This window comes from Trachypithecus francoisi, unplaced genomic scaffold (genome assembly GCF_009764315.1).
Source record: "Trachypithecus francoisi isolate TF-2019V2 unplaced genomic scaffold, Tfra_2.0 Lachesis_group11, whole genome shotgun sequence".
Classification (NCBI taxonomy): Eukaryota; Metazoa; Chordata; class Mammalia; order Primates; family Cercopithecidae; genus Trachypithecus; species Trachypithecus francoisi.
In genome coordinates, this window is record NW_022681456.1 from 87,255,793 (window position 1) to 87,327,881 (window position 72,089).

Sequence of the window (72,089 nt, forward strand, 5' to 3'; positions counted from 1 at the left end):
CATAGCTTAGTCTACCCTACCTTAAATGTGCTCAGAACAATTGTATTAGCCTACAACTGGGCAAAATCATCTGGCAACACAGGACACTATAGAGTATCTATCAGTTGTTACCTTAGTGATGGCATGGCTGACTGGGAGCTACTGCGGCTGTGCTGCTCAGCATTGAGAGAGATCATTGGAGTTTTTGTTTTGTTTTTTTCAGAGAGGGTCTCACTCTGTTGCCTAGGCTGGAGTGCAGTGGTATGATCGTAGTTCACTGCAGTCTCGAACTCCTGGGCTCAAGCCTCAGCTCCTAACTCAGCCTCCTGAGTAGCTGGGACTACAGTTACTTGACATCATGCCTGGCTAATTGTTTAAAATTTTTTGTATAGAGATGGGGGTCTCACTATTTTGATCAAACTGGTCTCAGACCTGGGCTCAAGCTTGCCAAAGTGCTAGGATTACGGACGTGAGCCACCACACTTGGCCTTTAGACCACTCTTTAATGAATGCATATCGCTTTCCCGCCATCGTAAATTTGAAGAATCGTACATTGAAAGTTCGTAAGTCAGAGACTGTTTGTATATCTATAAAATGAAGCATGCCACTGTTTATCTATAAAATTAAGCATGCCATGGTAGAGCTCTTTCTTGAGTTATGAGAATGAGAATACTATTCCTGGATTTTATGGAAACAAACATACAATAGTTTAAAACAACGGTAATTTCTTTCTCTCACATTCACCTTTTTTTATTTTTTATTCTTTGAGATGGAGTCTTGCTCTGTCGCCCAGGCTAGAGTGCAGTGGCCGGATCTCAGCTCACTCCGCCTTCCAGGTTCACACCATTCTCCTGCTGCAGCCTCCCAAGTAGCTGGGACTACAGGCGCCCGCCACCACGCCCAGCTAATTTTTTGTATTTTTAGTAGAGACGGGGTTTCACCATGTTAGCTAGGATGGTCTCATCTCCTGACCTCAGGATCTGCCCGCCTCGGCCTCCCAAAGTGCTGGGATTACAGGTGTGAGCCACCGCACCTGGCCTCACATGCATCTTAATGATCTAAGTTTTTGAAACAACTTACCTTTGCAGAAGTCGTGAACAAAAAATTGTCGAAGAGACGGGCTGCTGCTTTGTACAACTCCAGATTTAGCCGTGAATGTTGCCTCCTGGTAGCGAGAGCAAGAGCTCTGTGGCTGACCGTGAAGGGCTGTTAATAATCCTACTCTGGGAGGGAAGGTTTGTTTTGTTTTCAAATGCTGGACCTTGCTTTCTTTGTACATATGGAAAAATATTGTTACAGCTTTAAAATCTGGCCTTTGGTATAATATATTAGTATAGAATCTTGTGAAAAACACGCTGCTTCGATGATGTCAATGTAATCATTAATTTTACTCTTCCAGGAAATTTAAGACAAGACTCAAGTATGTAAATCTGTGAGTGCTGTTTGTTTCTTGAGGATGGAAAATAGGCCAAATGAACCCTGCATTCTAAATCTCAACAGTGGAGCAATAATTTCTCTCACAGATGCTGAATAGTTTTGGTTCTTTTTACCAGACAAGAGCTTGATTGCTTTGCTAGGTTTCCTCATTTAAGGAGCAAGGTGAAAATAGCAAATACGGGCAAAGAAGAAAGCCCTAGGCTGGAAGATAAAAGCCAGGATATGTATGAAATTAAAGGCAAGCATTCACCGAATGTGCTGTCTGAGTCTTACTCCCAGTGGGTGGAGGGGTGGGGTGAGAGGAAGAGGGCTAGCTAGCCAGCATAATTTATGTAAAGTTGTAGGAATGTTCTGTAGACATTTTCTAAGTAATCAAACGCTGCTCAATTATTATTTTTTCACAGTAGCTGTTTGGGCTGATGTTGCTCAGTCTTAATACAAATTGCATTCTTAGTTGATTACTGAATGTGAGTGAATTATGTGCTTGAATATTTGACTAAAGCATAAATGCTTGAAAACCTCTTTATCAGGCACTGTGCTAGTAGGCCTTGGGAAGTCCAGAGTAACCAAGACTCATGGAACTTTCATTCTAGTAGGGAGGCTAACAAGCAACTATTGAAGCCATTGCAGAGTGAGGTAAGCCATACAAAGAAAGTAAAGAGTGCTATGACAGAACATCATGGTACTTTCAGATGAAATGGTCCTGAAAGGCCTTTTAGGAGGGAACTTGCAAAGTGAGAATGGAAGGATGAGTTAGGAATTAAAAGACCTAGGAAGTACGGGATATAGAACAATGCGGTAAAGGAAATAGCAAGTGCAAAGACCCAAGTTATAAAAGAGCTTGTTGTGCTGTATGAATGGAAAGAAGTCCTGTGTGGTTCAAAGAATAAAGAGCAATAAAGAGAGTTCCAGAAGATGACATTGCCAGGGCAGGTAGAAGCCTGATCATGTTATACAGGTGAGGACATAGTAAGGGTTTTTATTTTGGTGTGATGGATTTTAGGCTTCTGACTTCCAGAATTAGGAGATAAATGTGTTATTTTAAGTCACCAAGTTTGTGGTGTATTTTTTTTTTTTTTTTTTTTTACAGCAGCCACAGGAAATTAATACACCTTTGAAGGAAAAGATTTCCCCTGTTCGAGTCTCCCTGCACTCCTACCCATTGGAGAGAAACAGAACTTTCTCTGTTGAGTAGTTGATGCAATTTCATCCGTAATATTGTGGATTCACCATTGATTCAGCATCTGATCCTCAGCACTGTATATCTAAGAACTCATTCTCCTTGGTTCATCAGGCATCATCAGATTAAGGATTCACGGCCGGGCGCGGTGGCTCAAGCCTGTAATCCCAGCACTTTGGGAGGCCGAGACGGGCAGATCACGAGGTCAGGAGATCGAGACCATCCTGGCTAACACGGTGAAACCCCGTCTCTACTAAAAAAATACAAAAAACTAGCCGGGCGCGGTGGCGGGCGCCTGTAGTCCCAGCTACTCCGGAGGCTGAGGCAGGAGAATGGCGTGAACCCGGGAGGCGGAGCTTGCAGTGAGCTGAGATCCGGCCACTGCACTCCAGCCTGGGCGACAGAGCGAGACTCCGTCTCAAAAAAAAAAAAAAAAAAAAAGGATTCAGACATACTGACCTAACTCACAAGAGAGAGTTATAAACCAGAATACCAATGTATTATCTTGTTCATGGAAATAGAAACATTAAATGTGTCAGCTTACTCAGATCAGCAGCTAAACACTGTTTGGTGTTGACTGGGAAACATAAAGGCAGAATGAAGGCAGCTAGCTTGTCTTGATGGCAAATGTTACCAAATCTCATAGTCTGCTACCCTAATCTCCATGGGATTAGAACATTTACATTGACCAGACAGGTTCTCTTTCTCCTGACGATGCTGGGACATTCTGGCAAATTCTGACTCATCACTCCCTTTCTAGAATCCTTAAAGACCATCATCATGCTATTTCAATAATATTCCTTCAGATGTGTTACAAAGATTAAATGTTGATTTATGGTAATTCTAGAGATTTGGACTGTAGTCTCATCAGAAACATTTATTTATAAGCCATCTCTTTATTCACTCGTTGATTCATCCAGAAATGCTATTCAGTATTTATTAAGTGCCAGGCGTTGTGCTAAGATTTGAGACACAGATATAAGATAAAGGTCCCATTCTCCAAGAATCTTTTTTTTTAGTGGATTAAAAGCTGCTAATGTATTCCTTCTGTAGATATATATGATTTCACCAATTTCTTGTGACTTCATGAACCTCATTTTTGCAAGACAGCATGTCCTAATTCTTGTCAAATTTAGGGATGGTGGTATTGGGGAGCTACAAACCAGTCAAATCAATGCGATGAAAAATCCTATTATTTGAACAATTTTAATCACATCTGATTTTGACTATTTTATCTAAGTATTAACATTTCACTAGTTGAGTGATACAGTGAGCCTAGCATTTAAACAGTCTTAGTTATGTTAACATTCTTAAAAACAGAGAAGTGGTGGCTGGGCCCAGTGGCTCAATCCTAGCACTTTGGGAGGCCAAGGTGGGCGGATCACCTGAGGTCGGAGTTTGAGACCAGCCTGACCAACAGAGAAATCTCGTCTCTACTAAAAATACAAAATTAGCCAGGAGTGGTGCTGCATGCCTGTAATCACAGCTACTCGGGAGGCTGAGGCAAGGGAGTTGCTTGAACCTGGGAGGAGGAGGTTGTGGTGAGCTGAGATCGCGCCATTGCACTCCAGCCAGCGCAACAAGAGCAAAATTCTGTCTAAACAACAACAACAACCCATCAGATCTGGTGAGACTCACTCATTATAATGAGAACAGCATAGGGGAAACCACCCCCATGATTCAATTACCTGCACATGGTCCCGCCCTTGACACATGGGGATTATTACAATTCAAGATGAGATTTGGGTGGGGACACAGAGCCAAAACATACTAAGAACTAATTGTTTAATGGAGAGGCATCCATTAAATATAGACATGCAAAACCCACAACTACTTTTGTGCAACTTCTTTATTTCAATTTTAGTTTTACACAAAGGCAAAAAGAATAGAGTGGGGAGGCAGAAATAATGCTGGGTCACCCCCAGGAAGTGGGGAAGAGGCTGCAGCCAAGAAGAATGAGTCAGACTGCTCCTCCTTGGCTTTCTTGGTAATAGCAATGAACAAAAAGACCAGGCATGGACTCCAGGCTTAAGTTAACAAGGTCAGTCTGTTCAGGCCAAGCAATGGAAAGGAAGTGTCAGATCTGTCCAATCCATGCTCATAAAGAGGAAATAAGGCCTAGGTCCATCTATTGAGGCCTTGGCTCTGGGTTGGCTAGGGCCCTTCTCTTTGAAGGTCTAGGCCGCTGTCCCCAGGGCACATAGGGGCCACGGGGACGATACCTGCCAAAACCCCTATGGACCACAGGGGCAGGCCGCTGATAACGGGGTGTGGGGAAGAAGGGCATAGGCAGCTGGGGACCAATCGCAAAGTTGTCTTGGAAGAAGAAACCTGTATGGGCTGATGAGGGGACATCTGAATGGCCATAGAATTGATCTGACTGGAAAGTATGGTCTGAGGAAAAACAGGCATCTGGGGGACCCTGTGGGAACCGGGGCATTCCCTGGTGAAGGGGAATGGGAGGAGGAGGCTGTGGGGGCAGGAGCGGGAGCAGCGGCAATCGCTGAGGTGGCAACCCAAGCAGGGGGCAGTATGTGGGGGAAGGTAAGGGTGGGGACTGAGGTAAGGCCGGGTGATTTCTGTTGGCCTGGGGCGGCCCTTCAACTCTCGGGCCAGGTTTTTTCTTCTTGATCCACTCGCCCACAGGATGGCGCTGGGGCAACTCCACACCCCAGGCGTCAGCCACGTGGGCCAGCAGCAGCTGGGAGAGGCAGCGGTGCACGCGTCCATTCCAGTGCACCCCGTCCGAGTGCAGGTTCTCCCTCGCGTGGTGGAAGTAAAAATGCAAGTCCAGTACATCGAAGTTATGTTTACGTGCCTCGGTGGCGCTGTAGAAGTTGGCTTCGACCACTTCGTTTTTCAGGAAGGTGGCCTTCTGCTGCCGGAGCTTGGGTGGAAGGAAACCCCCGGTGACTTCCTCGCCCACAGGCATGGCCGTGTTCCACACCAGGAGGCAAGACTCGGGCAGCACCTGGCCCAGGCACTGGAACAGGTTCTCCAGGTTTTCCAGGTAGCTCCACCAGGAGTTCTGACCATACCTGGAGATGTCCCAGAGGCAGGAATTCATGATGACCAGGTCGGGGGTATGCTCGCCCGACTGCAGCTCTTTCAAAATGGTCTGGAGGTAGTCAGAGTACACGCGGGTGAGGAAGTAAAAACGCACCAGATGGTGGTCGGAGCGGAACTCGCGAACTTCACGGTAGTTAGGGCCGTTGTGCATGCGGCCGCGCTGGCCTCCGTCCACCAGCTCATCTTGTTCGAAGTTCAGCTCCCCCTTTGCTTTGAGCTGCTGGGGAGTGAGCAGGCAGTCCTTCTGCAGCAGAAGTACCAGGTCCTTGTACACCGCCCTATGCACAGAGTCCCCCAGGATGACCACGAACTTATTGTGAAGCAGCTGCCGCACTTCGGAGGCCCGCAGGAGGATCATGACGCCCAGGGCGCACGGCCTAGCTCCTTCCTTTGCACAGGGTGGGTCTGCGGATGGCTAGGACAGAAGGAGAGAACAGCTGGGAGGGACTCACCTCTGGGTGGAGCGCCCCGTGCAGGTCGAGGGTAGGGAGACCATGGGGAAGGGGATGGCACAGTGGCCTCTGCCCCGAGGAATGGACCTGCAGTGCCCGTATAGCAGGCTCCACCAAGCCTGGACCTGGGAGATGGGCGAGAGAGCCAAAAGCCTTCTTTGTCTAGTCGCAGTTTAGGCCTGGGGCTCGACCTCTGAATGGCCTGAGGCTGCTGTTGGAGGCTCAGGTTCCACCTGGTGGGGAGGAGCCAAAGTACGGATCCACCCTTCCTAGGGCTGAGAGTGCTAGCAGGATGCCTAGCCAAGAGCCTGGAAGCAGACCAGAAGCCTAAGTGGAGATGGTTAGCACTATGCCACTGTTAGATAATGAGGACCCCAAGTATGCAAGAACATAGAGAATGTTTGTGATGTAATGTTAAGTGGAAGAAGTTACATCCCATACTGAATGCTCCATCACTTAAACTATATAAAAGAGATATACATAGATAACATTGAAAGGAAATATGTAAAAACATACCTTCATAGAATAGGATTATGGTTGACTTCCCTTCCCTTTTATTTTTGTAAATATCCTTTATAGTCTTAAATTGCTTGCTATAGCTTTAAAAGAATTAAATGAAATGCAACAGGTAACACAAGGAGAGTACCTGTGCTAGGTCAAGAACATAAAAACAGGCCGGGTGCAGTGGGATTACGCCTGTAATCCCAGCACTTTGGAAGGCTGAGGCGGGTGGATCACCTGAGGTCGGGAGTTCGAGACCAGCCTGACCAACACGGAGAAACCCCGTCTCTACTAAAAATACAAAATTAGCCGGGCGTGGTGTCACATGCCTGTAATCCCAGCTACTTGGGAGGCTGAAGCAGGAGAGTTGCTTGAACCCGGGAGGCAAAAGTTGCCAGTGAGCCGAGATCGCACCATTGCACTTTAGCCTGGGAAACAAACAAAACATAAAACAAACAAAAACAAAAAACAAAACATAAAAAAAGAAAACCAGTAAAAACAGATTTATTTTACAAGGAAGTAGCTGCTTCTCATCAATAAGACTGAAAAAAATCAGGATAAAACTGGAAATAATTTGAATACGTTTCAGCTGTAATATTATTTGCTTTACATTTGAAGAGAATTGGAATATGCCACTCCAAAATGTGCACTTTAGCATGAGGATCATTTTGAGCAGAAAGCAACTGAAAATTGACAGATGCAGGAAGTTATCTGCCCTCCTCTTATCTGGCCTAGAATCAGGGCATATATTTCCCTTTGAGGAAGGTAAACACCCTTCCCCCAACCAGGGAAACAAGAGCAACTCTTATCAATCAGACAGGTTATCATCCTTTTCACCAAAGACAGGGAATAGACACCAAGATGATTTTTCATAAATAGACCTTACTATAACAGCCCTTATCTTCCATGAGCTCCCCCCATTTATTTCCCAGTCACCTCCCCACAATTCATCATCCTTTAAAGCCCAAAGCCCTAAGTTTCACTGTTTTCCGGTGCACTGCCTGCCTGCCAATGTTAATTTAAAAACTGTGGCTGGCGCGGTGACTCAGGCCTGCAAACCCAGCACTTTGGAAGGCCAGGGTGGGCGGGATCACTTGAGCTCAGGAGTTCGAGACCAGCCCGGGCAACATGGCAAAACGCCATCTCTACACAAAAATTAACCGGACATGGTGGCACATGGCTGAGGCGGGAGGATGGCCTGGGCTCAGGTTGAGGCTGCAATAAGCAGTGTTCCAGCCACTTCACTCCCGCCTGGGCCACAAAGTGAGACCCTATCTCTAAATCAATACATACATACACAAATAAAATGTCTAGATCTGTATCTTGGCAACACACACAAAATAAATTAATAAAATTGTGTGCCTTTTCTCCCGTTAATCTGTCTTTTGTTAGTTTAATCTGTACGCCCCCAGGTACTGAAGCTAAAAGAGTAGAGAAAAAGTTTTTTCTCTCCAGCACATTAGCACATTGGATGCAATGTTAAAAGCTGTGAAACTCATCCTCAAAACTTCAGATTATTTCAAGCTGCCATTTACAACTCATATCCACAGATGACTAAATAGTAGAAACACTAAAATACTGCTAGAGATTGCAAATGGGAGGAACATGGCATCCATTTCATCTACTTACACAAAGCCATGAAAATCCGGTGCAGCTTGAAACTTGTAAGATTTTATGCATTCGTAAACATTTTAATAGGTGTGGGTGGATAGCTATTATGAAACTATACATTCAAGTTTTAAAAGCTATATATCCTATTTTAGTTTTAAATGGATATAAATACAAAAATGAAAATATTAAAATAGGTAGAATATTGTTTCATAACAGTTGAAAATATTGACATCTTCCCCACAAAGAATCTTCATTAAAATATTTTTGCTATCAGAATAAAAGTTTTGGCTGGGTGCGGTGGCTTATGTTTGTAATCCCAGCACTTTGGGAGACTGAGGCAGGAGGATTGCTTGAGACCAGGAGTTTGAAACCAGCCTAGGCAACATAGCAAGACCTTCATCTCAAAAAAAAAACCAAACAAAGAAAAACAAAACAAAACTGAAGCAAACTCCAAATCCCTTTGGGACTCAAGCATATTCATTTGTTTAGATTCATTTATTCCTCCAACTCACACTTAATAAGTGCCTACCATATGCTCTACATAGGGAGCATAAAAATAAGTAAAATATGATCTTGCCCTCAAAAAGCAGACCAGAAACACTGGTTGATAACTGTATTATCATGTGGAAAGTGGTAAGGGCCAAGAACTGTGAAAGTCTAGGGGTCTTTGGGAAAAGTATTCCTTCCCACTCTAGACTCAAGTCTCCAAAGTGCAAAATGTGAAGATGGAAACCCTTTCCTCTTGTGTTTTCAGGGCTCCCGTGCCAGTCCAGCTCTCTGTGCCTTCTCTGGGTCGGCACTCTGGCCATAATCTGTGCCCTAATGTGCCTCCCCGTTAACACAGTTCTGTCCGGAAGCTGGCAGATCTGATAATTATTCAGTGCTGTCTCTGCCTTGGTGTTGCTTACGGAATTCCCTAATGCGCTCCTTCTCTGCCAGCCAAGTGCCCTAGACTTGAAAAGATATTAAGTTCAAGTCCACTACTTAAAGACTATCAGAGGCACTTAAGAGTTGAAGGAAACTAGGGTTATGTCACCCCAAAATGTGCCTCTCTGATATAAATATTTTTGAGCGAAGATGCTTGAGAATCAGCGGTGGCAGAAAGGGCCTCCAGATCTGCCCTTTCTTATCAAGCCATAAAAATTCCTATGAAAACGCGGCCTTCTCTGCACCAGCACAAGAAGATAAACCTTGTTTTCAGTGACTTAAGAAGTGACCGCTGCAATGGAGCTGTATAAATAAACTTACCGAAAAAAACCCTTATCCTCCACTAGCTTTATACCCCCCTCCACTTATCTCCTAGCGACTCCCCTGGAATTTACTACCCCTAGCTTATATCCCTTTGTCCTGTCATTTCTTCACAAATTGTGTAGTTCTTTGTCTACAAGGGATAAAAGCTTTCTGCTTTGGCCATTTCTTGGGGTCTTCTCTCTCATGAGGGTCCCCATGTACATGTAAAAAAATTAATAAAACGTACATGCTTTTCTTCTGTTAATCTGTCTTGCATTAATTTGGTTCCAAGTCCACCCGAAAATCCCACTTAAGAAGATCCACTTAAGAAGATGGGTAGAGGCTATCCATAGCCCCGTCTACAGAGTAATAGCAAAGAGCATTGCATTTGGAATCATACTACCTGGGTTTGAATCCTAACTCTTGTTTGCTAGCATTTTGAACTTGGGCAAGTTATTTAGCCTTTCTCTGCCCTAATTTTCCAGATCTGTAAAATGGACCTATTAGTAGACTTCATACATGCGATGTAAGGATTAAATGTAAACTGTTATAATAATGCCTAATGAGAAGTAAGTGCTGATGAGTTAGTTATTATTATTAAAAGTTGAGCATCCCTAATTCAAACTTCCAAAGTTCTTCCAAACCCAAAACTTTTTGAGAGCTAACATGATGCTCCAAGTTACACTGAACACATTACTTTTTCACTATATTAATGGTATGTTGGCCAGGTGAGGAGGCTCACGCCTGTAACCGCAGCACTTTGAGAGGCCGAGGCAGGTGGATCACTTGAGACCAGGAGTTCAAGACCAGTCTGGCCAACATGGTGAAATCCTGTCTCTACAAAAAATACAAAAATTAGCCAGGCATGGTGGCACATGCCTGTAATCCCAGCTACTCGGAGGCTGAGGCAGGACACCCCTTGAACCTGGGAGGCGGAGGGTGCAGTGAGCTAAGATCATACCACTGCATTCCAGCCTGAGTGACAGAGTGAGGCTGTGTTCCAAAAAAAAAAGAGAAAAGTATGTCACATTTTCTACTATTAAGTACTTACGTGTTAATAAGTGTAAGAAAATGATTACTTGCCGGGCGCAGTGGCTTACGCCTATAATCCCAGCACTTTGGGAGGCTGAGGCGGGCGGATCACGAGGTCAGGAGATCGAGACCATCCTGGCTAACACAGTGAAACCCCATCTCTACTAAAAGTACAAAAAAAAAATTAGCTGGGTGTGGTGGCAGTCGCCTGTAGTCCCAGCTACTCAGGCAGCTGAGGCAGGAGAATGGCGTGAACCTGGGAGGCAGAGGTTGCAGTGAGCCACGATGGCGCCACTGCCCTCCAGCCTGGGTGACAGAGAGAGACTTCATCTCAAAAAAAAAAAAAAAAAAAAGAGAAAAGAAAACGATTACTTGTCGGTTGCCTCTAAACATATAAACTGAGTCAGAAATGATGGTGACGTCAAACAACCAGAGTCCACATGAGTGGTTAAGATTGTGACACCTTTGCTTTCTGATGGTTCAATGCACACAGACTTTGTTTCCTGCACAAAATTCAAAGTATCGTATAAAATTACCTTCAGGCTAAGTGTATATGCTGTATATGAAACATAAATGAATTTTGTGTTTCCACTTGGGCCCCATCCCAGCCTATGTACGGGCATCCCCACATACATGCAAATATTCTGAAATCACCCAAAAATCTGAAATCCAAAACACTTTTGTTTTGATTTCTCTTCTTTTTCTTTTTTTTTTTTTTTTGAGGAGTTTCACTCTTGGTGCCCAGGCTGGAGTACAGTGGTGCAATCTCAGCTCACTGCAACCTCTGCCTCTTGGGTTCAAGCGATTCTCCTGTCTTAGCCTCCCGAGTAGCTGGGACTACAGGCATGCGCCCACCATGCCTAACTAATTTTTTATATTTTTAGTAGAGATGGGCTTTCACCATGTTGGCCAGCTGGTCTTGAACTCCTGACCTCAGGTGATCCGCCATCCTCAGCCTCCCACAGTGCTGGGATGACAGGTGTGAGCCACTTTTTATTCCAAGCATTTTGGATTAAGGGTGTTCAACCCATACTTAGGAAGTTTGAGAATACTAGGTTAATAATCAATAAAGGAGAGATTACAATATTTGTTCTGCTTGTCAGGTTTCTATGAAGATCAAATTAGATGATGCAAGTGAAATATTTTGGCTAAAACAAAATCAATGTTTATTGAACAGCTACTAGATCCCAGGTGCTTTACCAACATTACCTCTTCATGAGGTAACTTTTTTTTTTTGAGACAGAGTTTCACTCTTGTTGCCCCGGCTGGAGTGCAGTGGCACAATCTTGGCTCACTGCAACCTCCGCCTCCCAGGTTCAAGCAATTCTCCTGCCTCGGCCTCCTGGGTAGCTGGGATTACAGGTGCGCATCACCACGCCCGGCTAATTTTTGTAGTTTTTTAGTAGAGACAGGGTTTCACCATTTTGGCCAGGCTGGTCTTGAACTCCTGACCTCAGATGATCTGCCTGCCTTGGCCTCCTAAAGTGCTGGGATTACAAGCGTGAGCCACCACACCCAGCCCTTTATGAGATAACTCTTATTCCCATTTTACAGGGAAAGATATTGATGTGATAGAGTTAAGATTTAGTCCAAAGTCTATCTCTAATAGAAGAAGGATCTTTTCCTATCTTTTTCTTATTCATAGTCAGGCAACCCTCTCCTTTACCCAGGAGAGGTGGTCACGAAGGGAGGGGATGGTTGGTGAATGAGTATAATCCCATATCCTAATCTCAAGCAGGAGACAGAAAAACACATAAAGACTTTGAAATCAGAAGAACCCAGGCAGGGTGCGGTGGCTCACGCCTATAATCCCAACACTTTGGGAGGCCAAGAAGGACAGATCACCTGAGGTCAGGACCAGCCTGGGCAACTTGGTGAAACCCTATCTCTACTAAAAATACTAAAAATGAGCTGGGTGTAGTGGCACACACCAGTAATCCCAGCTACTCAGGAGGCTGAGGCACGAGAATTGCTTGAGTCCAGGAGGTGGAGGTTGCAGCAAGCTGAGATCGCACTACTGAACTCCAGCCTGGGCAACGGAGTGTGACTTTGTCTCAAAAAAAAAAAAGAAAGAAAAAACGAAGAAGAACCAAAACACAGTTCTAAAGACTGACAACCTCACAGTGTCTGAGGACTTCTGGAGGTATTATATCCTAACCAGTTAACTTAACCCACCCAAATGTTGGTCCAAGAGCTCAGGGCCAATATCTGAAAAAAAATGCTTACCTGAGAATGTCTTCTTTTCTAAGTCAGAGTCTTGCTCTGTCACCCAGGCTGGAGTGCAGTGGTGAGATCTCAGCTCACTGAAACTTTTGCCTCTGAGGTTCAAGCAATTCTCGTGCCTAGGCCTCCAGATAACTTGCAATTACAGGCACTTGCCACCATGCCCAGCTAATTTTTGTATTTTTAGTAGAGATGGGGTTTCACCGTGTTGGCCAGGCTGGTCTCGAACTCTTGGTCTCAAGCGATTCACTCACCTCACCCTCCCAAAGTGCTGGGATTACAGGTGTGAACCACCGTGCCTGGCCTTATTATTCTTCTCTAATGGAATATGCAGCTACGACGGTGAGAAGGAAGAGAGAGGAAAATGATTGGGAAGAAGTATTCCAGTTAGAACCCAAAATGGGGCCAGGCAAGGTGGCTCTTGCCTGTAAGCCCAGCACTTTGGGAGGCCGAGGTGGGTGGATCACCTGGGGTCAGGAGTTCAAGACCAACCTGGCCAACATGCTGAAAGCCCCCCCTCTACAAAAATACAAACATTAGGTGGGCATCATGGCAGGTGCCTATAATCCCAGCTACTCGTGAAGCTGAGGCAGGAGAATTGCTTGAACCCGGGAAGCAGAGATTGTAGTGAGCTGAGATCTTACCATCTTGCTGCTGCACTCCAGACTGGGTGACACAGTGAGACTCCACCTCAAAAACAAAAACAAAAACACAAAAACAAACAAACAAAAAAACCTGAAATGGAAATGAAATTCTTGATAAAGAGGAGCACTGTAACTGTAACAGGATTAATGAAATCTGACACCCTCAAGACTATCATTTTGGGAAAAGAATCGTTTAAGCTAAGAGACCAAGCATTAAAAATAAAACTTAACAAAACCAAAATGGCACTTTTAGGGGAGTGAGAAGAATAATTTGGAGACATAAACCTTCTCTGATTTTAAAAAAAGGTCGATAGCATCCATTTTCAGAGCTCTTTTTATTTATAAAAAATAAAACAAAAAAAGATTCGAAAATGGCCAGATCAGTGATCTTTATAGCCTAGGCATCTTTCTTTGCTTCAGATTTGATAAGCACACTTATTCATTTTGGTAGCTATTTTATAGATTCCCTCATTCACTTAATAAAGATCACAGAGAGCCAAATAGTGCACTGGGTGCAAGGACTAGGTATGAAAAGGCAATTTCGGTCAGGTGTGGTGGCTCACACCTGTAATCCCAGCACTTTAGGAGGCCAAGGTGGGCGGATAACTTGAGATCAGGAGTTCAAGACCAGCCTGGCCAGCATGTTGAAACCCCGTGTCTACCAAAAATATAAAAAATTAGCCGGGTGTGGTGACGCGTCTGTAATCCCTGCTACTCAAGAGGCTGAGGCAGGAGAATCGCTTGAACCCGGGAGAGGAGGTTGCAGTGAGCGGAGATCGCCCCAACACACTCCAGGCTGGGCGACAAAGCGAGACAAGTCTCAAAAAGAGAGGCAATCTCGGCTGGGTGCTGTGGCACAGGCCTGTAATCCCAGTACTTTGGGAGGCCGAGGTGGGTGGATCACGAAGTCAGGAGATTGAGACCATCCTCGCTAACATGGTGAAACCCCGTAAATACTGAAAATATTTTAAAAATTAGCCGGGTGTGGTGGCGGGCGCCTGTAGTCCCAGCTACTGTACTTGGGAGGCTGAGGCAGGAGAATGGTGTGAACCCGGGAGGCAGAGTTTGTAGTGAGCTGAGATCATGTCACTGCACTCCAGCCTGGGGGACAGAGCGAGACTCCCTCTCAGAAAAAAAAAAAAAAAAGAGAGGCAATCTCTTCTCTCAAGAGGAGGGGTAAGAAAATCGGCACTTAAAGAGCTGGCTGCTAAAATTGATGTATGTAAATGAAGTACCTGAGCGTGTTGGAAGAGTCTAAGCTAGAGGAGGGAGGTTTATGAACAATCATTGCAACCTGATTCCAACATCGAATTAAAACAGAAAATTTTTTTAAAGTTTCGTGATAATTTTAAAAATCACAGTTATGGCCGGGCACGGTGGCTCACGCCTGTAATTCCAGCACTTTGGGAGGCCCAGGCGGGCGGATCACGAGGTCAGAAGATCAAGACCATCTTGGCTAACATGGTGAAACCCCGTCTCTACTAAAAAAATACAAAAAAAATTAGCTGGGCGTGGTGGTGGGCGCCTGTAGTCCCAGCTACTAGGGAGGCTGAGGCAGGAGGATGGCGTGAACCCGGAATTCAGAGCTTGCGGTGAGCCGAGATTGTGCCACTGCATTCCAGCCTGGGTGACAGAGCGAGACTCTGTCTCAAAAAAAAAAATTCATAGTTATAAGTAGTTCCATGTTGTTTTCTGTTTTCCTTTTTCTTTTTTTGAGACGGAGTCTCGCTCTGTCGCCCCGGCTGGATTGCAGTGGCCGGATCTCAGCTCACTGCAAGCTCCGCCTCCCAGGTTTACGCCATTCTCCTGCCTCAGCCTCCCGAGTAACTGGGACTACAGGCGCCCGCCACCTCGCCCGGCTCGTTTTTTGTATTTTTTTAGTAGAGACGGGGTTTCACCGTGTTAGCCAGGATGGTCTCGATCTCCTGACCTCGTGATCCGCCCGTCTCGGCCTCCCAAAGTGCTGGGATTACAGGCTTGAGCCACCGCGCCCGGCCCTGGCATTTGCTTAGTTTTCTAAGTGAATTTAAACTTGCCAAAAATTAAATTACATGCCATATACAGTTTTGAGAGAAAAAAGAAAAGCAAACAATTCGAACTTTTCTTTGGGAAAAGTGGACTGGGGATTCTCTAGAGACTCATATTTTGATTTGAGGCCAGTCAGTGAACAGCCATCGACCCATACAACACGGAAGTGGAAGAAGCAATGCAGGCCTATTTTCATTTTTTTTTTTTTTTTTTTTGAGACGGAGTCTCGCTCTGTCACCCAGGCTGGAGTGCTGTGGCCGGATCTCAGCCCACTGCAAGCTCCGCCTCCCGGGTTCACGCCATTCTCCTGCCTCAGCCTCCCGGGTAGCTGGGACTACAGGCGCCCGCCACGTTGCCCAGCTAGTTTTTTTTTTTTTTTGTAGTTTTTAGTAGAGACGGGGTTTCACCGTGTTAGCCAGGATGGTCTCGATCTCCTGACCTCGTGATCCGCCCGTCTCGGCCTCCCAAAGTGCTGGGATTACAGGCTTGAGCCACCGCGCTCGGCCATGCAGGCCTATTTTCAAAAGTGGCTTTAGGAGCAAAGGAAACATACAGAAAAGTACTGAGAGATGCTATGCTGTGGTAAGTAATGCAATAGAAAAATAATTGCCAGGCCAGGTGCAGTGGTTTAATTCTGTAATCCCAGCACTTTGGGAGGCCAGGATGGGTGGATCACTTGAGATCAGGAGTTCGACACCAACGTGGCCAACATGGCAAAACTCCGTCTCTACCAAAAATACAAAAATTAGCTAAGCGTGGTGGCACGCGCCTGTAATCCCAGCTACTTGGGAGGCTGAGGCAGCAGAATCGTTTGATCCTGGGAGGTGGAGGTTGCAGTGAGCCAAGATTGTGCTACTGCACTCCAGACTGGGTGACAGTGTGAGACTCTGTGTCAGAAAAAGAAAAAAAAAAGAAAGAAAAAGAAAAAGAATTGCCAAATAACCACTGGAAAGATTGTTAACTGATTTGAATCCCCTTTCTATACTGACCTCACTTTCTATGTAGGTCTCGGATCTGCAGTCCATTAATTAATTCAGTAAAAATGTAGAGAGCACCTGTGTCTATCTACAGCTATGACAGCTGTTACTGCACATTTGGCTCACACCCTTCAACATCGATCATGATTCCCCTATGAATCCCTGCATCATGAAACCACACCATAAGGCCTGTATTTCTAAGTTCATTATCCAGGTAGTCCTTAAACACATCTAAAATCATGCAAGATAAGTGAAAAACGGAAACTAGAATAAAGATCTTCAAACTGGGCTCCATGTAATCATAGGTTTACTTTGTGGAGGCAAGAATCACTGTGGGTATATTCAGTTTGTATTTATATCATCCCTACCAGGCCACAATCTGAAATTTGTAATTCTTTTAAAATAAATTATCAAAGAAGAATCCCAAACACTTTGAGTCTGAAAATTACCAAGTTTAAAAATTCTTAAAGCAGCATATTTTCCCATAATAATAGTCTAATATAAACAACTCCTATGAATTACAGAAAGAAATGCAGAGGGCATTTTTATGAATGAAGTGGAGGTTCTTAATAACTCATATACAGGTAACTTCTATAAAAACAAAAGATAAAACCATGGACCATTAATTCCAGTGAGCTCACTTTTTTAAGCTTTTGTTTTATAGCCTTTTGTAAATATTCCCTAAAATAAATAATCAAAGCACTTCATAGACATAAAAGTAAGATTTCAATCAAGTACAGTCTATAGTAAACATCTACATGATGGTCTTGCGTCCATTATTCAAAGTATATTTGCTAACTTCCTACCTATTACCCCTTTAACACAAATGAAAGATACCGAAGGTGGTGATCTGGCTTTCAACTCCAGGCAAAGAAGCCAGACAAGGACTCTGCCCCTGGACAGCTGCGTGCTCTTGGGCCGGTTGCCCACAGTTTTGAACCCGTTTCCTCTTTTGTAAAAGGGGAATAATATTACCTACCTCGTTGAACAATAGTGAAGATGAAAAGAGATCTCATACATTGAGAGCCTAACACAAGGCCTGCCAGACAGTAGGCCCTTCTAATCCTTGACTCAGCAAGCCCTCCCACAATGATTCCAGAGAAAACACAGGCCTGCAGACAGGACCCTGACTGGACTCCCTCCTCAAACCTTCAAATCCTCACCCCGCTTTCCACTCTCCTGCAAAGGCAGAGAGGTACCTTCTTAGGCGTAAAGCTTCCTCAGCAGCTCAGTGACTTTGCTCCCGGATATCCCCCAGTGAGGGGATAATTTGCATTCTGCATTTTCTTTACCCTCCTTGTCTTGGATCCTTCTTTTTAGCATTAAACACATTCTAGCTTCTTGCTTTGAAAAAGAAAGGAAACATCTTTGACTCCACCTCCAGGACAGTCCTATCTTTTGCCTCCGCTCCAAGGCCACATTTAAAAACAAAACTTGCTTGCACTGACTGGGTCTTGGTCTGGGCCCCACCTCCCACTCACTCCTCTGTTTACTTCAATTTGGCTCTGACTGCATCAAAGTAAAGGAATGTTTGTTAGTAAATCACCGATTACTTCCTTGTTGCTCTTTTCAGTGGCCACTTTTTGGTTCTTACAGTATGAGGGGTGGGGGCACGACTGACTGCTTCCTCTGAGAAACCCAGCCCTCAAGTCCACGTATTTGTGACACCCTTGTATCTTGTCCTTCCCTAGTATCTTTTGAGGGTTTATCTTTCTCTTGTGGGTCCCCAAATGTTGGTCTTTCTCTCTCTTCTCTCTCTTTTTATTTCTCCCTCCCTTCCCGGTCTTTCTCAAGGCCACTGAAGGGGTCCTTTCTTCTCTTCTTCAACATTCTTATCCTCGTGTGTCCACCCATTTTCAGAGTGTCAGGAAGTGAGGTAACCATATGTTCCTATTTGCCCCAAACAGTTCTGGTTTCCGCCTGTTTTCCCAGAATGATTAGTAGCACCCCAAACCCTTAAGAGTCCTGGTTTGGATGGTAACAACGGACCATCCCTTATCAATTCCTATTTGTATGCAGATTTGTGCTTTATTGGGGCAATAAAGCACATTGGCTGAGAGGGAGGGCCTCTGGGGTTGGCCCCTTGGGTTTAGATCCTGCTCCACTGCTTACTAGCCCTTGAGTCCTGGGCCTATTAAGCAACCTCTCTGCCCTGAAGAAACCTCATCAATAAAATGGGAACAATATAACTGCAGTTTTCCTAACAAGTGGGGGTTAAATGAGCACATGTAAAGTTATTAGCATGACACAACCACATTTCTAAGTACTCAGTGAATGTAGCTATTATCTTTGTCTCTAGCCCAGACCTGTCGCCTGAGTTCCATACATATTCAGGTGGAGAGAACAAAAAGTTCTTTGGGGTTGGGGGGTAGGTAGGAGGTAGGAAAAGCAGTCTATGCAGGCCCCTATCACTTCCCAATTCTCTTTTTTTTTTTTTTTTTGAGACGGAGTTTTGCTCTGTTGCCCAGGCTGGAGTGCAGTGGCCGGATCTTAGCTCACTGCAAGCTCCGCCTCCCAGGTTTACGCCATTCTCCTGCCTCAGCCTCCCGAGTAGCTGGGACTACAGGTGCCCGCCACCTCGCCCGGCTAGTTTTTTGTATTTTTTAGTAGAGACGGGGTTTCACCGTGTTAGCCAGGATGGTCTCGATCTCCTGACCTCGTGATCCGCCCGTCTCGGCCTCCCAAAGTGCTGGGATTACAGGCTTGAGCCACCGCGCCCGGCCCCAGTTCTCTTTTTAAAAAAAAAAAAAAATTTTTTTTTAAGAGACAGAGTCTCACTCTGTCACCCAGGCTGGAGTGCCATGGTGCGATCATGGCTCACTGTAGCCTTTATCTCCCAGGTTCAAGCGATCCTCCTGCCTCAGCCTGCTGAGTAGTTGGGACCACAAGTGTGCATCCCGTGCCCGGCTAATTTATTTTTTTATTTTTTTATTTTTTTGTGGAGACAGGGTCTTGCTTTGTGGCCCAGTCTGGTCTTGAACTCCTGGTTTCAAGTAATCCTCCTGCCTTGGCCTCCCAAAGTGCTGGGATTACAGCCATAAGCCACTCCGCCTTGTCTCCCAGTTCTCTAGACACTCATTTATCTTCCCATCAAACTATGGCTGAATTCTTGAAATAATTGTCTCGTGACCTTTGAACAGTCTCCCTAAAGGTAAATATTGCATTGACCAACAATGGGAATGATGGCAGCACATTCTCAGCATGCAATTTCAGAGAGCTGCTGTATAATTTTGCTTGAAGCACTGGCTGCGAGTAGATAATTGGGTGGAAATAAACTTTACTTCTGAAATGTGTGGATAAAGTCATTTTTATTTTTGATGACTGGTTTTGTTTTAATTGTGAAGAAATCCTTAAGCTGATCTGTATCCAGGCAATCATTTAAAATTTTTGATGTTGGCCGGGCGTGGTGGCTCACCACCTGTAATTCCAGCACTCTAGGAAACTGAGGCGGGAGGATCACTTGGCCCAGGAATTCAAGACCAACCTGGGCAACATGGTGATATCCCTTTCTCAAAAAAAAAATAATTTTGATGTCTAACGAATATTGGAAACAATATATATATTTTGAAGATATAGTTTAGGGAGGAGGGGAATGTTGCAATATATTTTGGGAAGCTGAGCACAGTGATCAATGTCACATTTGTTTTTGGCTTTATGGTTAAATATTTTACATTCCCCCAATTTTTCTTAGTCCTTAAAAAGTTTGTCTTTGATTAAAACATTATTTTTTAAATGGTATAGTTTTAGTTTTACATGTTTTCTTACATAAAACTTCATCATCTAAGTTTTAAAATTTCAAATTCATTTAATATATTAGCCTAATTCCAACATTTTGCATTCTGTAAACTTTTTATATTTTGGGATATGACCCTTCCTTCTTGGGATCTTCTGAAAGACTGCGGGGAATGATAGGGTTTGTGTAAGCCCAGAGGCCTTTTTCTCATGTCTTTATGTTTGTTTCTGTCACTCACCTTTGAATGTTCCCCAACACTTTCCTCTTACTAAAATTCTGTTCTTTCAGTAAGACTCAAGTTAAAAGACAATTTTGTCAGAGAGCCTTCCCTACTCTCCCAAGTAGAAAACTCTCTCCTTCCTCTGAGGGATGCCTCTACTTAACCTTTGGTTCTGTTTTGTTCTATAATTAACTGCCCATGTGCCATTCTATCCCACTCTGTGCTAGTTCCAGATGGCAGAAGTGGGTCTTACCCATCTTTGTACCCCTCAGGGCCCAGTGCCTGTGCCTAATAATCATCGGAACTCACTGAGCACTCACTTTGTGCCAGGCCTACTCCATTCTCACAACCCGGTGAGGGAGGAACCATTATTATCTCTATTTTATAGATGAGTAAACTAAGGCATGGAGAGGTTACATAAATTGCCTAAGGTTGGCTGGGCATGGTGGCTCACACCTGTACTTCCAGCGCTTTGGGAGGCCGAGGTGGATGGATCACCTGAGGTCAGGAGTTTGAGACCAGCCTGACTAACATGGTGAAACCCGGTCTCTACTAAAAATACAAAAATTAGCCCGGTGTCGTGGCACACACCTGTATTCCCAGCTACTCAGGAGGCTGAGGCAAGAGAGTTGCTTGAACCCAGGAGGCAGAGGTTGCAGTGAGCCAAGATCGTGCCACTGCACTCTGGCTTGGACAACAGAAGGAGACTCTGTCTCAAAAAATAAATTAAAAATAAATCAATAGGCCGGGCGCGGTGGCTCAAGCCTGTAATCCCAGCACTTTGGGAGGCCGAGGCGGGAGGATCAAGAGGTCAGGAGATCGAGACCATCTTGGCTAACACGGTGAAACCCCGTCTCTACCAAAAATACAAAAAATTAGCCGGGCGTGGTGGCGGGCGCCTGTAGTCCCAGCTACTCGGAGGCTGAGGCGGGAGAATGGCATGAACCCGGGAGGCGGAGCTTGCAGTGAGCCGAGATCGTGCCACTGCACTCCAGCCTGGGTGACACAGCCAGACTCCGTCTCAAAAAAAATAAAAATTAAAAAAAAAATCAATAAATTGCCCAAGGTTGCCCAGCTAGTAAATGGCAGAACTATGCTTTTGACAATGTATCGTCTTCTTCTTGTTCTTTTTTTTTTTCTTTTTTTTTTGAGGCAGGGTCTCACTTGGTCACCTGGGAGTACAGTGGCATGATCACCGCTACTGCAGCTTCAACGTCCCAGGCTCAATCAATCAGTCCTCCAACCTCAGCCTCCTGGGTAGTTGGGACTTTAGGCTCATGCCGCCACATCATTAATGACAGTGAATCTTCTGAATAATTAGATAAGCTTAAGGTTTCCTTTTGTTTCTTTAGGAGTAAGTATGGCTCCAAAGCCTGAGTTTTTAATCTCAGCTATAAATATTTGTTTAAATTAAGAGAAAAGAAAATCATCTTATCTAGATAGAAATATTTGCATGTAGCTTTCCTTGTTATTCTCTGTTGAAAAACAAAATAATGTTTTGTGCACAGCTTTAAAATTTTCTGTGAGAAAACAAAGCAGGTGTGAAATAACTTAGTTCAATTTTCATCACTCTGTTAGCTAGTCTTCTTAAAAGCCAATGGAAAACCCAGTGCTACACTAAAGCTATATTTGTGTTTCAAATGTTTAGGCTTATGCTGACTACTCTAGATTCTAACCAGTGGCTGAATTAAAAGTTCCATGGATAAAAAACAAGGGCGATTGGAGAGCTAATAATGACGAGTGCTTTCAACTGCTGAACAGGTTGGATTGTGACAATTCTGCTCCAGGACTAGCTTCAAAAGTCCATTTACTCAGTAACAAGAACCCGGGGCTGAGTCAGCAGGCCTGGATTTCTTCCACCTCTAATGCTTACTTTATCTTTGTGCTGCTTAGTTTTTCACTTATTAAATAGGGGAAATAGTACCTATGCTCCTCTGAAGGGATTACACAAAAGAGTTTTAAAAATGGATATTGTTTTATTATTGTTGCTATCATTATTGTTACCATTTTTGTAGTATTTAAATTCTACGTGTAATAGTGTTTCTATGGAAAAAGAAATTTTTTTCTTTTTGTTTTTTGAGATAGAGTCTCACTCTGTTGCCCAGGCTAGAGTACAGTGACGTGATCTTGGCTCACTGCATCCCCTGTCTCACGGAGTGATTCTCCTACCTCAGTCTCCGGAATAGCTGGGATCACAGGCATTTGCCACCATGCCCAGATAATTGTTCTATTTTTAGTAGAGATGGAGTTTCACCATATTGGCCAGGCTGGTCTCGAACTCCTGACCTCAGGTGATCCACCCACCTAGGCCTCCCAAAGTGCTGCCATTACAGGCCTGAGCTACCTTTTTCCATAGATAGTCAACCTATGGAAAACATTTTTTCAATTTAAAAATGAGACTATAAGAGCAGGTCTCAGCCAGTTAGAGTGGCTCACACCTGAAATCCCAACACTTTGGGAAGGCCACGGAGGAAGGATTGCTTGAGCCCAGGAGTTCAGGCCAAGCCTGGGCAACAAAGCTACATCCCTGTCTCTACAAAAAAAAAAAAACCCAAAAACAATTAAAAATTAAAAATTAACATGATGTGGTGGCACACGCCTGTAGTCCCAGCTACTCAGGAGGAGGCTGAGGTGGAAGGCTACCTTGAGCCCAGGTGTTTGTGGCTGCAGTGAGTTGTGATGACACCACTGCACTCCAGCCTGGATGACACAGCAAGACACCGTCTCTGCCTTGGCTTTTACTCACACTATGTTGTAGAGGATTCTGGAAACTTGAGTTCCCACTGCTTTGCCTGTTGGCAGTGCAACTGAGGACTTGCCAGTTTCAAGCTCCACGGCTTGGGGTGGAAGTAAAGGACAAGCAAGGTCCAGGGGACTAAGAAAGCTGAGGACCGGCCGGGCGCGGTGGCTCAAGCCTGTAATCCCAGCACTTTGGGAGGCCGAGACGGGTGGATCGCGAGGTCAGGAGATCGAGACCACCCTAGCTAACACGGGGAAACCCCGTCTCTACTAAAAAATACAAAAAAACTAGCCGGGCGAGTTGGCGGGCGCCTGTAGTCCCAGCTACTCGGGAGGCTGAGGCAGGAGAATGGCGTAAACCCGGGAGGCGGAGCTTGCAGTGAGCTGAGATCCGGCCACTGCACTCCAGCCTGGGCGACAGAGCGAAACTCCGTCTCAAAAAAAAAAAAAGAAAGCTGAGGACCAAGAATCTGTGCTAGTGAAATGAATGTCCTATTTCCCAGGCACACCGATTAACTTCTCACATTAGGCCTTTCCCCAGGCCATGGTTTTCCCCACTTCAGTGCCAACACGGACCTAGGGGCTTTTCTCCCTGCTGCTGTGTCCAGCCGAGCTCCCGCTTCTCTCTTCTCCAGCTACAAAAATAAGTCAACAGCTCTGCACTGCCTACCTTAGAGTTAATTGTGGAAATCAAATGAAGTGCTGTGTAAACTCTACAAGTGTTCACTGCTATTGTTATTCGGAGCCACCTTAACATATCTGGAAATTGGGCTTAGTGGTTAAGGGAGATTTCCAGTTAAATGAAGCATTTAACTTATTATTTAGCAATATTAATTATTTAGTGGCATTATTTAGTATACCCTCCAAAATGTGTTTACATGTTTTAGGAGTTTATCTCTTTATTCTTCTTAAGAACTCTAAGAAGGCCGCGGTGGCTCATGCCTGTAATCCCAACACTTTGGGAGGCCAAGGGGATCAGATCACCTGAGGTCTGGAGTTCAAGACCAGCCTGGCCAACATGGTGAAACCCTGTCTCTACTAAAAATATAAAAATTAGCTGGATGTGGTGTCGTGTGCCTGTAATCCCAGCTACTTGGGAGGCTGAGGCACAAGAATCGCTTGAACTTGGGAGGCGGAGGTTGCGGTGAGCTGAGATAGCGCCACTGCACTCCAGCCTGAGCAACAGAGTGAGACTCTGTCACATACACACACACACACACACACACACACACACACACACACAAACCCTAACAAATTCTTTTTTTCTTTTCTTCTTTTCTTTCTTTCTTTCATCTCACTCTGTTGCCCAGGTTGGAATTCAGTGGTGAGATCATGGCTCACTGCAGCAACTCTGCAGGCTAAATCAATCCTCCCACTTCAACCTCCCTAGTAGCTGGGACTACAGGCCTGTGCCACCATGCCTGGCTAATTTTTATAGGTTTTTTTAGAGACGGGGTTTCATCATATTGTCCAGGCTGGTCTTGAACTTAGACTCAAATAATCCACCTGCCTCAGCCTTCCAAAGTGCCTGGATGACAGGTGTGGGCCACTGCACCTGGACTACACACTCTAATTTTCTCCATTTTATACATTTAAAAATTAAGGCTAAAGGATCGAGTAATCTGCCCAAGGTCATCCATTTCATAAGAAGCAGTGCTGGAAGTAAAATCTGATGCCAAGCCTTTGTGGTCAACCACAACATACAAGATTGCAGACAACAAATGCCTCATGTCCCTTCTGCAGTTCACAGCTAAATTGGCTGCTTCCTTTCACTGTCCATTTTAATAAATTTATTATTTTATCAATCACTAATATTTTTGTTATTGCCAAGCACCAGTTGTCTCTTTAATGTTACATGGGGTGGGCTGGAGGAGGCTAGGGTACTGATTCCTCTCTACAGTAAGTGCCCCCAAAATGACAGTTTCAAGAAAGGCTGGTCAGAAATGCCAACTTAATGTTTCAAATAAAATGGAAAAACTGAAAAGTACTTACTCATTAAAGTAACTGGTGATGTTTAAGCTTCTCTCTCAGTTGATTCTAGATCTCATCCCTAGATAGCTTTCTTCCTCTCCTGTAGATCATTGTGGCCAGACGGGAGATCTCTGAGCTTGGGCTATAGGGGAAATAGGTCAGCCTTTGGGTGCTGCTATGCTGGCAAACCAGCGTCTGGGGAGAAGATGATATTTCCGGTGGCATCTGGGGCAAATGACACAAGTCAGCATTTACTTTCTTGCTTTAGGAAGCAGAAGACTAATGACCGAAGCTTCAAGACTTTGACATGTATGAAAACATGAAATGGTAAGTCAATACAAAGACAGCATCTTCCTGGAATTTGGTTTTGCGCTTGTTTTCATTTCACCTTTCTCAGTAATCTGGGTGTAGCTTATTTTGACTCTTCTTTTGATTAAACAATTCAGAACCTCGGCTCTTATTGTTCTTGCTGGTGTGGTGCATTCACGGCTGAGGAGGTGGTCAGAAGAGGAAAGGAGGAAGTGAGAAGAAACACGGAAATGGTAAGAAGAACTCTACTTTTCTAACTAATATTTCATAGTAGTAATCTTGTGTTTCTGTGCAATGTGTTACAGTTTACACACCACTTTTATTTTTATTTATTTATTTATTTATTTGAGACGGAGTCTTGCTCTGTCACCCAGGCTGGAGTGCGGTGGCCGGATCTCAGCTCACTGCAAGCTCCGCCTCCCGGGTTCACGCCATTCTCCTGCCTCAGCCTCCCGAGTAGCTGGGACTACAGGCGCCCGCCACCTCGCCCGGCTAGTTTTTTGTATTTTTAGTAGAGACGGGGTTTCACCGGGTTAGCCAGGATGGTCTCAATCTCCTGACCTCGTGATCCGCCCGTCTCAGCCTCCGAAAGTGCTGGGATTACAGGCTTGAGCCACCGCGCCCGGCCAATTTTTATTTATTTATTTTTTTGAGATGGAGTTTCAGTCTTGTTGCCCAGGCTGGAGTGCAGTGGCGTGGTCTCAGCTCATTGCAACCTCTGCCTCCCAGGTTCAAGCAATTCTGCTTCAGGCTCCAAGAAGCTGGGACTACAGGCACCCGTCACCAAACTGGGCTGATTTTTGTATTTTTAGTAGAGACGAGGTTTCGCCATGTTGGCCAGTCTTGTCTTGAACTCCTGACCTCAGGTGATCTACCCACCTCGGCCTCCCAAAGTGCTGGGATTATAGGGGTGAGCCACCGCGCCAGGCCACAAACCGCTTTTAAATCCTTTCACTTCATCTCTCCACTGCCTTCTTGATGGAAAAATAGCTCAGTCCACACTACAGGAAACCACAGGCCTGAGCCCTGGCCTCAGCTAGATCCAGTATGTGGCAGAGCAAGACAAGAACTTTCTGCTTCCTGCCCTAGTGTTCCACTTGAAACCAGCAGGTAACTCAAGGGGACAGTGTGCTTAAAAGGGAGACGGTTAGCCTGGCACCGTGGCTCATGCCTGTAATCCCAGCACTTTGGGAGGCCAAGGCAGGTGGATCACCTGAGGTGAGGAGTTCGAGACCAGCTGGCCAACATGGTGAAACCCTGTGTCTACTAAAAATACAAAAATTAGCTGGGCATGGTGGCGGGCGCCTGTAATCCCAGCTACTCGGGAGGCGGAGGTTACAGTGAGCTGAAATCACCCCATTGCACTCCAGTCAGGGCGACAAGAGCAAGATTCCATCTTTAAAAAATAAAAAAACGGGGGGAGGGGGGTGAGGAGATGGTCTTCTGATTGATTAGATAAGCGTAGGCATTTGTTTTCTTTTGTCTGGAATAATATAATTTCGGGGAGGGGAATATCACTTTCCCTACAAATACGAAAAGGAAATAATGAATCAGAAAAAAAAGAGAGAGAGAGAGAAAATGCATGATTACAGAAGGTCCCAATGCATGACTACAGAAGATCAGAATATGCCACCCCCAGGTTCCCGTAATCCCAGCTCCTTGGGAGGCTGAGGCAGGAGAATCGCTTCAACCCAGGAGGCGCAGGTTGCAGTGAGCTGAGATTGCACCATTGCACCTCAGCCAAGGCGACAGCGGGACTCCGTCTCAAAAATAAAAAATATGCCACCCCAAAATATAGTTATTTGGTGTATTTCAAGCTGATTATTCTGGGCAACCGCAGACACAGGGGTATCGCTGAAAAGCTGTCCTTTTGTAAAATAAATTTATATTTATAAAAGAAATCTACATTAGTCAAAGTATATGTATCAGGAAGAGTCCGGCTCTCGGACAACTTTTATTACCTGGGAGACTTTTCATTTACATAACAAGACAACCTTTATTCACCATACATTTCCTCTCATCACCCTTCTATAACTTGTCACTAGTTCTCTGTAAGCCCCAAGTCCCTATTCCTTCCTGTAGCTCAGGATGAGCTTCCATCATCTGGCTTTCCTTTGAGTCTCATGTTTTGTGGGATTCCAGTGTGTGTGCATATAATTAAAAATGTTTTTTCCTTTTCTTTTTTTTAATTGAGATTTGGTCTCATTATGTTGCCCAGGCTAGTCTTGAACTCGTGGGATCAAGTGATCCTCCCTTGATCCTCCCTTGATCCTCAGCTTCCCAAAGTGCTGGGATCACAGGCATGAGCACTGAGCCTGGACAAAAATGTTTTTTCTTCTATTAATCTGTTTTGTGTCAATTTAATTTGTATCCCAGCCAAAGAACCTAGAAGTATGGAAGAAGCCATTTTCCCTCCCTTACAGTACAAAATAACTAACCAACAACAGTAAGAGATTTCAAAACAGTCCTGAATTACATGCTCTGAAGACTTAGTTTTTTTAATGGTATGCTATTTATGTAAACTGTATTATAATGTGACATATTGTCTTTCCTTGAAAAATATCATTTTACTTTACATCACTGTCTACTCAGTGTGTGGCTTAAAATTAATTCCATACATTGTGCATTGCTTTCATCCTCTTGTCTATGGCCATCAATAATGTCATCTTGCATTTCCCCATGAATTTTAGTACAGTCATTACCATTGAAATGTAATACAATCAAGGCAGCACCCAACTGATAGCCTTAATATTTTATAATTCATAGTAGTCTATTACATATCTTTGAAAATCTGCCATTATTTAGTTCTAGCAATTCTATAAATGAATTGCAAATCTTTCTAGTCCTGTAGATTTCAGCTGGTCTGTGCACTGTGAGAATAAAAGAACAATCTCTGTAATCATCCCAAGACCAGAGAACAGAGGCGCTGTAATAATGCAAATGATAATTCCACTTGTACTCTTTAAACTTAAAATAAAGTTGATTTCCTGGCTTCCAAGAACTTATTATGCTCTATGTAGACAGCTACTAGTGCTATTCTGGCTACTAGTGCTATTCTGGCCCTATTTCATGTTTCAAAGCTCAGTGAGCCATCTCTTTTTTTTTACCCACCAAACTTGGCTTTTTCTTAAACAGTAATGACAACTTATGTACATATAATGTTTTACCCTGTGAATATGCTTTCACACACAGATATCCTTTAATATTAGCAGCTCGTTAGTAGTTATAGCCACAGAGAAATTTAAACTTTTCTTTATGCAAGCCATTATCATTTTATCCACATTTTCTATCTTAAGAAACACAATTATTTTTCTTATCTTCTTGGGAATCCTATAAGTGGGCCAGAAATCAGCCCATTAAATATATACATATATACATTAATTTCAGTTGGCTGGTGTGTGTATGTGCTTAAATCTATTCCTGGGCTGCCTTAAACGCATGGGCCAAATTTGGCAAATAACAAAACTATGTTTTTGCTTTGCTTGTCTGACTTAAACAGTCCACATATTTTTGATAAGTCCTCTTCAAAGCACTCACATTTAGTATTTTCAAGCACATATGAATAATGAAAAATTTGTTTCTATTAGGGTACAAAATCTTCTCTGATAGCATATTAGGAACTTTGAGATTCTCGATGAAAACTTCTCATGAATTCGATTTAGTAACAGAACTAAATTTTGCACTAAGTACATGCAAACTTTGTGCTGATGAACAAGGCAATAGTTGTTGGGATTTGGGATGTTACAGATTGAGAAGAGCCAAATCAGTGATTTCACTATTCAGGATGGATGGAATGAGAAATGTGAATTTATAAAAGATCCCATTCTGTCAGGATTTCTTAAACGGTTCCACAAAATTCTTAGAATTCTTATGTTTTATGCAAGTTCTGTTTTCTGTTCCAGTGTAGCTTAGTGGTTCAGAACATGGCCTTTGCAGGCAGAAAAGCTGGAGTTCAGAGTCCCAAATTAATAACCCACAAGCTGTGTGACTTTGGGAAAGATACTCAACCCCTCTGGCCCACTTCTACTTGTGAAGTTTAAACATGCAAAGTGCTAAGCAGACTGCTTGGCACTTAGTAAATGCTCATTTTATTCCAGGGATTGGTATACATGCATCCATGCTTTAGTAATGCAAAATAGTTCTTTAAATGAGTAACCACTAGAAAAAAATGTAAATACTGACAAGTACCTTATTTGATGGGCACTGTTCCATGGGCTGGTATGACACCATCACTGCAGGAAGAGACTGCGCAAGTGGAAGGGAGATGACAGAAATCATCGTTAGGTCAAGTTGAAGCTCGGGGAGATTGAGCAGCTGCCTCAATCACACAGGTTAACTACTGAGCTTGGACTAAAGACCAGGCTTCCTGGGTACCGGACTCATAGTTCCAGAGCAATAGTTAATGAATTTTTTTCTCTAAGGGTGTAAGCTCTTTTAGGGGAATAATTTAATACCCTACAAGAATTGGGTCTTACATTATTTAGCAATGACCCTTACCTTTAAACCACAGTTTAGTTTTCTAATTCCGGTTCTCTCTCCTTTTTTCTTTTTGTTTTTTTGAGACAGAGTCTTTCTCTGTCACCTATGCTGGAGTGCGCTGGTGTGATCTCAGCTCACTGCAACCTCCACCTCCGGGCTCAAGTGATCCTCACACCTCAGTCCCCCACCTACCTCCAGTAGCTGGGACCACAGGAGTGAGCCACCACGCCCTGCTAGTTTTTTGTATTTTTGGTAGAGATGGGGTTTCGCCGTGTTGCCCAGGCTGGCTTCAAACTCCTGGGCTCAAGTGATCTGCCCGCTTCAGCCTCCCAAAGTGCTGGGATTACAGACCTGAGCCACTATGCTCAGTTTTTTTTTTTTTTTTTTTTGAGACGGAGTCTCACTCTGTCTCCCAGACTAGATGCAGCGGTACGATCTTGACTCATTGCAACCTCTGCCTCCCAGGCTTAAGCAATTATCCTGCCTCAGCCTCCTGAGTAGCTGTTATTATAGGCATGTGCCACTAACACCTGGCTACTTATTTTTTTTTTAAGTAGAGTTGGGGGTTCACCATGTTGGCCAGGCTGGTCTTGAACTCCTGGTCTCAAGTGATTCACACGCCTCAGCCTCCCAAAGTGCTGGGATTACAGGCGTGAGCCACTGTGCCCGGCCATAAGGTTGTTTTGTCAAGGAAGATGGAAATAACTTAATATTTTGGGTCCTTTCTTACTTTATTAGATAAACATTCATCAAGTGTCCCCTTGGTCAGGCACAGTGCTTAGCAACTGAGATATGAGGTTGAGTAGGACATGGTCTTCTCTATGTCCTATAGCTCACAGTGCAGGGAGGGAAAAACACAGAAGCAGATAATTAGAATTCAATGTTGGGAGTGCATTTATGGCTTTATGTTAGAGTATCACTTCTATTACTGAAAAGGGACTTTTAAAATTCTACTGAAAATGTGAAAATGACTGAAAACAGCACCATAAAAAGTAGCTCCTAGTCATATTCTTTTCTGATGAGTATTTACTTTGTACATACGATTGGCCCACATTGCATCACTTGTTTTATAAATAATTGTATATCACTATTCTATTTTATTGGTAAAATAGTAGGCTTTTAAGTATTTTTCCCAATTATCACTTACAAAAATATTGTTACGGCTTACTTTTTTTGCTCTTCCTTTTTCTTTTAGGGTGCTCTTTTCCTTAACATAGTTTGTTATTGCTTCTCTGAAATACATTTGTTTATTATTATTATTACTTTTTTCAGACGGAGTGTTGAAAGACTGGAGTGCAATGGTGTGATCTTGGCTCACTGCAACCTCCGCCTCCTGGGTTCAAGCGATTCTTGTGCCTCAGTCTCCCAAGTAGCTAGGATTAAAGGTATGCACCACCACACCCAGTCAATTTTTGTATTTTTAGTAGAGGTAGGGTTTCACCATGTTGGCTAGGCTGGTCTTGAACTCCTGACCTCAGGTGATCTGCCTGCCTCAGCCTCTCAGAGTGCTGGGATTACAGGCATGAGCCACCAAGCCCTGCCTGAAATACATTTAAATAAATGAAGATGGAGAATCAGACATTACTTTCATTTATCTGAATCTGGTGCAGTTTAATTAATCTATAATTGTAAATCTTAGAATCATATGTCAGTATTCTATTTTGTTAGTCATGATTTCTAAGTGTTACATAACTGTGGCTCCAGCCACTTTATATTTTGGTATCATGACAAAAGACTGATTGTGGTTATTTTCTACCTATGCATTTATTCTTAGTGATATATGCTGGTTAAATTATGGGATAGTTTTAAAATACATGACAAAAATAGCTAAGAGTAAAGAAATGTCTTTGTTTCTGGTTGAATAAACTGACTACGCAAGGTTCCAATTTAAAATAAATTCTAAACGAATCATGTTATTTTCCAAAACTGCTCCTCCTCTCAGAAAATGAAATCAATATCCACCCGGTTGCCCCAAGACAGAAATCTCAGGATCATCTGTGACTCCTTCGTCTTCATCTGCCACAAGTAGAGTAGCTTCTATCTCCAAAGCCAATCTTTGATCAGTCCTCTTCCTATGGCCTCTAACTATAGCCTCTGCTTTAGTTTAAATCTAGAATCCTGCTGTGGTGGTGCTGTGGCTTCCAAGTTTATCTTCCCACTAATGTTCCTTTCTTCCTCCAATTCATTCTCTAAACCACAGTCTTGCTCTTTCTAAGACGCAGATCTTATAATTTTACTTCCCTTCATAGGCTGAATTTAACCTGCTAAATCATGTCAAAATTTTTCTGAAGATACCAGCCTTTCTGCCTTAATCAAACACATTAGCCAAATCCATAGCATTACTGGGATAAAGCCTGAAGATCCCAAATTGATAAGGCATCTGGATTCCCTTTGATAACAGTATTCAATAACAACGAACACCTACTGAGTATACTATTCCAAGCATTTAAAGTGTATTAACTCTTTTTACAAAATCAACAATAATTATTATTGCTACCATTTATTGAGAGCCTACTTTACTAGGTGTTACATATTCATTTATTCATTATTGTTACCTTTTCGAGATGAAATCTTGCTCTGTTGTGCAGGCTGGAGTGTGATGGCATGATCTTGGCTCACTGTAACCTCCACCTCCCGGGTTCAAGTGATTCTCCTGCCTCAGCCTCCCGAGTAGCCGGGATTACAGGGATGTGCCACCATGCCCCAGTAATTTTTATATTTTTAGTGGAAGAGGGGTTTTGCTACATTGGCCAGGCTGGTCTCGAACACTTTACCTCAGGTGTTCCTCCCACCTTTGGGATTACAGGTGAGCCTATTGTTACCTTTAAAACCACCCTGCAGGGTAGCTCTTACTGTCTCGGTGAGGAATACCAGAAAAGGGAAAGGACTTCCTGGAGGGCTGGTTCTGCCTCAAGCCAATCAGCTGACACTAAGCAGTGAAGCCAGAATCTGAGGTCTCTCTGCCTGCCCTGGTCTTTGCTCACCCTGACACCAGACACCTCACTGTGTCCTGAGCAGCACAGATGCCACACCCACAGTGTCACATAGAGAAGGGTGATGTAAATGAAAATTAAAACACTGTGACAAAGTCAAGGAGGTCATTTGTTTTTGTTGTTGTTGTTAAGTTATTTTTGGTAGAGACAGGGTCTCACTATGTTGACCAGGTTAGGCTGGTCTCGAACTCCTGGGCTTAAGCAATCTGCCTGCCTCAGCCTCTCAAAATGTTGGGATTACAGCCATGAACCACTGCACCCGGCCAGTGTCAGGCTTTGTTCCCTACAAGTCAAATCAAAACAGCCAGCAAGCTGGGTTCCACCCGGTGGCTCACGCCTGTAAACCCAGCAGTTTAGGGGCCCAAGGTGGAAGGATTGCTTGAGCCCAGGAGTTTGAAACCAGTCTAGGCAACATAGCGAGACGCCGTCTATACAAAAATAAAAATAGGCTGGGCAGGGTGACTCGTGCCTATAATCCCAGTACTTTGGGAGGCCGAGGTGAGTGCATCACCTGAGGTCAGGAGTTCGAGACCAGCCTGGCTAACATGGAGAAACCTTGACTCTACTAAAAATACAAAAATTAGCCAAGTGTGGTGGTGCATGCCTGTAGTCCCAGTTACTCGGGAGGTTGAGGCAGGAGAATCGCTTGAACCTGTGAGGTGGAGGTTGCTGTGAGCGGAGATAGTGATACTGCACTCCAGCCCGGGTGACAGAGTGAGACTCCGTATCTTTTTTTTTTTTTTTTGAGACGGAGTCTGGCTCTGTCGCCCAGGCTGGAGTGCAGTGGCCGGATCTCAGTTCACTGCAAGCTCCGCCTCCCGGGTTCACACCATTCTCCTGCCTCAGCCTCCCGAGTAGCTGGGACTACAGGCACCCGCCACCCCGCCCGGCTAGTTTTTTGTATTTTTTAGTAGAGACGGGGTTTCACCGTGTTAGCCAGGATGGTCTCGATCTCCTGACCTCGTGATCTGCCCGTCTCGGCCTCCCAAAGTGCTGGGATTACAGGCTTGAGCCACCGCGCCCAGCGAGACTCCGTCTCAAAAAAATAAAATAAAAATAAAAAACTAGCTGAGGGTGGTGGTGTGTGCTATACTCAGCTACTCAGGAGGCTGAGGTGGGAGGATCACCTGAGCCCAGGAAGTCAAGTCTGCAGTGAGCTATGATTGTGCCACTGCACTCCAGTCTGGGAGAGGAGACCCTGTCTCAAAACAAACGAACAAACAAAAACTGAAATCGCTAAGTTTATCCCCCAGCACCAAGTCTATCCCTTAACAGTATGGCTGCTTTGAGTTTAGGCATGTGTCTAAGGCAGCTGATTCAGAGACCTTGACACCTGGTGGAGTCACAGAATCAAGACCCTGGGAAAATTTCTTATAGCTCATTTATTTAAAGCTTTACAATTGTTTACACTGTTCAGGAAAAAAAAAAAGAAAAAAAAAAACGGAACAAATTGTGGGTGTTCAGAGAGCTGTGTTAGCCCACAAAATTCGAAGGAGAAACTGTCATTCACAGAGCTTGATTAACCAGACTTAAATTTCAGGAGGAAGTAAGCTATGAAAAATCTGTAACCTTTGCCCGTCATATGCTTAGTTTGTTAAAGAAAACGAGAGAAGGAGCTTGTTATTCTTTAAATAGAAAAGCTTTAAATCAAAAAAGCCCTGAAATGTTTTATCTGAATAAGTTCTCTCAGTAGGTATCTTAAGAATAATTGATCCTAGTCAGGGCTTAGGGGCCAAGACCCAGATCACAAGGCTGATGCAAGTTCTTTAAGCTGTGATTGTGTCTGATGAAGAGGAATGCATACTTACATATTTGTGTAAGGAAGATTTCCTTATTGCCATTTCCTCCCACGACAATAGATCCTGAAAGGATATTCCCTCAAGGCCCTGAGCTAGAGACCACAGGGTAACTCTACATGCTCTTCTCCTATTAAGATTTTGGTAACATCTGATTGTTTGCTAAAATCCCATTCGAAGCCCCTTCCTGCTTGGTCCACAAAAGCAAAGAGGAAGGAAGGGAGGTCAGTGGGCATACACACTGTCATCCATGCTAAGAGAAAAGGTCGTTGAGAGCTCTGCCTGCCCACACGCCCATCTGCTGGGTCATCCTTGTCCTATCAGGAGAGAAACAGCACTTCCTTTCCTCAGTGGGATTGGGAGGAGGCAGCAGCCTCAGGTAGCTGGAAGGTGTGCCCCTGGGCCTCAGACAGCTCAGGGGAGGTGGCACAGGGCTTCCTCTTTCATAGAGCTAATTAGGTTCTTATCTGTGCTACCAGATGAGCCCAGCTGCCAGCTCCTTACTTCATCTCAACCAATCCAACAGGCTATTCAAACCAACACTGATGTTATCCTAGCAAGTTGTTTTCCATATTTTGGACAAACATTTAAAGTAATTTAGTCCTCCATCTGTCACCTTCAGGCTAAAGCCCTTTATTTTCTTGGTGCATTGACCATGGGGCTCCATCTAGGTCCTGAAAGGATATTCCTTCAAGGCCCTGAGCTAGAGACCACAGGTTGATTCTCTTCTCCTAATAAGATTTTGGTAACATCTGATTGTTTGCTAAAATCCCATTCAAAGCCCCTTCTACCTGGGCAGAGCCAGCCAAGTTGAGTTCAGCTTCAGTTGGATGCATATGTCAAAGTCCCTGGTCATTTGAATAGCCTTTACCTAAGGCAAGAGCAAATGCTGGCTAAACCATCTAATCACCATTTATTTATGTTGGTGGTGTTGGGATTTGAGAGCACAGAGTGGAAGGTAGAAACAGGGTAGTGTCTGTAACTACTGTCAAGTCTACTTCCTCACTTTCCTTTTTAACATACAAGGTCCCTAAAAAAACTTTGGATTTTTTTTTTTTTTCAGGGGCAAGGGGATGTAGAGATGGGGTTTCGCTATATTGACGAGGCTGGTCTTGAACTCCTGGTCTCAAGTGATCCTCCTGCCTCAGTCCCCCAAAGAAAATCTAGGATTTAAAAAATGATCAATTCATATAAAGAGAGACTGAAAAAAATGGAAGTGAACTTTTGCCTTGTCCCCAGCAGGCTGAGGAATTACCAAGGAGGTAGGAGGTGGAGTAAAACACACCAAGCCTGATACCAATCATTGACAATATTATGGTTAGTACTTACTGAGTGCTGACTATGGTTGAAATTGTCTTTGCAAAATTATGACTGAGACAGTGAGAGATCTGACTTAAGCAACGCTATCTTGCCTCTAACCTCCAAGCTGTCCTTGTTCATTCCTGGGTATAGGCTGAACTAACTTTGGGAGAAATTTAGTTTATAGTTTAAAACAAAGATGATAACAGCTCTTTCCCAAAGCAGACCTCTTTCTTGTCTGGAGACTAGATGGCCTTTGTAGGATTAACATGAACCACAGATTAGAAATTATGGATAGGAGACATGCAGCTGGAAGCTCCAAGATTCTGACCCTCCCTAAATTGCTCCTATGATCAATGCTTGAGATATTTTGCAGACCCTGCATGTGATGGATCAGCTGACACCATCCAGTTTGGTAAACTGGTTCATCTGATCTTGTGCCCTGCACACAGGAACTGACTCAGCACAAGAAGACAGCTTTGACTCCTTCTGATTTCATCCCTAACCAATTAGCACTCCTAGCTCACTGGCTTCCCCCAACCCACCAAATTGTCCTTAAAAACTCTGCTCTCCAAATGCTGGGGGGGACTGATTTGAGTAATAATAAAACTCTGGTCTCCCACACAGTTGGCTTTTCGTGAATTACTCTTTCTCTATTCCAATTCCCTTATTTTGGTGAATTGGTTCTATCTAGGCAGTGGGCAAGGTGAACCCCTTAGGCAGTCACATGGTTATTGATCCTTTTTCCTTCCTTCCTTCCTCTCTCTCTCCCTCCTTTCCTCTCTCCTCTTCTCCCTCCTTCCCTCTATTTCTTTCCTCCTATTCATAAAAAACTATTGAAACTGCCTTTGCAAAAATTACAACTAAGAAAATTATGTCAGTGAAAGAAATTTGACCTAACTGACTTGACCTTGCTTCTAATTTCCAAGCTGTTACACCATTCCTGGGTATAGGCTGAACTAACTTTGGGAGGAGCTTAGTTTATAGTATAACTTTGAAACAAAGACGATAACAGCGCTTTGCCAAAACAAACCACCTTCCTACCTGAATACTAGACTGCCTTTGCAGGACCACCACATTAGCTACCGGATTATAAATTACGGTTTAGGAATCATGCAGCTGGAGGCTGCAGGATTCTGAACCTTTCCAAATTGCTCCTGGGGATAATGTCACTATAATAAAACCTAAGATCAGTGCTTGAGGTATTTTGTAGACCCTGTACTCCATGGATCAGCTGGCACCACCCAGATCCATAAACTGGCTCATCTGATCTTGTGGCCTCCATCCAGGAACTGATTCAGCGCAAGAGGACAGCTTAGACTTTTCATGATTTCATCTCTGAACTGATCCATCAGCACTCCCCACTTTCCAACCCCCTACCCATCAAATTATCCTTAAAATCTCTGATCCTTGAACTCTGGAGAGGCTGATTTGAATAATAATAAAACTTCAGTCTCCCATACTGTGGCTCTGCATGAATTACACTTTCTCTGTTGCAATTCCCCTGTCTTAATAAACTGGCTCTGTCTAGGCAGTGGGCGAGGAGAACCTCTTAGGTGATTACACTAGTGGCTAAATTAGTTTATGGTTACAGTATTTACATATAACCTCAATTACAAGGAAAATTAAATGATTATGGAGGCAACTGAGCTAGAGTATCCAGATTCTCTTATACTAAGAGTCACTGAGTATGTAGTATTTATTGCTAAATTAGAAAGAAATGTTATGGCCCATCTGTAGACAATAAGGCAAATTCAGAGGAGCAATTAAGAGCCACCCGGAACCTTTACTTTTAGATGCATGACCTGCCTCCCCTGGTCTGTAGGCAGTGGAGGATTAAGGAAACAAGGCACAAGGCAGTCCTGGGAGTAAATGAACAGCATAATACACACTCCAAGAACACCCAGAGGTCTGTGAGTGAGACCAGGAGTTGCAAAGTAAAATGGCTGTAGGGACCAGACATGAGATATAAATGAGTAAATGAGCAGTGTTTGTTCTTTGTATATAGATTCACTTTCCATATTAAACATGGAAGAGCATCAGGAAGTGAAGGACCTCTTCAAGGAGAACTACAAACCACTGCTCAAAGAAATCAGAGAGGACATAAACAAATGGAAAAGCATTCCATGCTCACGGATAGGAAGAATCAATATCATGAAAATGACCATACTGCCCAAAGCAATTTATAGATTCAATGCTATTCCCATTAAACTACCATTGACATTCTTCATAGAATTAGAAAAAATTTTTTTTTTTTTTTTTTTTTTTTTTTGAGACAGAGTCTGGCTCTGTCGCCCAGGCTGGAGTGCAGTGGCCGGATCTCAGCTCACTGCAGGCTCCGCCTCCCGGGTTCACGCCATTCTCCTGCCTCAGCCTCCCGAGTAGCTGGGACTACAGGAGCCCGCCACCTCGCCCGGCTAGTTTTTTGTATTTTTTTTAGTAGAGATGGGGTTTCACCGTGTCAGCCAGGATGGTCTTGATCCCTGACCTCATGATCCACCCGTCTCGGCCTCCCAAAGTGCTGGGATTACAGGCTTGAGCCACCGTGCCTGGCCGAAAAAAAAATTTTTTAAATTCATATGGGGGTTGGGCATGGTGGCTCACACTTGTAATTCCAGCACTTTGGGAGGCCGAAGCAGGCAGATCATTTAAAAGTCAGGAGTTCGAGACCAGCTTGACCAACATGGCTAAATCCTGTCTCTACTAAAAATACAAAAAGTAGCCAGGCGTGGTGGCACATGCCTGTAGTCTCAGCTACTTGGGAGGCTGAGGTGGAGGATCGTTTGAGCCTGGGAGGTGGAGGCTACTTTTAAAAAGTTAAAAAACAACAGATGCTGGTGAGGTTGTGGGGAAAAAGAAATGCTTTTACACTGTTGGTGGGTGTATAAATTAGTTCAACCATTGTGGAAAGACAATGTGGTGATTCTTCAAAGACCTAGAGGCAGAAATACCATTAGACCCAGCAATCCCATTACTGAGTATATACTCAAAGGAATATAAATCATTCTATTATAAAGACACATGCATATGTATGTTCATTGCAGCACTATTAACAATAGCAAATAAATGAAATCAACCTAAATGCCCATCAGTAATAGACTGGATAAAGAAAATATGGTACATATACACTGTGGAATACTATGCAGCCATAAAAAGGAATGAGATCATGTCTTTTGCAAGGACAAAGATGGAGTTGGAGGCCATTATTCTTAGCAAACTAATGCAGGAACAGAAAACCAAAGATTGCATGTTCTCACTTATAAGTGGGAGCTAAATGTTAAGAACCCATGGATACCAAGGGTAGTGAACAACACACACTGGGGCCTGTCGGAGGGTGAGAGGTGGGAGGATGGAGAGTATCAGGAAGAATTGCTAGTGGATGCTGGGCTTAATACCTGGGTGATGGGATGATCTGTGCAGCAAATGACAATGGCACATGTTTACCTATGCAACGAAACTGCACATCCTGCACATGTACCCCTGAACTTAAAAGTTGGAAATAAAAAATTTTAAAAAATTAAAAAAAGAAAAGAGAAGGCTGGGCACAGTGGCTCATGCCTGTAATCCCAGCACTTTGGGAGGCCAAGGCAGGTGGATCATCTGAGGTCAGGAGTTTGAGACCAGCCTGGCCAACATGATGAAACTCCGTTTCTACTAAAAATACAAAAATTAGCAGGACGTGGTGGCTGGTGCCTGTAGTCCCAGTTACTCGGAGGGCTGAGGCAGGAGAATCTTTTGAATCCGAGAGACAGAGGTTGCAGTGAGCCGAGATCATGCCACTTCACTCCAGCCTGGGCAACAGAGCTGGACTCTGCCTCAGGAAAAAAAAAAAAAAAAAGGAAAGAAAGAAAGAAGGAAAGAAAAGAGAAGTACTTCTTTACCATAAAGAATATACAGAGGTGAAAGTATGGTGGTAAATGAAAAGTAATAGCCTCAGTGTTGGGAACAATTGGGATTAGTGAGGATTGTGGCAAACTGGAGACCACATGTATCATTTAAGAGCACAGTGGCCACTCTGCTCTAGCAGATTACTTCATGAGGGAATATGGCTTTAAACTGCCAAAATTCCAATTTTTCAAAAATAAAAAAACTGTAAATATATATTTTTGGTCAGGCGCGGTGGTTCACGCCTGTAATCTCAGCACTTTGGGAGGCCAAGGCAGGCAGATCACGAGTTCAGGAGTTCAAGACCAGCCTGGCCAACATGGTGAAACCCTGTCTCTACTAAAAAAATAAGTCAGGCATGATGGCGGGTGCCTATAATCCCAGCTACTCGTGAGGCTGAGGCAGGAGAATTGCTGGAACTCGGGAGGTGGAGGCTGCAGTGAGCCGAGATCGCACCACTGCACTCCAGCCTGGGTGACAGAGCGAGACTCAGTCTCACAAAAAAAAAAAGTATAGCCGGGCGCGGTGGCTCAAGCCTGTAATCCCAGCACTTTGGGAGGCCGAGACGGGCGGATCACGAGGTCAGGAGATCGAGACCATCCTGGCTAACACGGTGAAACCCCGTCTCTACTAAAAATACAAAAAACTAGCCGGGCGAGGTGGCGGGCGCCTGTAGTCCCAGCTACTCCGGAGGCTGAGACAGGAGAATGGCGTAAACCCGTGAGGCGGAGCTTGCAGTGAGCTGAGATCCGGCCACTGCACTCCAGCCTGGGTGGCAGAGCAAGACTCCGTCTCAAAAAAAAAAAAAAAAAAAAAAAAAAAAGTATATATATGCACATATACATATACATACATACATATATATATATATATATGAGCTGTATCCTGATTTTTAAACATCTCCTCAAATAAAAAGGTACTGCATAGGTAAAACCAAACAGTTTTGCAGCTTTGCAATTTTTTTCTTTTTTCCTTTTTTTTACTTATGTCTAGACCTGAAGGAGTCAAATTCAGGCAAATATCTGGGAATCAGGGACCACACAGAATCAGATCAAACTGGGGCTGTGTGTAGAAGACATGTGAGCAGTGAGGACTGCAGAAGCTATGCAAGAACTAGAGACAGAAAGTTCTGAAACTATCTTCGCCTTAGGAACAGACTTTCTCTTCTAGCTGTAGCAAAAACCAGTAATGTTTTCCCAGGCAACATCCAGTCTGGCATAACCTGGAAGTTCATGTGTTTCTGCAATGCAGTATCATCTCTTGATGGGCAAATTTTGACATAATTTTCCAGACTCTTAACCAATCCAGGAATGGAAGCTTAGAATGTTCTACTGAGTATCAACTCCCTGTCGTTGCAAATATTAACCCTTCTGTTATGTGCAAAGAGCTCTTAATGAATTCTCATTATCTTAGTAGCACATTAGAATCAGGTTCTCAAAGCCTGAATGCTTCATAAGTATCCTCTACGTGATATTTATATTTTATTTGTGGTGCTTACAATGAATATAGATAATTGTATATTTGTAACATCAATATACTAACTAATGTGATACTTGATCTAAATGGCTTTAAATATTTCTTCATAATTGGGCAGAGCTTAGTGGCCTGTTTTCAGATAGATGCTCAGGTTTACACACACCACTCCTCAAAGACAGACTTAAAAATATTTGCTTCCAGGCCTGGTGCATTGGCTCACACCTGTAATTACAGCACTTTGGGAGGTCAAGGCGGGCAGATCACTTGAGCTCAGGAGTTCAAGACCAGCCTGGGCAACATGGTGAGACCCCCATCTCTACAAAAATACAAAAAATTAGCTCTGTGTGGTTGTGCACACCTTAGTCTCAGCTACTCAGGAGGCTGAGGTGGTAGGATCACCTAACCCTGGGAGGTTGAGGCTGCAGCGAGCCAAGATCGCACCACTGCATTCCAGCCTGAACGATACAGTGAGACCTTGTCTTAAAAAAAAAAAAAAAAAGAAAAAACAATTCTTCCTTTGTTAAGGAATAACAATAAAATACTGCTGGGCAGTGTCAATAACCATACCATCTGAAGCTTTTTAAAAGCCTTTCAAATAACTTCAAACAAACGTCTATATTGTTTTTTAGAACACTGGGGAAATAGAATTTAAATGAACAACTGTGTCTTTTAATCCACATTGCATACGTCTGTTATTGTTTAAGTCTCATTATTATTTTTTCCACTTACTCTGCAGTGATCTGAACTGACATGGCCTAGCGTTACTGGTCCAGCAGAGCAGTGGAATTCTGTAAGCACACTGCACGAATATCAGCAAGGCATTTGGCGAGGGCATTTGCTGCCAAGTTTTGGAAATTATGATAGAGCTGCTACAAACATTCAAATGCAGGATTTGGGGTGGTTGTTAAGTCTTTAGCTCATTTGGATAAACGCCAACTCACTTGAGTAAATGGGAGTACGATTGCTGGATTCTATGTTAAGACTAAGTTTAATGTTGTAAGAAGCTGCCAATCTGTCTTTTGAAGCGGCTGTGGCATTTTTCATTCCTACCAGCAACAAATGAGAGTTCTTGTTGCTCCACATCCTCACCAGCATTTGGTGTTGTCAGTGTTCTGATTTTCTAACCATTCTAATAGGGGTGTAATAGTACCTCATTGTTTTAGTTTGTAATTCCCTAATGACATATGATATTGAGTATTTTTTCATGTGCTTATTTGCCATCCGTATGTCTTCTTTTGGTGAGGTGTCTATTCAGGTCTTTTGCCCATTTTTTTACTTGGGTTGTTTGCTTTCATATTGTTGAATATTAACACTTTACATATTTTGGATAGAATTTTTTTTTTTTTTTTTTTGAGGCAAGATCTGTCTCTAAAGCCCAGGCTGGAGTGCAGTGGTGTGAACTTGGCTCACTGCAACCTTCCAGGGCTCAAGCCATCTTCCCACCTCAGCCTTCTGAGTAGCTGGGACTATAGGCTTGTGCCACCATGCCTGGCTAATTTTCGTATTTTTTTGTATTGTAGTGATGCAGTTTCACCATGTTGCCTGGGCTGGTATTTTGGATAATACTTCTTAATCAGATGTATTTGCGAATATTTTCTCCCTGTCTGTGGCTTGCCCTTTTATTTTCTTAACAGTATCTTTTGCCAAGCTGAAGTTCTTAGTTTTATTGAAGTCTCACTTACCAATTTTTCTTTCATGGATTGTGCTTTTGGTGTTGAATCTACAAATTCGCAACTAAACACAAGGTCACCTAGAGTTTCTCCTGTTACCTTTTAGGAGTTTTGTAGTTTTATATTTTACATTTAAGTCTATAATCCACTTTGAGTTAATTTTTGTGAAAGGTGCAAAGTCTATGTTAGATTAATTTTTTTTCTTATTTTGCATGTGGATGCCCTGTTGTTCTAGAACCATTTGTTGAAAAGATTAGTCTTTCTCTATTGAATTGCCTTTGCTCCTTTGTCAAAGATCAATTGACTGTATTTATATAGGTTTATTGTTTTATTTGTCTTTTCCTTCACAAATGCCACACTGTCTTGATCATCATAGCTTTATAGTAACGCTTGACGCCAGATAGCGTCAGTCTTTCACTTCTGTTCTTTTACAATATTATGTTGGCTATTCTGGGTCTTTTGCATTTTCTTATAAACTTTAGAATAAAATTATTAATATTCATAAAATAACTTGCTGATATTTGAATGTGGATTGTGTTGAATCTATAGATCAAGTTATCAGGAAGAACTGGTAGCATGAGGAATTTGAGTCTTCCTATCCATGAGCATGAAATAGCTCTTTATTTATTTAGTGATTTGATTTCTTTCCTCACAGTTTTGTAGTTTTCCTTACATAGGTCCTTAGATTTATATCTAAGTAATTTTTTGGTGCAAATATGAATGGCCTATTTTTGATTTCAAATTCCAGTTGTTCATTGCTTATACATAGGAAAGCAATTACATTTGTATACTAACTTTGTGTTACGTGATCTTGCTATAATTACTTACTATGATAGTTTCAGGATGGTTTTTTGCTGTTGTTGATTCTTTGGGATTTTCCTTCTTTTCTTTTTCTATTCCTTTCTTTTCCTTTCTTTTCTTTTCTTTTTTCTTTTCCTTTTCTTTTTTTTTTTGAGATGGAGTTTAGCTCTTGTTGCCCAGGCTGGAGTGCAATGGCACAATCTCAACTCACTGCAACCTCTGCCCCTTGGGTTCAAGAGATTATGCTGTCTCGGTCTCCCTAGTAGCTGGGATTACAGGCATGCACCACCATGTCTGGCTAATTTTTTGTATTTTTAGCAGAGACAGGGTTTCACCATGTTGGCTGGGCTGGTCTCAAACTCCTGACCTCAGATGATCCGCCTGCCTCGGCCTCCTAATCCAGTACAATGCTGAATAGAAGTAGTGAGAGGGAAGGCACACCCTTGCCTTGTTTTTGATCACAGGGAGAAAGAATCTAGTTTCCTAACATTAAGCATGATGTTAGGTGTAGTTATTTTGCAGTTATCCTTTATGAAGTTGAGATCCAGTTCCCCTCTGCTCCTAGTTTGTTGAGGGTTTTTTTTCTCTAAACTGTGAATGAGTGCTGGATTTTGTCAAGTGCTTTTCTGCATCTGTTGATATGAGCATATAAATTTTTCTTCTTTAGCCTATTGATAAGATAAATTACATTAATTGATTTTCAAATCAATTGAACCACTCTGTATACCTGGAATAAAATACATTTGGTTGTGGTGCATAATTCTTATACATTGTCAGATTTCAGTTGTTAATATTTTGTTGAGAATTTCTGGATTTATGATTGTGAAAGATATGAGTCTGTAGTTTTCCTTTCTTTTAACGTCTTTGTCTGGTTTTGGTATAGGATTAATGCTAGCCTCACAGAATGAGTTAAGTGTTTCCTTCACTTCTATTTTCTGGAAGAAATAGTAGAGAATTGGTATCATTTCTTCCTTAAATGTTCAGTAGAATTAGCCAGTGAACCCATCTGGGCCTTGTACTTTCTGTTTTAGATGGTTATTAATTATCAGTTAAATTTCTTTAATATATTTTGGTTAATTCAGATTATCTGTTTCTCTTTGTGTGGGTTTCAGTAGACTGTGTCTTTCTAGAAAATGGTCTATTTTCATATAAATGATATTTGTGGCCATAGAGTTGTGACTAATACTCCTTTAATATTCTTTTAATGTCCATGGAGTCAGTAACAATGGCCCCTTTTTCATTTCTGATATTGGTAATTTACGTCTTTTCCCTTTTTTTGTATGTCATTGTATTTTATTTTATTATTTATTTATTTATTTACTTTTTTGAGACGGAGTTTCACTCTTGTTGCCCAGGCTGGAGTGCAATGGTGCGATCTCGACTCACTACGACCTCTACTTTTTGGGTTTAAGCGATTCTCCTGCCTCAGCCTCCCGAGTAGCTGGGATTACAGGCGTCCACCACAATGTCCAGCTAATTTTTTGTATTTTTAGTAGAGATGGGGTTTCACCATGTTGGCAGGCTGTTCTCAAACTCCTGACCTCAGGTGATCCACCTGCCTCGGCCTCCCAAAGTGTTGGGATTACAGGCGTGAGCCACTGCACCTGGCTATCATTGTATTTTAATATGCATTTTTTTTTTTTTTTTTACAAGTGAGGGCAGATATGTTTTTATATCCTTTTTTTTTTCTTTTTTCTTTCTTTTTTTTTTTTTTTGAGACAGAGTCTTGCTCTGTCACCCAGGCTGGAGTGCAGTGGTGCAACCTCGGCTCACTGCATCCTCTGCCTCCCAAGTTCAGGCGATTCTCCTGCTTCAGCCTCCTGATTAGCTGGGATTACAGGTGCCTGCCACCATGTCCAGCTAATTTTTGTATTTTTAGTAGAGATGGGGTTTCACCATGTTGGCCACACTGGTCTATCATCTGTTTTTTTTTTTTTTTAAATAAACTGTCAATTTGTGTACTTTGCCTATTTTTCTATTTTATCTAAGGATTATTACATAATTAAGTGTATTAACATTTTGACCTGCCATCCATTCTGCAAATGTTTTTATTTCAGCTTATTACTTTTCTGTTAATTTTATGTTCATATTTTTTTCATATATAAACTTATTTATTTATTTATTTATTTATTTATTTTTGAGATGGAGTCTTGTTCTGTCGCCCAGGCTGGAGTGCAGAGGCGTGATCTTGGCTCACTGCAACCTCTGTCTCCTGGGTTCAAGCAATTCCCCTACCTCAGACTCCTGAGTAGCTGGGATTACAGGGGCCTGCCACTACACCCAGCCAATTTTTGCAATTTTAGTAGAGACGGGATTTCACCATGTTGGCCAGGCTGGTCTCGAACTTCTGGCCTCAGGTGATCCACCTGCCTCAGCCTCCCAAAGTGCTGGGATTACAGGTGTGAGCCACTGCACCCAGCCCATATATAAACTTTAGATGAAGTTTTTCAGTGTTTTTAAATTGTTTCTTCCTTTGCTACTGTGCAAAATAATACCTAACATTTACTGAGCATTTACTGTATGTCAGGCAACATAGTGATTTATACGTATTATGTAAGTTCAGCTTGAACGATCCTTGAGTTAGGTACTATTATCTCCATTTTATGGATCAGAAAACGGAGGCGCAAATAGGTTGAGTATCTTGTTTCTGGCAGGCACATCTAGTAAGTGGCAAGGCCCGGATTTGAAGCTAGTTGCTCTAATGCCAGACACTTAACTACAAAGTTCTACTGCCTCCTAGAAAAGCACTCTAAGTTGAAAATGGTATTATTTACCTACTTTTTTATGGTTACATATTTTTAAAAAGTTACACACATAAACACTCTACTTTAAAAATGTCTATATATTCAAATTTTGTAACAGTGTTATATGTAATAGTCTTTGCAAAGTTAAAGGAATTCATTTATTTTGGAACTGATATTAATACATCATCTGGTTTGACTAATCTTTGGAAAATTCGGCTAATAGAATATTGGAAGGTGTGGGAAGAACTGTAATAGATACCAGAAAACTAAGCAGTTTTTTAAAAATGCAATTATTAAGTTCAAGAAAAAAGCAAATGGTTAATAAAACATAACCATAACCAGTATACTACAACATTAAGTTCTGACTGCTATCTGCGTGGGCATAATAAAATGAATAATGAATATTTAACTACACATAAAAAGTGAATAGAGGGTGAGGAAATGAAGAATGAAAAAGTGGGAACAGACAACTCTGGTAGACTCAGGTTTGATTTTCTTAGATCTTCCTGACTCACCTCAATATCTGATATTAAACTCTACTGGGGCTGCTGTGAGCAATCTTCTTGTTTCTGGCCCTTACTGCAGCATGTTACTTACAGGGACTATACCTTCCTTAACACATTACCCATCACTCCTTTACTCTACTATGATGGGGTTTTTTTGGGTAGTTGCTGCCTGTAAGTGAATTCAGAAAGATAATCAGAGGAAGGAGGGTGGGTAGAGGGAAAATGAATAAATTTATAGTCACCAACTATTAGATGGATTTGGATTGTACACATAATTAATACGGAGAAAAACTGTTTCATTTTCTCATGATCCTCATTTTCTCCCTCGAGACATAGCTGTCACTTCTAGAAATGTTTCTTTTTTTCTTTTTCTTTTTTTTTTTTTTGAGATGGAGTCTTGCTCCATCGCCTAGGCTGGAGTATAGTAGCACGATCTCAGCTCACTGCAACCTTTGCCTTCTGGGTTCAAGCGATTCTCCTGTCTCAGCCTCTGGAGTAGCTGGGACTACAGGTGCGACCACCACATCCGGCTGATTTTTGTATTTTTAGTAGAGATGGGATTTCACCTTGCTGGTAAGGCTGGTCTCGAACTCCTGACCTCATGGTCCACCCGCCTCAGCCTCCCAAATGCTGGGATTACAGGCGTGAGCCACCACGCCTGGCCTACTTTTAAAAATATTTCTGAAGATGAATTCCAAAGGACTAAAACAGGCTTTACTTCCCCCCCTCATACAAGAACACATTTCTTCATTTAACAAGTTAAATATATAATACTAATAAATAATTCACAATACTCAAAATGAAGATAATAACTTTAAAGCAGAGGAATTATGAAACAGGATAAGTGGCCAGTGTTGTTTCTGAACACAACAATTTCATTTACTATCTAATTTAGCCACATGGCACCTTTCTATTCCTCATTAAAACCCTGGCCACATATTGCTGCTTCTCCCATTAAGGTCTGTTCTTTAAATAGCACATGGAACTCCTACCGGTGTGACCTTTCTTCTTGGCAGGTCATCTGAGAATATTAACTGGAGTGCTTTTCTCCCACAGTTCCCAGAAGAGCAGGAGACCTCAATATTCTGAGAAGCTTCACTGTTGAAAGTCTAAGTAGTTTGCCAAAAATGACTGATTTTCTTTACACTAAGGAAATTTATCTTATGTTTGCAATAAGTAGCTATAAAAGGGACATTTATGGTTCTAAATTAGTTTCAGTACCTGTAAAGAGACCCATCCCAGCCAGGCACGGTGACTCACACCTGTAATCCCAGCACTTTGGAAGTCCTAGGCGGGCGGATCATGAGGTCAGGAGTTCAAGACCAGCCTGACCAACATGGTGAAGGCCCATCTCTACTAAAAATACAAAAATTAGCCGGGTGTGGTGCCACACACCTGTAATCCCAGCTACTCAGGAGGCTGAGGCAGGAGAATCGCTTGAACCCAGCAGGTAGAGGTTGCAGTGAGCTGAGATCATGCCACTGTACCCTAGCCTGGGTGACAGAGCGAGACTTCATCTAAAAAAAAAACCAAAAAACAAAAAAACCTATCCCTGAGAGGAGGCAGGCAGTAGGGGGAGACAGATGTGTTTCGGGAGCATGGAGGGAAGTTATCTGAAAAATGCTGGCTGCAAAGGGCAAGCAGCCAGTCCTGCAGGGAGGTCTCAACACAGTATGACCAAGGGCCATCTAGGTAGCAGAGCACAGCAAAAGCACAGCAACAGCATGTGATATTTATTCAAAATCAAGGGAGGCAGGCAGGAAACCAGAATGCAGCTTAGTGAGGGCAAGAGCAAGGCAGGGCCCCAGTCCCAGCAAGACTGAGCAACGAAATGGCTTTAAAATAACAACAATCTGCAGTTATCAAAACTGGGGCCAAAACGGCAGACACCCTGAAATAAACTGGTGAAATGCAATCTTAAAACAGATGAACAAAAAATGAGCTAGAATTTTGGAGACTATTTGGTTGCCTCATATGATTTATAGGACTGGAGCAATGTTGCTGATCCTCATACTGAAATTTATGTCACAGGGAGAAAATATAATTCTAACTTACTAGAGAACCATGATTGAAGCTACTCAGGGCTGAGTGTGCAGAAGTATATCTTTGTCTCTAAGGGAAATTGTAAGACATGCTTGTAGTTTATAGAAGTCATCCATAATTTTTAATCTTTTGTTTTGGGGGTCAGCCAAAATCCTATACCCTAACTATTGTTGTAATCCAGGTGTGTTAAGGCAGTAATCTGAATGACCATGGCGATTGAGGGTTGGGAAGAAGGTGATGGGTTGAAACAATGATTGCAGTGGAAAGGGGGCAGGGGGCAGGAATTGTGAGCAGGGAATTATTATAAAGAATGGTTCCCTGGTTTCTGCATTGGCTTGAACAACTGAGTGGACAGTTATGCTCATAGGGAGCTGGGATGGTCAGATGCCTGAATGCAAAGTCCAGTCTCACTTTGTACTTCCTGTGTGTACATGAGTCAATTACTTAACCTCTCCGAGGATATAACAAATGTGAGAGTTCATGTTTTGGTACATATGAGAGTCTACTAATTGTTAAGCCCTACGGTAAGTGCTGAGAGTAATAAGACAAATAGAATACAGCTCTTGAATTCATTGTTTGCAGTCAGCTAGGAGAGACATGCAAAAACAATTCGCAAGATACAGTGGGAGAAGCGCTAAAATATCTGTGTGCATAAAGCATTCAGTGAGCCCAGAATAATGTACACTGCTTGCAAATGTAGGGATAAGGAAGGTCTCATGTAGATGTGAGGAAAAAAGAATGGACATTGGAGCTAGGATTGAATGAATAGTTTCACCAAAATAAATTTTCTTTGTGATCTTAGACAAATTAATCTCTCCGAGCCTTAGCTTCCTCATTTGGGGTTAATGATAGTACTTGTCCCAAGGAAAGATGGTTAAATGAAAGAATGCATGAAAAATGCTCAGCACAGTGCCTGTTACACAGCAAGAACTCCATGAATGTTCGCTATTTTTATTACCATTATTACTTTGGAGAGGCCCGGGAGTCAGTCAGCTCTGATGGACTCAGTGACGTATCAAACTCACAGCTAGTTAGTACCAGAGACTGGACCAGTATCCAGGCTGCCAATTTTATGCTCTAAAATGAAAGGAGAGCTCTGCCCTCATCCAATTCCACTTTTTCCACTGAAGATTAAATTGGATTCTTTTATGTAAAGTGAACACTCCCAAGTGACTTTTTCCAAAGGAAAGTTTTGAATGAAATCATTTACCATTTGAATGAGCTCATATCCAAAATGAGCACCCACTTGGATAGAGCTGATCAGTCTGCAGTATACAATTTCACTTTGCTTACTGGGCATCTCCTTTTTTTTGGGGGGGGCGTGGGGGGCATCTCCAGTTTTTTCCAGGCTACGTATTTCTCTTATTTCAGCCTTTTAAACTCCCTGTTCTCTGCAGCCTATTTCATTGACTTTCATATCAAAGGAAAGTGAAAGCAAAAATAAGTTTTACTTGTAAGCAACATGCATTTACTGTCTGTTGTGATTTAGAAGCTCTTTGCTGGCACTATGGAAAGAGGCAAAAAAAAAAAAAAAAGCGTAGCCTCCATTTTTGAAATAAAGCAAACCAGATCCATATGAAATAAGAAAACAGTAATTCTAGAACAATGTATGGATATTCTACAGTGATATGGGGTGGATTGAATACATTTTTACAAATAAGGCAAATTAAATTGGTGTTCTACTGAGTTGGAGCTAATGAGGATGTACAGAGAGAAAACAATCAATCATTTCTGTGGCAAGTGCCGTGTTAGGTGCTCCCATAAAGTATCTGGAGAAAATGATGTCTGAATTAGCCCAAGAAAATGGTAATGGACTCAGATTGGCAAAGAGAAAGGCAGGCAAATGGTTCTCATTAGAATCACCAGGTTCTAAAAAAACACAACACAACAAAACAAAAAAACCAAAAAATCCCCAAAACTTTTGTGTCCAGGCTGCACCCTCAGCGATTCTGCCTCAATTCCTCAAGGTGAGCAGCCCGGGTGTCCAGCTTTATGAAAGGTCCCAGGGGAATCTATGGCGCAACCTAGGCTGAAAACCTCTGCTTTAGAGCAAAGACTGAATGATGACTATGCCCAAGTCCTGGGTGGACAGAGGCAGGCCTGCAGTGAATATTTCTTCTTCCGGATTGCCATGGAAACATGACTTCCCCCAATTTGCCTAGGATGAGAGTAAAGTGAATGCATTGGGTTGTGAATATGTGAACGTTTGCCTGGGGAAGGACAAAGTGAGGATTTGGGAGAAATAATCTTTTGAGATCTTACAGAACTGCCGAATGCTGACGCTAGGGTATAGAATTAGGAAGAAACTTAGAGATTTTAAACAAAAATTGTGGTCTCTGAGGAATTAAATGTATGAAGTTTAAAGCTGGCAAAAGGTAAAGGAGTGAAAAAAGTCTGGAAACAGCTCAGGGCTTTAGGGTAAGTGGTGTCTCTTTGTGAAAACTGCTTCAATTCAACCTCATTTGTAAATGAGCATACTCAGAGCAGCCCTGTGTGTCTGTTGGGAAAGTGATGTCACCAAGCCTGTATTACAAAAATCATAAGATGTTCATTTTACTTCTTCCTCTTTCTTTGTCCTTTCCTTCCTCCATGCATGCTTGCTTGCACATAGTCATTTCGGTAGCAGGTAGTCATTAATAAGTGATTAACTTCATGTCCTTACCCCCAGGAGCTGCCTGCAAGATTAACGAACTGGTTTTTCTTTTAAAGAACAATGATCCTCAGGTCATGGAGACCTCCTTGATGGCATCCAGAAGTTCAATTGACCGAGAAACACAAGCAGCTTTCATCATCAGAGAATCTCAACTCCTACATATCTACCTTACTCGTAAAAGCTCCCCAGTTATGTTCAAAGGCAGGTGGGGTTTGAGAGGTGCCTCTCACACCCTCATGCTGTAGCCAATTTGAATAACCTTTCTGTGCTCCTAAGCACTGATGTGTCAGTGTTTGGCTTACTGGCATCAGGTACTCAACCTAAATCTACAACAGTATGAGATAACATGCAGAGAGCACAGAGTGCCATGCCTGCCACACAGAAAGCAGTAAGCATGAGTTAATGTTACTGTTGTTGTTTGAAGGGATCAGGATTCTGTGTGAATGAGTCACAGGTATCCCAGACACAGGATTTGCGTAGCTGCTATAAAGAGAGCTTCCCACTGAAACTGGTGTAGGCATAAAGAACCTTGTGTTTCTCGTACAAAGGGAATTGAGAGAAACCACTTCATCCTTAGCCTACAGGGAGCTGGAGGAAGAAAGGCCTCAAAGAGGCAACCAAAGTGAATGCATGGGGGCCAAAGGTTGGAGACCAGGGCAAGGAGGAAGTGGGTCAGAACAGATGGAACTTGGCCAAGGTCTGTATCTATTTTGGAAACTGAAGCCCAGAACTGGGGCCACGGTGGGGCAGGCTTTCACTTGCTCCCTTTTATGAACCAACCAGCGCCGTGGAAAGAACGGGGTGGGATAGACTGAAAGATGACTGAATTGTATGCAGTTTCACTTTTTGGCTGATTATTCCAACTCAGGATTACATGAGCTAATGCATGTGAAAGCATTTCCTAAAGAACAAAACACTATGCAAATAGAGTATTAACATTTTTCTTCTGTGTAGAATTTATACCTAAAGATTCCCTCAAGTGAAACTAAACTAGTTTGTGTACTTCAAGCAGGTGTCTGAGCACAGTGCATAGAGGAGGGTCTGAGGGACTGGGAGTGGCCAAGGGAGGAGCCAAGCAGGGCTGGAGGAGCTGACCCAAGAGGCAGCTCTTTTGGGGATCCCAAGCCTGGAATAGCAGAAGTTATGCTGAGGGTTTGCCAAACATCCCCAGAGTCTTCTGTTTGGAAGTTTCAAAGATACGCATTTTGTAAATAGTGTTAGATGAAGTGAAAATGCCAAGCTGGAGATAAACAAAAGTTGTGCTTCAAGAGTTTGGCTCCTAGTCCATGTTTATGAATTGTTTGCTGAAATGAAGACACGTGTGAGATGGTAATATAACACTAAAGCGTGCCAATAAGTCCATGGTGCTATGCTGAAAGTGCAAATAAGACCTTGCAAGTAAGTCCATGGTGTTTTGGATTTGGTGTTAGTGGCAGCAGAAAACTGCTAATATAAGCCTTGAACGGTGTTCAGGGATCTTGTAAACTACTGAAAAGTGAGGAAATAAATGTGTGTCCAAGGTCATCCATTTATTAAGCGGCCTTTAAAGAGGAATATTTTCACTGTGAGATAATAGTTGCTGTAGTGACTTATTTAAGCAAGATTACAGGCTCTTCTCTAAACAGAGCTGTACTTCTCCATTCATGGCACAAGAATGCACAATAGACTTGGTTTTGAAATCAGTCTGCCTTCTGCTAACGAAGCCATGCACCCTAGTGTAGGGCTGCATCTCCTCAGCAAAAGGGACACATTTTTCCACTTTGCACAAAGGCATCCAATGGGGTAATGGCGGCCCTGTCTTGAACAATCTAAAAACACAATGCATGCATTTCTGCTTAGACAACTTCTCAGGGTCACTTCCAGACTCTGGGCTAAGAACCAATGAAACAAGCAATAAAGCTGAAGAAAAAGAAGATAAAAAACAATCAAAATGTAAGGTAGAGGAAATGAAAAAGAACAGCAAATTGAGCTGAATCATGAACAGTAGGAAGTCTCGAGATAAGTGGAGGCTGTCCCTACATATTTCTGGTACTTCAAGTAAACATGGAGAGAAAGTTCACAGTGACTTAATCAAGAGCAGAAATGAAAATGGGGCAAAATGCCATGTGGGGACATTTTGCAATCAGAAGCAACATGAGTCTGGCACCTAAATCCAGCAATTGTGTAGCCAGAGTTGGAAAAAGTCCAGGTTACCTGCAACATGCCTGCTTTTTATGGAGAATGAGAAAAATGACTATGCTCCCAATGGTCCTCTGAGTTCTTCACATTCATCCCAACTCCCTTTCTCCTCTGCTGCAGCACTGCAGTGGAACTGGATGGCTACAGTTTACTTTTCACATTTCAATTTGGGCGATGGATGAGAACTTCTATACTATGTTTGCATCTGCAAGACTCTGCTACTCTTGTTTTTAACTTCTGGATGTTCAGGTACATATTGAAGAAAGGAAGTCCTTAACTCTGAGAAGCAGTGTGGTCCTGAAACTACCTAAGAAATGGCTCAATTCCTTTCAATTTCCAAGGAAAGCAAAAGTTACACATTAGAAAGCGAGATGACAATACCTAACCATAGAATTTCATTGAGATAGATTAGATTAGCTTCAAGGACATATATGGCTCACAGTATATTCCATGCTTTTCCATAGGCCAGGAAGATTTGCAGCTAACACCCTTCCTGAATTCTTGTCCCTATAGGGCTTTCGTGTGGGACATCATTGATCCCTATGAATTCCAGCTGAGGAATTTGTGACATATTCTATTCCCCCTTGAGATTAGCCTTTAATAATTCATTTATTCATCCAACATTTAAGAGACCCCAACAGTGTTAGATGCTGGGAACCCAAAGATAACTAAGGCATGATCACTGTCCCCAAAGTCCTTAGTAAGGGGAGTTAAGACATGTAATTTTTAAAAGCCACAAAATGCCATGGTGCCATGACAGAGGTTTGTCTGGGGAACAGAAGGGACTCCAAGAAGGAAGAGGTGCTACCAGGTAAGACAAACTGTGGAAATAAAGCAGCTATGGGGCAAAGAACGCGTTGCAATCAGGAAGATGTAGGTAGATCAGTTGACCAATTAAAATCCTGTTCTTGGAGCTGGTAGGATAAAGGATAGGTCCAGGTGGAAGAGGCCCAGGTGAATTTTTGCTCCCAGGAGGAGCAAAAATATGACCTCATCTTAACTAATTACATTTGCATTCCAAATAAGGCTACGTTCACAGGTATCTGGGTTAGGATATCAACATATCTTTTTTGGGGATACAACCCTGGCCTGTCTGGGTTGAAATGTAGAGGAAGACCCCAGGAGAAGCATAGCTTTCCTTTAACCCATAAATCACAAGACTTGGCTGCCTTATGATGAAGCTGTAGTTCCCACATATGTCTTCAATGAAGAAAATTTAATGTTTAGGAATTCTAGAACTTGCAGAGTTGGGAGTTGCCTGGGAGATGAAATGTTCTCTCCATCACCTCTGGCCCTTGGTGCTGAGTTCGTTAGCATGTTTAGTTCTAATTTTAGCTGTGAAAAAATATATTTTAAAACATTAACACATTTATTATTTAGTGCTGGATTTAACTGTTTACACTTTTACTGATAACAGATTAAAAATATGTCTTACTATACGCTGCTACCTGTAGTTAAAACAGCATCCCTGTTTCTCTTTTTCTCTCTTGTTCTCTATTTTTGAAACTGAGTTAATAATCCCCTTGATGTAGAGATGGGGGATTTTCATCAGTACCAGATCATTTCACCTGCCTTTTCTCCTCCCTGAGATTTCCAATTTCCTGACACTTTCTTTTCACTACATTTACCATCCATTTCTTGGTTTTAGATGAGATCCCATGGTCTCTCCCTGTGAATACTACCTTTTAGATACTATCAGCATTTCTAACTTCTTACCCTGGAGCTATCCACCTGGATCCTTTACCTAAACTCCTGAGAGAATGTAAAGATCTGTTTTGAGATGAATCTCAAACACTGTTAAGTAGGGTAGCATTTCTAAAGTCCACGGAGCAGCACAATGGTCCACCTTCAAGTGCGATAGTCACTACCCATTACCTCCCCAAGAGACATTTTTCCTTCTTTCAGTGTGTTCAGGTGGTGAGGAGGGATTTTGCTTCCAAGGAGAGTGGTCCCCGACTCCAGGATGGGCCTAACCAGTCATGGAAATCTCTCTCCCCTTGTCTATTGGTTGTTCTTGGTTTGGGCATTCAACCTTGTTCTGGCCAATAGGTTATAAAAAGAAATCAGCTGGAGATATCCTAAGTAAAGACAAGATTTTGTGCTGTGTTAATTTCCCTGGGCTGCCATCACAAAGTATCACAAACTGGGTAGGTTACAATAGAAATGTAGTATCTCACAGTTCTGAAGGCCCTCAGACTGAAATAAGGTGTCAGCAGGCCAATGCTCCTTCTGAAAGCTGTAGGGGAGAAAAAACCCTTTCTTGTCTCTTCTTGGCTTCTGATACTTGCCAATGAAGGGGTTTGGATTATGCCACCCCACAATATGCCACTCTGGCATATGGATTATTTTGACCTGAAGGCAATTGAGAAAAAGCAGACACAGGATGAGGTCTCTGTCCACCTCCTATCTGCCTGAAAGCAGAACATAAGCTCCCCTTGTGAGAGTGTCCCCCTCCACCTCGCTACCAGTAAAGGGATAACGTAAAGGGATAACACCTTATCACTGGAGACAAGATGTCATCCAGAGGAATCTACAAAAACAAAACGTATTAACTAGCCCTCATCTACCATAAGTTTCCCCATATATTTGCCTTCCCACAATTTGCTGCCCCTAGAAGCTCAAAGTCATTTTCCTTTGTCTTGTTGCCACTTCTCTACAAAATTATTGTTCTTTGCTCAATGCTATGTAAGTGCAAGTTCTTTTTTTTTTTTAGATGGAGTCTCACTCTGTCGCCCAGGCTAGAGTTCAGGGGCGTGATCTTGGCTCACTGCAACCTCTGCCTCCCGGGTTCAAGCAGTTCTCCTGCCTCAGTCTCCTGAGTAGCTGGGATTACAGGCACCTGCCAACACACCCAGCTAATTTTTGTATTTTTAGTAGACAGGGTTTCACCATGTTGGTCAGGCTGGTCTTGAACTCCTGACCTCGTGATCTGCCCACCTCGGCCTCCCAAAGTGCTGGGATTACAGGTATGAGCCACTGTGCCAGGCTAAGTTCAAGTTCTAACCACTCCTCTGAATTACTCATTACTGAATACTCCTGTGTGTATGTGCAATGCATATTTCAATAAACTTGTTTGTTTTTCTCTTGTTAATCTGTCTTTTGTCAGCCTAATATACAATCTCCTTTTTTTTGAGACTGAGTCTAGCTCTGTTGTTGCCTAGGCTGGAGTGTAATACCACGATTTCAGCTCACTGCAGTCTCCACCTCCTGGGTTCAAGCAGTTCTCCTGCCTCAGCCTCCTGAATAGTTGGGATTACAGGTGCCTGCCACCAAGCCCAGCTAATCTTTGGATTTTTAGTAGAGATGGGGTTTCAACATGTTGGCCAGGCTGGTCTCGAACTCCTGGCCTCAAGTGATCCACCCACTTTAGCCTCCCAAACTGCTGGGATTATAGGCGTGAGCCACCATGCCTGGCCACTCTAATATACAGTCTAATTCTTCCTAGCTGGAGAATCTAAGATGGGTACAGAAAAGATAATTATTTTCCTCTCCTACACCAGCAATACTTGGCATTCCTCGGCTTGCAGCTTCAATACTTCAACTTCTGCCTCCTTCTTCACAGGGCTGTCTTCCCTCTCTGTGTGTCTGTGCCTTCACATAGCGTTCTCCTCTTGTGTTTCTCTCTGTTTTTTCTTTTTGTAAGGACATCAGTTATTGGATTAGGGCCCACCCTGGTTCAATATGACCTCATCTTAACTAATTACATTTGCATTCCAACTAAGGCTGCATTCACAGGTGTCTGGGTTAGGATATCAACATATCTTTTTTGGGGACACAATTCAATCCATGTAAAGGCCTTTTGCTCCTGCCTTTCATTTGTCTGGAGATGCAGCAACATCTTGTGACTATGAGGCTACAAACATGAGGAAACAAGTTTACAAGCTAAAGCTGGTGGAAAGGAAAGCTGGGGAAAAGGTAGGAGTCTGACAGCATCACTACACAGTTGAACTACTGAGCAACTACTCACCTCTAGACCTCTTGCTAGGTAAGAAAAATAACTCCAGGTTACTTAACTCACTGCCAGGTTTCTTTCACTTATAGCCAAAAACATTCCAAAGCATATACAAAACTTTCCCTACTTCATAATAAAATTAGAAAAATAAGTAAGGTAATAAAATTTTCATAGATCTGGATTCATTAAATTTAAAGGATTAATCTTTATTCTGAAATTATGTTGTTCCCACTTTTTAAAAATTAAAATATCCTTTCTTTTATGAAATGATGGTATTTGTAGATTGTAATTGTTTTTTTTTAGTGTCTTTGGTAAAGGAAGGAAGGAAAAAGGGAAGGGAAAAATGAAGGAAGGAAGAGAAGAAAAAAGATTTCAGAAAGTTAGCCTTTCTCTAATTTTTAAAAATTCTTTTACTTAGCTTGTGAAACTCAAAAGTCTGTGATGACAAGAATGCTGGCTAAACTTGCTTTAAAGGGCTAGAACCAGTGGTGTGTGCTGGAGCCGCTGGCAGCAGCTACCGAGAGCAGATGGTTAAATTTCCAGGAAGCTACTTGACATCACATGGATGGTTTGAAATCCAATGTGGCGGGAGTACTTGCATCATGGAAATCTGCAAATGTTATAAATCAAATCACCTCCCCTTCCCCAGCTGGTCGTTTACCAGCACACCATTGTCTCCAGCCTGTGTCTTGTAAGTAGCCAGAGGGTAAGCATGCAAGGTATAGCTCACACCAACTAAAACACACATGGAGTTGAGGTAAACTTCATTTACTAATTTATACATTTACAATGGAAACTATTCTTGGCCGAGTGCGGTGCAATCCCAGCACTTTGGGAGGGTCAAGGTGGGAGAATTGCTTTAGCCCAGGAGTTCAAGACCAGCCTGGGCAACATAGGGAGACCCTTTCTCTGCAGAAAAGAAAAAGAAAAAAAGAAAAAGAAAAATAGTCTCTCTCATGGCTGGTTTAAGTACCTAATGGTCTATTTTCCTCAATAAAATGTCAGCTCTGCCTCAGCAGGAACCATATCTGTTCTGTTAATGCAACATCCCCACTGCCTAGCATAGCAACAACTGGGTGCAGGGGCCCTTGTCTTCCTTGGAGTCATGATCAGAGATTCTGTAGTTATCAGAACACTGAGGGAATCAAAGTCTATTAAAACACACACAAAAAATTTATGAATGTGGGAAGTCTGTAGACAGATGAGTCCCTGTCCTCATATGGCACACAATTCCAAGATGGCTGAGCAAAAATATGCAATTAACAAAAGCACTTTGCAATTTCAAGTAGTGAAAGTTATGAGGATGTGAGTTTTAAACAGTCTACCATACTGTGTTCAGTAAAATACCAGTTCAAGGGGTGATATATAGGTGTTCAAAAAAAAAGAAATGGTTCTGTAGCCAGTATATTTGGGAAGTGTTGGTTAACCCAAGTTAAATCGATTTCTTTAATAGAAACTCTGTCTACTAAAGGTGAAACTTTAGACAGGTGAAACTCTGTCTCTACTACCAATACAAAGAAAATGTTGATATGTGGGACTCTATTTTGAACATGGAATCCATTTTTGAGATGCATTGCCTATTTAAGTGTCTCACAGAGCACATTTTAGGAAACACTAGCATATTGCCGTCTTAGGTTTCTCAAAAGGTCTCTACTTCCTTGAGGTAATTTTCTATTAGGCACTAGAGCAAAATATATTTAGAAATTCCATCCCTAGACAGCAAGAGATAGACAGTTTGGAAGTTTTCTATGTACATTCTGCCCACTTCTTTACCTATATACAATCACTATGACATACATGTTTACCTGAGTATTAGAATTTGTGAGTACCTGAATTGTAGCACTCTATTTTTCCCTAAATGGCAAAAGTTCATTCCCTAATTGGGTAGCTAACACTCCCAAGATATCAGATATGTTATTTGATCAGGATGCTAATCCTCTTAATGTCACCTGTTTTCCAAATGGTATAAAGAATAAAAATCATCCTTTTAATCATTGCCAAAAAACAGAGAGACCCCTGAAGTCATTCTAATCTAGCTTTTAGCTGTTGGGCAGAACTAAACTCTGTCTATCCCAGTAACACACTTCATTTGCACTTATAATCTCTGGAGTGATGAGTTTCAAAATCTTCTTTGTTTATGTGTCCTCATTTTTGCATATCCTTATGGGCAGTTGGATATTTCTACTCTTAAGGCAGTATGGTGTGGCAAGTGAGAGCTGGGATTCTGGAGCCAGCCTGAGTTCAAGTTGCAGCTCAACTGTTACTAGCCATGTGGCCTTGTGCAAGTTACTTAAGCCTCAGTTTTCATCAACTGTGCAATGGGAGCAATAGCACTAATAATCTGCCTCCTGAGTTACTGAAAGGCTGTTAAAAAGATAATAGGTATAAAGCACTGAACATAGTAGTATTCTTTTTTTTTTTTTTGAGACGGAGTCTCATTCTGTCACCCAGGCTGGAGTGCAGCGGCGTGATCTCGGCTCACTGCAATCTCCGCCTCCCAGGTTCAAGTGATTCTCCTGCCTCAGCCTCCCGAGTAGCTAGGATTACAGGCACGCTCCACCACGCCCGGCTAATTTTTGTATTTTTAGTAGACATGGTGTTTCACCATGTTAGTCAGGCTGGTCTCAAACGCCTGACCTTGTGATCCGCCTGCCTCGGCCTCCCAAAGTGCTGGGATTACAGGCGTGAGCAACTGTGCCAGGCCAGTAGTATTCTTATCACTCTAGCTCTCTCAATACTGTAGGTCTATTGCTTACAGTGACTCACAGTGATTTCTAAGTCCTCTCTCTTATCCAACCAAATCAGGTAAATACATTTGGTTCCTCAAGCACCCCTCACTAGAAGGATCTCCCAGGCTTTCAGTCATTTCAGCTGTTCTTTTCTGAACCATCTTCAAGTTTCACTGGTGCTCTTCAGTTTTAGGATTACTAACTGGATGCAGTCCTCTGAAAAATGCCTGCTTAGAGAAACAGAACTGTTCGTGACTTCAAAATTACATCAAAGTGTTCTTTGAAAAGGTTTGTGAAGCCTTCAGCCTTTCCATTAGTACTAGGAGTGGGCTATTATTAGAATGCACTTCTGCACTGATCTTGCTGGATTTTTCTGATTTTAAAGGGGGAAATTACAGGATGTTTCTTTTGACAGGATTGTAATCACAGAAGGTTGTGATAATTGGTAATGATGTGTTGTCCTCTGTTTAGTACTGACAAAAAGTTGAATTGTTTTACTTTTTTTTACAGTAGAGGAGATAAATTAGACTGAGAAGAAAAATGTTCTGAATTTAAAAGAATTTAGAAAGCCAGTATTCTTTCTAATATATATTAGGAAGAATCTATCTTGGCCAGGTGGGGTGGTTCATGCCTGTAATCCCAGCACTTTGGGAGGCCAAGGCAGGCGGATCACCTGAGGTCGGGAGTTCAAGACCAGCCTGGCCAACATGGTGAAACCCCGTCTCTACTAATAATACAAAAACTGCAGAATTATAGGAGTTTAGGGAGGGATAGTATAAGGCTGTTTAAAATAATTATAGATGTATATTATCTAGATATATACAGTATATAGTTATTACAGTTATACACACTATAAGTCACAATACTCAGCTTTACTTATCAAGGCTTACTATGCATCTGACACCTTGCCACGTCTTTACCTACATTATCTCATTTGAAGTACAGAGTTTTAACTCCCATTTTACAGATGAGAAAACTAATGCTCAGTGATGCTAAGTAACTTGCTCAAGTTAATAGTCTGAGTGGGAGGCCCAGGATTTGAACTTGCATCTCTCTGACCCCAGGGGTTATGTACTTAACCTCTATGCTCTGAGGTAGAAAAGGCAGAGAACCACTTAAAACAATTCAATTCCAGATGTGCAAAAGTGTATATAAATTACTTTTCTATCTTTTTACAGAACTGTCATATTCATTCCTTTTAGGCATGGGTCTAAAAAAGGTAAATGCTGGAATAGATGAGGCACTAACAGCAAGAGGACCTGAGGCATACCAGGACCAGTAGGTAGAGTATGCCAATGCACAGCCAAAGGAAGCAGAAGTCTTGATGGTACTTCAGATTAAATTTGGGTTAAAGAGCTTAATTTGATTTCCCTAACATTTTATTTATTTATTTGTTTATTTTGTTTGTTTGCTTTGTTTGTTTGTTTTTTGGGATTGAGTCTCACTCTGTAGCATAGGTTGGAGTGCGGTGGCACAGTCTCTGCTAACTGCAACCTCCACCTCCCAGGTTCAAGCGATTCTTCTGCCTCAGCCTCCCGAGTAGCTGGAATTACAAGCGTAGGCCACCATGCCTGGCTAATTTTTGTATTTTTTCCTAGAGCCAGAGTTTCTCCATGTTGGCTAGGCTGGTCTTGAATTCTTGGCCTCAAGTAATCCACCCTCCTCAGCCTTCCAAAGTGCTGGGATTACGGGTGTGAGCCACCTCACCAGGCCGTATTTTTTTTTTTTAATAGAGACAGTCTCACCATGTTTCCCAGGCTGATCTGAAACTCCTGGTCTCAAGTGATGGGCCTGCCTCAGCTTTCCAAAGTGCTAGGATTACAGGTGTGAGCCACCATGTCTGGCCCCTCCCTAACATTTATTAAACTTGTTGTTTGCTGGCCATGATGCTAGACACTTTTGCATACATATTTATTTTAATTGATCTGAATAAGAATAGTCTTCAAAGCATCTGCAGCATTTACCATAGATATTTTCTTCAGCCTTTTAAAACATACGATACACCTGAGAAATATTTGTGAGCTTCATATAATCATTTTTTTAAAGATCTGAAATCTCTCCTTTTAGATTAGTACTTAAACAATTGATGAAGATAGTATCTCTTATTTGGGCATTACATTTTTCTTCTGGTACTTCAGAGATTAATCATATTAATCCTAAAATTAGTGACTATGAATCTTCTTTGGCAGGATGGCCCAACTTCCGTTATAAATATCATAGACATTTCACTTTTTTATGTTTAAGAAAAAAAAAGGTATGTGTATATGTACAGAGTTAAGAGCTAAAAGACTGGGCACGGTGGCTCACACCTGTAATCCCAGCACTAAGGTGGGCAGATCACAAGGTCAAGAGATTGAGACCATCCTGGGTAACACAGTGAAACGCTGTCTCTACTAAAAATACAAAAATTAGCTGGGCATGGTGGCGGGCACCTGTAATCCCAGTTACTCAGGAGACTGAGGCAGGAGAATCGCTTGAAACCAGGAGGCGGAGGTTGTAGTGAGCCAAGATTGTGCCACTGCACTCCAGCCTGGCGATAGAGGGAGACTCTGTCAAAACAAACAAACGAACAGGAGATAAATAATGCTGGACTTCGAAAAGGTTACTTTAAGTTACATATCAGCTTCTGAAGGAATCTACAGCTTTTTTGGTGGTTGTTTCTTCCTTCTACTACCCGCCATAGTTTAACCGTCCGATTTAGTGCCCGGTAGGTCATTCTGTGACACTTTCTATGTCTACTACATGGCTGCTTTGAGTCAAAAATGTGAAGGAAATCTTGAGTTTCTTCTTACTTCACTGTCTCAGTTGATTTTTCTCCTCTTTATTGTCCTGTCTTCCCCACTGCCTTTCTCAACAACATGTCTCTCAAAAAACTGCCCTCACAAACACACAAATACATTTTGATACCTTCTTAGCCTTGTCTGTTTCAAAATGATTTCTCCTTGTCACATTCTTAACCTCTTTCCCTCAACAACATTGCTGTTTCCTCTAGGCAGCTGATCTGAGCAGGATCTCAGGAGACAGTTCCTCCCCAAGTCAATACCACCAGGAAAGGAAGAGAGGTTCAGTCCTGTGCCAGTCTTTATCTTTTACACATATGATCTCCTAATAAGAGATCTGGAGGAAGGCATAGCTATCTCCATGTTACAGGATCAAAGTCAGAGAATTAAGCAGTTTGCCCAAGTTCATAAAGCTGGGAAATGCCCAGCTGGCATTAGTTCATGCTAATTCACTTTGAGTCAAAAAATTCATGCGATTTCACTATGTCATCTTGCTTTCTACCATATTCAAAATGAAACTCAAAATTTATCAGTCTAGCAATCATAGATTTCCTTGATCAGAATCAAGTTTTTTCTTTGCTTTTTGAGATAAGGTCTCACCCTCTCACCCAGGCTGGAGTGCTATGGTGCAATCTCAGCTCAGTGCAGCCTCTGCTTCCTGGGTTCAAGCAATTCTCCTGCCTCAGCCTCCTGAGTAGCTGGGATTACAGGCATGCACTCCCAAGCCCAGTTAATTATTTTTGAATTTTTAGTACAGATGGGGTTTCATCATGTTGGCCAGGCTGGTCCTGGACTCCTGACCTCAAGTGATTCGCCTGCTTTTGCCTTCCAAAGTGCTGTGATTACAGATGTGAGCCAATGCTCCCTGCCAGAATCAAATTTTATTCCACCAATTTTATGTGCCATGACTCCCAGAAATTCCATTCAGGGTAATCATCACACAGGGTTTCCTGATTTTATGTCTTAAAGTAGGCTGTACCTACTTTACCTCTTCCTTTCCCAGTCCTAAGTCTACCCATTCTTTAAGGCTCACCATGTCCATCTTTCATAGGACCTTTCTGACTCTTCTAGTTCCAGCTTTTCTCCTACTAAACACTTGAGAAGTTTGGAAGATAGTGTTCCTCATTCCTCCTCTATCACACCAATCCAATTGCACTCCTTTATGAGCTCAGTGGTTCTTGCAGTTGGAAGACAGGCTGAGCCTAGAGGAGTGGAGCATGGCCTTAATCTAAGTAGTGATGGATGGAGAAATCTGGTAGCTGGGGCAGGAATTTTGCCCTGTAGTTGGAATCAGAGCCTGGAGGCCAGTATCAGATTGGCTCTGAGGAGATTTGTAGCTCTCTGTGGGGAGACAGATGGCACTAGCACAGGTGGGTGTTCCTGAAAAGCCTGCTGGTTTCTTTGGCAGGAGAGTTAAACAAATGGGCCAAATCTACTCCTTCTCCGAGGCTGAAAGGCCACTGATCTTTGTAGCCAAGAAGACCACCAGGATGTTCTTCCAGTGCTCTGAAAAAGAGCCAGCAACTTGCTGAACTTGCTGTATACCACCTACCTCCCTGGTAGAGCCAACTGTGGCTCTTATCTTTGGCTTGAGTGTGTACACATAAGGTGCCCCAGCAGCTGGACCTGAGTTCCATCTGGAGTAGTGGATCTCAAAGTGTGCATCACAGACCAGTAGCATCAGCATCACCTGGGAATGTGTTAGAAAAGTGAAATCCTAGAAGAAATAGATAAATTCCTAGACACAGACAAACTACAAAGATTGAATCATGAAGAAATCCAAAACCTGAACAGACCAGTAACACGTAATGAAATCAAAGCCATAATAAGAAGTCTTCTGGCAAAGAAAAGCCCACAACCCAATGGCTTCACTGCTGAATTTTATCAAACATGTAAAGAATAATGAATATTAATCCTACTCAAACTATTCCAAAAAATAGAAGAGGAGGGAATACTTCCAAACTCAGTCTATGAGGCCAGTATTATCTTGATACGAAAATCAGACAGAGACACAAGAATAAAAGAAAACTACAGGCCGATATCCCTGATGAACACTGATGCAGAAATACTCAACAAAATACTGACAAACCCAATTCAACAATACATTAGACAGATCATTTATCATGACCAAGTGGGGTTTATCCCAAGGATGCATAGATGGTTCAGCATATGCAAATCAGTCAGTGTGATACATCATATCAACAGAATGAAGGACAAAAAACATATGATCATTTCAATTGATGCTGAATGAGCATTTGATAAAATTCAACATCCCTTCATGATAAAAACCTTCACAAAACTGTTTATAGAAGGAACATACCCCAACACAATGAAAGCCACATATGACAGACTACCCAGAGCTAGTATTAGGTTAAATGAGGAAAAACTGAAAGCCTTTTCTCAAAGGTCTGGAACAAGACAAGGATGCCCACTTTTACTGCTATTATTTGACATAGTACTGGAAGTCCTAGCTAGAGCAATAAGATAAGAGAAAGAAATAAAGGGTATCTGTATTAGTCCATTCTTGCATTGCTATAAAGGAATGCCTGAGACTGGGTAATTTATAAAGAAAAGAGGTTTAATTGGCTCACGGTTCTGCAGGCTGTACAGGAAGCATGATGCTTGCCATCTGCTCAGCTTCAGGGGAAGCCTCAGGAAACTTACAATCATGGCAGAAGGCAAAGGGGAAGCAGGCTCATCTTACATGGTCAGCGTAGGAGCAAGAAAGAGAGCGGAGAGCTGCTACATATGTTTAAACAAGCATATCTCACAAGAACTTCCTCACTATTATGAGAACAGCACCAATAGGGATGGTATTAAACCTTTCATGAGAACTTTACCCCCACGATCCAATCACCTCCCACCATGCCCTACCTCCATCATTGGGGATTACAACTCAACATAAGATTTGGGCAGAGACACAGATTCAAACCATATCAGCATCCAAATTGCAAAGGAAGCAATCAAATTATCCTTGTTTGCAGATGATATAATCTTATATTTGGAAAAATCTAAAGACTCCACCAAAAAATCTGCTAGAACTGATAACAAATTCAGTAAAATTACAGGATACAAAATCAACCTACAAAAATCAATAGCCTGTCTATTTGCCAATAGCAAACAATCTGAAAAATAAATCAAGAAAAGAATTTCATTCATAATAGCTACAAATAAAATAAAATAAAATACATGGGAATAAACAATCAAAGAAGTGAAAGCTCTCTATAATGAAAACTATAAAACATTGATGTTTCAAATTGAATAGGACACTATAAAATGGAAAATCTTTCTTTTCTTTTTTTTTTTTTTTGAGACAGAGTCTCGCTCTGTTGCCCAGGCTGGAGTGCAGTGGTGCGATCTCAGCTCACTGCAAGCTCCGCCTCCCGGGTTCACGCCATTCTCCTGTTTCAGCCTCCCGTGTAGCTGGGACTACAGGCACCCGCCACCATGCCCGGCTAATTTTTTGTATTTTTAGTAGAGGTGGGGTTTCACCGTGTTAGCCAGGATGGTCTCGATCTCCTGACCTTGTGGTCCGCCCACCTTGGCGTCCCAAAGTGCTGGGATTACAGGTGTGAGCCACCACGCCCGGCCTGGAAAATATTTCATGTTCATGGACTAGAGGAATCAATATGGTTAAAATATCCATACTACCCAAAGCAATCTACAGATTTAATGCAATCCCTATCAAAATACCAATGACATTCTTAACAAACATAGAAATAATAATTTTGAAATTTACCTGGAGCCACAAAAGACCCAGAATAGCCAAAGCTATCTTGAGCAAAAATAACAAAACTAGAAGAATCACATTACTTCAATTTATACTACAGAGCTACAGTAATCAAAGCAGCATGGTACTAGCATAAAAACAGACACATAGACCAATGGAACAGAATAGCAAACCCAGAAATAAATCCATATATCTACAGTGAACTCATTTTCTACAAAGGTGCCAAGAACATACATTGGGGAAAGGACAGTCTCTTTAATAAATGGTGCTGGGAAAACTGGATATCAATATGCAGAAGAATGAAACTAGACCGCTATCTCTAGCAATATAGAAAAATCAAATCAAAATGGATTGAAGACTTAAATCTAAGGTCTCAAACTATGAAACTATTAAAAGAAAACATTGAAGAAACTCTCCAAAGCATCTGGGCAAAGATTCCTTGAGTGATACCACACAAGCACAGACAACCAAAGCAAAAATGGAAAAATGGTATCGCATCAAGTTAAAATTTTTCACAGCAAAGGCAACAATCAATAAAGTGAAGAGACAATCCACAGAATGGGAGAAAATATCCGCAAACTATTCATCTGACAAAGGAATAATAACCAGAACATATAAGGGGCTTAAACAACTGCACAGGAAAAAATGTAATAATTTGATTAAAAAATGGGCAAAAAATCTGAATAGATATTTCTCAAAAGAACACATACAAATGGCAAACAAGTATATGAAAAGGTGCTCAACATCATTGACCATCAGAGACATGCAAATACAAACTACAATGAGGTATCATCTCACCCCAGTTAAAATGGTTTTTATCCAAAAGAGAGGCAATAACAAATGCTGGTGAGAATGTGAAGAAAAGGGAACCTCCATACACTGTTGGTGGAAATGTATATTAGTACAACCACTATGGAGAACAGTTTGGAGTTTCCTCAAAAAATAAAAAATAGAGCTGCCATGTGATCCAGCAATCCCACTGCTAGATACATACCCAAAAGTAAGCATATCAAAGCAATATCGAAGAGATATCTTCACTCCCATGTTTATTGCAGCACTACCCACAATAGCCAAGATTTGTAAGCAATCAAAGTGTCCATCAACAGACATATGGATACAGAAAATGTAGTATATATACACAACTGAGTATTACTCAACCACAAAAAAGAATAATATCCTGTCATTTGCAACAACATAGGTGGAACTGGAGGCATTACACTAAGTGAAATAAGCTAGGCACAGAAAGACAAATTTCACATTTAGCACTCACTTATTTGTGGGTGCTAAAAATTAAAACAATTGAACTCATGAAGATAAAGAGTAAAATGATGGTTACTAGAGGCTGGAAAGGATAGTTGGGGGAGGTGGGGGAGAAAGTGGTGATGGTTAATGGGTACAAAAATATTGTAAGATTTCTGAACTCCAAGGATTAAGACAAATCTTACAAATACAGAGACAGAAAGATCAAGTATACAAATATCTATATATAGTTATATATATAGAATGAATAAGATCTAGTATTTGATAGCACAATAGGGAACAATAATTTATTGTACATTTTAAATTAACTAAAAGAGTAGAATTGGATTGTTTGCAACACAAAGAAAGGATAAATGCTTGAGATGATGGATACCCCATTTACCCTGATGTGATTATTACACATGGTATGCCTGTATCAAAATATCTCATGTGTCTCATAAATATATATACCTACTATCTACACACACACGCACAAACACACACAGACAGCACACACACACATGAAAAGGAAATGCAAATGTTCAGGCACTATCTCAGACCCACTGAATCAGAAACCCTGGGAGTAGAACCAATGATCCCATTTTAATAAACTCTTTAGGCAGTTCTGATGTATACTAATGTTTGAGTGCTGTGTTACCGGAAGTGTAGTCCATAGACCAGTAACATTGGCATCACCTGTTAGAAATAGGTGTAGAAATATTGGCATAAATTGTTAGATATGCAGACACTCAGATCACACTCCAGATATTCTGAGTTTGAATCAACAGTTTAAGAAGATTCCTGAGTGATTCATATACACATTAAAGTTTGAGAAGGACTGATTTAGAGAATAAATGCTCTAAGGCTAAAATAGCATAACCTTCACAGCAGGAGTTCCATGCAAAACAGAACTGCTAGAGGAGAGAGGCAACAACTTGATCTAGAAAAAATTAAAAGTGAACTTAAGGGTATTACTTATAATATTTAAAAATATAAAAAATGAAAACCCAAACAACAATAACAAAATAACAATGATCGGAAAAAAAAAAATAAAAAAAAGCAACCCATGACTTTTTAACTGAACAAGCAAGTGGGTGAACTGAAGAAGATGATTTATGTTGGGTTCAAATTAGTAGCCTGAAAGAACAACTGGAAGAAGTATCTCAAAATAAGGAGCAATAATTCAAAGAGGTAGAAATCATGAGCAAAAAGATAGCAGGCTTGGAAGAAAGATCCAGGAGACCTACATGTAAATATTAGAAAAACATAAGAGCACAGATTGAGGAGAGGCAAAATTAGTTAAAATTAGATTTATTCAAGTCAGCAGATGGAAATGTACTACCAAGATCCACACACTTAGACATATTCTGGTAAGATTTCTGAACTCCAAGGATTAAGACAAATCTTATAAATACAGAGACAGAAAGATCAAGTATGCAAATATCTATCTATAGACACACACATATATATACATATAGAAGAGGAAGAAAAAGAAGAAGAAGAATAAGAAGGAGGAGGAGGAGGAGGAGGCGGTGGCGGCAGCAGCGGAGGACGAGAAGGAGAAGGAGAGGAAGAAGAAGAAGAGGAAGAAGAAGAAGAAGGAGAAGGAGAAACAGACTGATACAGGACTGTGTCATCTACAACTCAGGAGCTAATAAAAATTACTAATATCAGAGAGAAAAGAACTACAATCTAAGAATTTTATATCTGAGGCAAGATATTATCATTCTTTTATCAGTAGAAAAAATGTATTTGTGGCTATGCAGGAATTCATAGAAAATATCATCCTCCTATTCCATCTTAGGGAAACCAGGTCAGAGTAGAAGATGAAGAGAGGAAACAAGAATGGTAAGCAGTATAGCTTGCAGTAAGTAAAGTTAGATGCAAATAGGTGTTAACAGAGTGAGATTAATATAATAGCTAAATAAGCAATCTTAAAAAGAAGAATTTACTGCAAGAGAAATCTAATAATAGCCTAGAACCCAAAGTATTAAGCCGTATCAGCAAAAAAGGTATTTGAAAGTAGAATGAGGCTGGGCGCGGTGGCTCATGCCTGTAATCCCAGCACTTTGGGAGGGCGAGATGGGCGGATCACCTGAGGTTTGGAGTTCTAGACCAGCCTGACTAACATGGAGAAACCCCATCTCTACTAAAAATACAAAATCAGCTGGGCGTGGTGATGTGTGCCTGTAATCCCAGCTACTCGGGAGGCTAAGGCAGGGGAATCGCTTGAACCCGGGAGGCAGAGATTGCAGTGAGTTGAGATGGCGCCACTGCACTCCAGCCTGGGCAACAAGAGTGAAACTCCATCTCAAGAAAAAAATAAAATAAAATAAAAAAGAAAGTAGAATAGATTCTATTCTGTAGAGTAAAAATTTAAAGGTAATCTGGCAGGAAGAATGGAGAAGTAAAGGTAAGTAAAGGTATTCAAAGGTCTCATTTATTGGTGGGAACAGTGAAAAAAGGAGTGATTTGGTTGAAAGGAAAAAGCACAAGGATTTCATATGATGGTCCAGACACTTGTGTGTGATGATAAAGGGAAGGTAATTAATAAGGAAATGACAATGTAGAGCAACCGGAACAAATCAGCAAAAATGAAGAAAGAAAAAAGAAGAAATGCAAAGTAAGACCAAAGATAAATATTAAATAAAATAGAATGAATAAAATAGTTGTTATACTTAACATGAATGGGCTAAACTTTTCTATTGAAAAACAGAGACTGGCGGGTTGGGTTAAATAACAATATCAAGTAATACACTGTTTGTTTATTGTTTTTTAATGCTTAAAACAGTGAGTTTTTCAAAGACTGAAAAATGAAATGGACAAAGAGATATCACAAAGAGAAAGCAGAAATTCACGTTAATGCCAGATGGGCAGAATTTAAGCTTAAAACCACCAATGAAATTAAAGATGAATAATACATAATCATAAAAAGAATTTTTTTTTTTTTTTTTTGAGACAGGGTCTCACTTTGTTGACCAAGCTGAAACACAGTGGCATGATAATAGTCCACTGCAACCTTGAACTACTGGGCTCAAGCGATTTTCCTACCTTGGCCTCCCAAAACACTAGGATTACAGGCATCAGTCACCATCCTGGGCTAAAAAGTACAATTTAGGTAAAAGATATACTAGTCATTACTTTGTATGTATTAGATACAGCAGCTAAATATATGAAGTGTTAGAAATGCAAGGAGAGCTTCATTTAGAAATATATATGTCTTTCAGAATCATCCAAATCCAACGGGGCAAAAAATAGTAATAATGACAAGCAGAAATTAAACAGTAAAACTATTGAAATGATGGGGTTCAGGATATACTACCCCAAAATAGGGCAGCTTGCCATATTGAATATTTTAAGCTGAAGGAATCTGAAAAACGGCAGGTAGAGGAAGGACACTCTGACTCTTTCTTCTCCCTGAAATACGACATAAGACCCTCACATGAGAGGTACCTTCCCGATACTCAGAGAGAAGTACACCTTTAACACCAAAGACGGGAAGATGGAGGGATGTTGAAAGTAATTTAAACCAATAAGCCTTGCTAAGTTTCCTCCAGTTTGCTATCCTAGCTCAAACCCTCTCTGCCCCATCATATTTTTTGACAACTTTATACTCTTTGTCAAACCTAGTATAAAAATACTCAGGGTTAACTGTTTCTTTGGGTCTTCATTTCCACTTCTGTGTTACGTAAAACAGATTTTAAATAAATTTGTATACTTTTCTCTTGTTAATCTGTATCTTACAGCCCCAGCAAACAACTCAGAAGTGAGAAGATATTTTTCCTACCCTACAATATTAAA

General features: G+C 42.1%; 1 protein-coding gene and 1 long non-coding RNA gene across 4 annotated transcripts; one reads left to right on the top strand and one right to left on the bottom strand.

Annotated features, from left to right (window-relative positions):
* Positions 1 to 4,427: 4,427 nt before the first annotated feature.
* On the bottom strand, positions 4,428 to 29,973 carry PCED1B (PC-esterase domain containing 1B). 3 transcript variants are annotated; one of them, XM_033222315.1, is made up of 4 exons: positions 29,833 to 29,973; positions 29,524 to 29,580; positions 25,048 to 25,515; positions 4,428 to 6,080 (listed from the first exon to the last, which is right to left on the bottom strand). In XM_033222315.1, the coding sequence occupies exon 4, from the start codon at positions 6,021 to 6,023 to the stop codon at positions 4,725 to 4,727; it is 1,299 nt and encodes a 432-aa protein (XP_033078206.1). In that variant the 5' UTR covers positions 6,024 to 6,080; positions 25,048 to 25,515; positions 29,524 to 29,580; positions 29,833 to 29,973; the 3' UTR covers positions 4,428 to 4,724. The 3 variants fall into 3 exon arrangements, with proteins under 3 accessions (XP_033078206.1, XP_033078207.1, XP_033078208.1); XM_033222316.1 differs by lacking the exons at positions 29,524 to 29,580; positions 29,833 to 29,973 and having other exon boundaries at positions 4,428 to 6,242; positions 25,048 to 25,183; XM_033222317.1 differs by lacking the exons at positions 25,048 to 25,515; positions 29,524 to 29,580; positions 29,833 to 29,973 and adding an exon at positions 17,563 to 18,796.
* Positions 25,222 to 31,145, top strand: LOC117090235. Its single transcript, XR_004439938.1, has 3 exons — positions 25,222 to 25,353; positions 25,473 to 25,568; positions 31,087 to 31,145. It is a non-coding gene; the product is annotated as an uncharacterized LOC117090235 (long non-coding RNA).
* The last annotated feature ends 40,944 nt before the right edge of the window (positions 31,146 to 72,089 follow it).

What these genes read in the sequence shown, in the direction of transcription:
- PCED1B (XM_033222315.1), bottom strand. Translation starts at nt 6,023, where the DNA reads ATGATCCTCCTGCGGGCCTCCGAAGTGCGGCAGCTGCTTCACAATAAG.